Source organism: Lampetra fluviatilis, chromosome 47 (assembly GCF_964198595.1).
Source record: "Lampetra fluviatilis chromosome 47, kcLamFluv1.1, whole genome shotgun sequence".
Classification (NCBI taxonomy): Eukaryota; Metazoa; Chordata; class Hyperoartia; order Petromyzontiformes; family Petromyzontidae; genus Lampetra; species Lampetra fluviatilis.
The window spans coordinates 2,698,221-2,768,201 of NC_136321.1; the positions used below are offsets into that span (position 1 = coordinate 2,698,221).

The window sequence follows — 69,981 nt, forward strand, 5'->3', positions numbered from 1 at the left end:
GTCTCCTCTGTCTCAGGGAGGGAGGGGAGGGAGGGGCGGGGGAGACGGGGATCATTTTTCTCTTTAATTAGTCGGCTCGTTATGTGGGTTATGAGTGATGGGAGAGGGGGTGTAGGTGGGGGTTCGAGGGGGGGCGGGGGGCGGTGGGGTAGACGGTGGGGGGTGCGCGGGCTTCAATGGCTTCAGCGATCCACTGCTGGATGAGTCCAAATTAAGGGCGCGTGTCTGCGGAGGGCGGGTGGGGAGGGCGGGGGGGCAGGGTCCGTAGTGGGGGGAGGGGGGGGGGTGGTGGGGGGGACGATCACGCTGGAAGTTTGTAGAGGGTTCTGCTGAGTGGGGGTGGGGCAGCTTTGGTGGGGGCGCGGGTCATTCACGTAGCAGTGGATAGACCATGGCTGATGTCTAGATTTGAAGCTTTCGTGACTGTTTTACCTACGTGACTTTACCGAAAAAACCTAAGAACATGGCTGATGTACCGCGGGGCAAGGCGAAGTCCGGTGCTTGCTCGCGCTGGGCGAGTTCTGTGGCCAACTTCTTCCTTTTGAAAGAGCGATGAGTTTGCCACGTTTCTACCCCACCGATACCAACACCCGCGCCATTCGCCACGAAGTGACGGCGACGTCACCACGGCACCTGTGCCAGGCGAGGTGCACTTTGAGGCCACGCGAAGTGTCCAAGGCTCGCTGGTCACCGGGCAGAGCCAGGTGCCAGGGGTTGACTGACTGAGATGACAGGCAGACGCACCGCCTGTGCCCCTACCAACGCCTCCGCCACACGCGAACAGCCGATCGCCTGCCCGCGATGGTACCCGATCAGTAAGGTCAGCTACGTACGGTGCGAAAGAAGTTCAACATAGGTGGACAGAGGCGAGGGCTGGGCGCGGTGGGGGTGAAGGGCTCATCGCGAGTTTTTGCATCTTTCAAAGCTTGTGCCGTCATTTCAACTGCCGCGCCAAGAGTTGGAAATCGAACCGGCAAAAATCTTCGAATCGCGACTCCAGCAGCGAGCTGATGACCACTGCCAACACGCAGGGGACACGGCGGGCAGACGCGGAGGAATCCGATGAGCTATGAAGCTCTTTTATTCACAGCTCATCCACGCACGCAGCCCGCGCCTATATCCTTGAGACGCGTCACTCTCTCCCATCTCTCCTCCATCTCTCTCGGGGAATAGCGATGCACAGAGGCCGGTGGGGGGGGGGTGCTTTCTTTCATACAGAGATTAGACTAAATAAATAAATAACGCGAGCAAGCGACAGCGGCGGTGACAAGGCCGGCGAATGGAATTCAATTCCTCGCCTCCCGTCGCTCGGGACCACCGGGCTGAGCATCCCAAACGCGATTTGCAGAGATTCCCGATCGTGGCGCCCGCTTTGTACCGGGTCAGGACCACTCACAGAGCGGGGGGGGGGGGGGGGGGGGGGTGAGCTTAGGGGGGTGGGGGGGGCTTCGAGAACCTTGGGGAGGTGGGGGGGTCTTAGGGTGATGTGGGGAGGGAGGTTTGCTGGCACTTTGGTGAGCGCAATCATCTTGATCACCACCATCATCACGATCACCTTCCTCATCACAATCATCATCATCATCGCTGTGATCATCTTCAACAGCGCTACTCACCTGGCAACCCGAGTTAGATTCCCGCTCATGGACAACACCAGTGACGATTATCTGAACCGGTTCTGGGCCTCCCCTAGGTCGACTCAGCATTAAATGAGTACCTGGCGTGGTGTGTAAACATCGTTACTAGGGAGACAAAGGCGGTTGGGCGTGGTGCTGGCCGCCCACCCCCTTGTGCACCATTCCGGCCTTTGTAGGGTGTGTACTATCAGCACTTAACCCAAACGTCTGTTGAGGCTATGATGGAGGATCTCTGTGTTGGTCTTGGCAAGGCTGGTGACGAGGTCCAAGCCTGCGGGGGACATCTCGACATCGTCACAGTGTCCTTGCGTCGTTGCGTTCACTCGAGATGGCCGAGTTAAAGACAAAATGTGTGTACGTTGAACTTCTTTCGCACAGTACGTAGTCAACCGTGCTAACAGGAGGTGTAGGGGAAGGTCAGCAACTTAAATGGGCCTCTTACGCTCGTTTGACCCTGAAGCAAAGCCTCAAGATTCATTTTCAGGAGGCTCCTGCCACGTTTTTTGCGCGGTACGGGGGCGACGCTGCTACTGTGTGATCCCAATTGAGTAATTTGTAGGTAGTTCAGCATTGGTTTGTTTTGGCCAATTGTAGTTTCACTGTGTGTGGGGGCTTAGCTCCGCGAAAAGAAACCCGGAGGAAATCCATGCAGAATAGGGAACGGTGTGGGGGGGGGGGAGCTAACAGAAAAACTCCACGCAGACAGAAAGCAGAGCCCCGGGTGAGTGAGCCGAACTCAGGCGCTTCTTATTGTGAGGCACAAGCGTTACCAATCTAGGTTTGAAGCTTTGGTGACTGCAGGGATCCATACTCGTTGGTTCTTTCGGTAAAGTCACGTGGGTAGAAATAAAATTAATTAAATCACGACGTTTCGGGCGCAACACAAGCGTCCGTCATCAGGTGGGACACAAGCATTACCACTTCGCTGCTACCACTACCGCCACAGCCACCGCCACCACCACCACCGCCACCACCGCCACCACCGCCACCACCGCCGCCACCGCCACCACCGCCACTGCCGCCACCGCCACCACCACCACCACCGCCACCACCGTCGCCACCGCCACCACTGCCACCACCACCACCACCGCCACCCCCACCGCCACCACCGCCACCGCCGCCGCCACCGCCGCCGCCACCACCACCGTCACCACCGTCACCACCACCACCGCCACCACCACCTCCACCACCACCGTCACCACCGCCACCGCCAGAGCCACCACCACCACCACCACCGCCACCGCCGCCACCGCCGCCACCGCCACCACCAACACCGCCACCACCACCACCACCACCACCACCGCCACCACCACCACCGCCACCACCACCACCGCCACCGCCACAATCACCGCCACCACCACCACCACCGCCACCACCACCACCACTGCCACCACCACCGTCCTGCCTGCCCAAGTTCGTGAACTCGGCGGTGGCCCCAGGCAGGGCGCGTCGCGGCCGGAGGGGATTCGGTTTGCCGGCGGATCGAGATTAAGGGCGGAGTGGCAGCCCAAGGAGGGAAACGCGTCTGGGGGAACGTCCACCACGGAGATGGAGCGATTAACATGATGTATCTGGGTGGATCGCTACATCGCAGGATCTTAAGAGCTAGAGGCGGCAGCTTGGCCAGGCATTCATCCAGCAGTAGATTGGCCACGGCTGATGATGATTCCATTTATATTTATAGAGAGTGCCTTCACTCAAGGCGCTTGGTGGCGTAGCTTACAAAACGGGCACAACAATGAAAGGGTGGAGTTTACAGGCGCGTGCGATAAGGTATTGAGGAATCAGTGGCAGAGATTGAGGGGTACTTAGGGGTCACGAAAAGGTAGGGGAGGCACGGGAATGGGTGGAGGGGCGAGATGATACAGTAGGAATGGAATTGGCAATGAAGAAGAGTTGGTGAGGCTTTCATAGAGGAACAGAAGGAGGTTAAAGAGTCTAATGGCAGCGTTGAGTCTGTGAGCAGTAATGAGTCTATGGGCAGTGTTGAGTATATGGGTAGTGTTGAGTCTATGGGCAGTGTTGAGTCTATGGGCAGTGCTGAGTCTATGGGCAGTGTTGAGTATATGGGCAGTGTTGAGTCTATGGGCAGTGTTGAGTCTATGGGCAGTGTTGAGTCTATGGGCAGTGTTGAGTCTATGGGCAGTGTTGAGTCTATGGGCAGTGTTGAGTCTATGGGCAGTGCTGAGTCTATGGGCAGTGTTGAGTCTATGGGCCGTGTTGAGTCTATGGGCAGTGTTGAGTCTATGGGCAGTGTTGAGTCTATGGGTAGTGTTGAGTATATGGGCAGTGTTGAGTCTATGGGCAATGTTGAGTCTATGGGCCGTGTTGAGTATATGGGGAGTGTTGAGTCTATGGGCAGTGTTGAGTCTATGGGCAGTGTTGAGTCTATGGGCAGTGATGTGTCTATGGACAGTGTGAGTCGATGGGGAGTGTTGAGTCTATGGGCAGTGTTGAGTCTATGGTGCAGTGTTGAGTCTATGGGCAGTGTTGAGTCTATGGGCAGTGTTGAGTCTATGGGCAGTGTTGAGTCTATGGGCAGTGTTGAGTCTGGGCAGTGAAAAGTATATGGACAGTGTGAGTCTATGGGCAGTGCTGAGCCTATGGGGCAGTGTTGAGTCTATGGGTAGTGTTGAGTCTGGGCAGTGACGAGTCTATGGGCAGTGTTGAGTCTATGGGCAGTGACGAGTCTATGGACAGTGTTGAGTACTATGGACAGTGTTGAGTCTGGGCAGTGTTGAGTCTATGGGCAGTGCTGAGTCTATGGGCAGTGTTGAGTCTATGGGCAGTGTTGAGTCTGGGCAGTGAAAAGTATATGGACAGTGTGAGTCTATGGGCAGTGCTGAGCCTATGGGGCAGTGTTGAGTCTATGGGTAGTGTTGAGTCTGGGCAGTGACGAGTCTATGGGCAGTGTTGAGTCTATGGGCAGTGACGAGTCTATGGACAGTGTTGAGTACTATGGACAGTGTTGAGTCTGGGCAGTGTTGAGTCTATGGGCAGTGCTGAGTCTATGGGCAGTGTTGAGTCTATGGACAGTGATGAGTCTATGGGCAGTGTTAAGTCTATGGGCAGTGTTGAGTCTGGGCAGTGACGAGTCTATGGACAGTGTGAGTCTATGGGGATTGTTGAGTCTATGGGCAGTGTTGAGTCTGGGCAGTGATGTGTCTATGGACGGTGTGAGTCTATGGGGAGTGTTGAGTCTATGGGCAGTGTTGAGTCTATGGTGCAGTGTTGAGTCTATGGGCAGTGTTGAGTCTATGGGCAGTGTTGAGTCTATGGGCAGTGTTGAGTCTGGGCAGTGAAAAGTCTATGGATAGTGTGAGTCTATGGGGAGTGTTGAGTCTATGGGCAGTGTTGAGTCTATGGGCAGTGTTGAGTCTATGGGCAGTGTTGAGTCTATGGGCAGTGTTGAGTCTGGGCAGTGAAAAGTCGATGGACAGTGTGAGTCTATGGGCAGTGCTGAGTCTATGGGGCAGTGTTGAGTCTATGGGTAGTGTTGAGTCTGGGCAGTGACGAGTCTATGGGCAGTGTTGAGTCTATGGGCAGTGACGAGTCTATGGACAGTGTTGAGTCTATGGACAGTGTTGAGTCTGGGCAGTGTTGAGTCTATGGGCAGTGTTGAGTCTATGGGCAGTGTTGAGTATATGGGCAGTGTTGAGTCTATGGGCAGTGTTGAGTATATGGGTAGTTTTGAGTCTGGGCAGTGACGAGTCTATGGACAGTGTGAGTCTATGGGCAGTGTGAGTCTATGGGCAGTGTGAGTCTATGGGCAGTGTTGAGTCTATGGGCAGTGTGAGTCTATGGGCAGTGTTGAGTCTATGGGCAGTGTTGAGTCTGGGCAGTGAAAAGTCTATGGACAGTGTGAGTCTATGGGCAGTGTTGAGTCTATGGGCAGTGTTGAGTATATGGGTAGTTTTGAGTCTGGGCAGTGACGAGTCTATGGACAGTGTGAGTCTATGGGCAGTGTTGAGTCTATGGGCAGTGTGAGTCTATGGGCAGTGTGAGTCTATGGGCAGTGTGAGTCTATGGGCAGTGTGAGTCTATGGGCAGTGTTGAGTCTATGGGCAGTGTTGAGTCTGGGCAGTGATGTGTCTATGGACAATGTGAGTCTATGGGGAGTGTTGAGTCTATGGGCAGTGTTGAGTCTATGGTGCAGTGTTGAGTCTATGGTGCAGTGTTGAGTCTATGGTGCAGTGTTGAGTCTATGGGCAGTGTTGAGTCTATGGGCAGTGTTGAGTCTATGGGCAGTGTTGAGTCTATGGGCAGTGTTGAGTCTGGGCAGTGAAAAGTCTATGGACAGTGTGAGTCTATGGGCAGTGCTGAGTCTATGGGGCAGTGTTGAGTCTATGGGTAGTGTTGAGTCTGGGCAGTGACGAGTCTATGGGCAGTGTTGAGTCTATGGGGCAGTGTTGAGTCTGGGCAGTGACGAGTCTATGGACAGTGTTGAGTCTATGGACAGTGTTGAGTCTGGGCAGTGTTGAGTCTATGGGCAGTGTTGAGTCTATGGGCAGTGATGAGTCTATGGGCAGTGTTGAGTCTGGGCAGTGTTGAGTCTATGGGCAGTGTTGAGTCTATGGACAGTGATGAGTCTATGGGCAGTGTTGAGTCTGGGCAGTGTTGAGTCTCTGGGCAGTGTTGCTTAACGTGCAGAGGTAATAACCCAACAAATATATAGGTACGGCATATTATCAGATTAACATTATCCATTGTAACGTATCTGACTACGTTAACCTCCTTCTGGTCTTCGCAGGTGAGAGGCTCAAAGTGACGACATCACCTTTACTCCCCTGTGTAAGACCGAAGCAGGAAGACTTCTTGACACTTCTGGCTGTCGCCTGATGAAGGTGGTTGTTGTTATCAGCAGCAGCGAAACGTCACAGTGCTCGAATTGTAAATGTTGTGGGTTTACTCTCCAACACACCCGTGTGCTGAAGTAGTAACTAATTTCCACGTTTGGTTTTACATGACATACCTGTCGGGTGGTGGTGGGTTTAACGACAAAAGTACATTTACGCGATTTAACAAAACACATTCCTGCGGAGGGAGCTGGTAGGAACGTTGGGTTGCTCGGTCAATGGCCAGGGTCAACGGCGGCGTGGTGTTTTCCGTAAATATGCCCGACTGTGAGGGCGGGCACAAGCCGGCGTGAGTAGGTTAAACGTTGAGTTTTATAAGGGCACCACGGGGTGACCAGCCCCTCCCCACCCAGCCCCACTCAGCCCCACCCTCCCCACCCAGCCCCTCCCCACCCTCCCCTCCCCTCCTCACCCAGCCCCTCCCCACCCTCCCCACCCAGCTCCTCCCCACCCTCCCCTCTCCACCCAGCCCCACCCCTCCCATTTTTGGATCCACGACGGAAGGACGGACACAATAATCCCCTGTGGGCTGGTGGAACCAGGAGGTTCCTACCAGTAAGAAAACCCTTTATTATAAATACAGGGGGAGTTGATTCCATTGAGACACATAGACTCACACATAGACACAGACTCACAGAGATACAAAGACTCACAGAGATACAAAAGCTCACACAGAGACACATAGAACCACACAGAGACACATAGACTCACACAGAGACACGTAGACTCACACAGAGACACATAGACTCACACAGAGACACATAGACTCACACAGAGACACATAGACTCACACAGATACCCATAGACTCACACAGAGACAAATAGACTCAAACAGAGACACGTAGACTCACACAGAGACTCATAGACTCACACAGAGACGTGTAGACTCACACAGAGATACATAGACTCACACAGAGACCCATAGACTCACACAGCGACACATAGACTCACACAGATACACATAGACTCACACAGAGACACGTAGACTCACACAGATACATAGACTCACACAGAGACCCATAGACTCACACAGAGACACATAGACTCACACAGAGACCCAGTTCTGATTACATCTGATTCTCTGGTGTAGTGAATTAATGGTCTCAACGCGGCCACCAATGACTGCACAACAAGCCCATAACATTACATTTGGTTCTGATCTTGATTCGGCTAAATTATAGCTCTATGTCTTTGAAATACGGAATGTTCGTCACGTGACAAACATTATTCTCACGCGGCAGGACGGGTAGGCGAGTGCTGCCCTCTACCGTGTGTGGAGCAAAGGTCACTTGACGCAAGACGGGATCTCAGATGCAGCTCTGTCATATCCGCTTCCGCGGGTCGTTCTCTAACACAAATTGAATCACCGCTCTGCGGTATTTCCTTGCGCGTGTGACACGGGTTCGATTTCTGCGCACGGCCAAGGCAAGCGACGATTATCCGAACCGATCTAGGGCCTCGCCTAGGTCGACTCAGCCTGAACATTACTAGCTGGTGCGCCACTGGGGAGACAAAGGCGGCCGGGCATGGTGCTGGCCGCTTTTGTGTACCCTGCTGGTCTTCATAGTTGCTCGCTAGCAGCACTTGCCCGAACAGTCTGTTCAAGGCGATACGGAGGGATATTTGTATTTGTGTGTGCATGAGTGTATTTGTGAATGTACGAGTGTGTGGTGATTGTGTGCACCGGCATATTCCCTTGCAACTTAGTGATTGAGTGATTGCACGTGTCAACGTACCTATGCCGGGGCCTCGTATGGCAGAAAGGCCGCGTGAAAGCACCATTGATCCAGTCCCATCTCCCCCCCACCCACCCCGTAATAATAGCAACAGGCCAAGTGACAGCCGTGAGTAATGAGCGAGATCACTCTGCGCCTCGCTCTGGACAATCTGACGCAATTAATATTTAACTCGGGCCCCTTAGCGGACTCCGTGTGAGAGAGAGAGGGGGGGGGGGTGAAGAAGTGGGGGTGGGGGGGGGGCAAGTGGGTGGTCAGCGCGTGCGCCGCTCTCGCTGAGTGGTGAAGATCAGTCTGGGAATCCAGAGCAAGGGTCGGGGTCAAAGGTCGGCGTTGAGGACCTGTGATAACGGAGTCGTGCTGAAGGTCACGGTCAGTCAGTGAGGTCAGCTGCGGATGGATGCAGTGGGGTCCGTGCCACTGCGATTTTAAGGGGATCAAGTGAGTGTTTGTGTGTGTGTGGGAGCGTGTGTGTGGCTGTGTATGCGTGTGTGTGTGTGAACGTGTGTGTGGCTGTGTGTGCGTGTGTGTGTGTGTGAACGTGTGTGTGGCTGTGTGTGCGTGTGTGTGTGTGTAAACGTGTGTGTGGCTGTGTGTGCGTGTGTGTGGCTGTGTGTGAACGCGTGTGTGTGGCTGTGTGTGCGTGTGTGTGTGAACGCGTGTGTGTGGCTGTGTGTGCGTGTGTGTGTGAACGCGTGTAAGCGTGTGCGTGTGAGCGTCGATTGTCTGGAAGTCGGGATTTATGAATGAATTCCGGCCTCGCTTCTTCTCAGTCCTCCTTCTCCCCGTGCCGTCCCCTGCTCCTCCTCATCCACCTCCCAACCATTGTCCTTCTCCTCCTTATGATCGCCATCATCGTAATCCATCCTCCTTCTTCTCCACTCATCCCCTCTCCCTCTCCCTCGCGCTCTGACCAGGGGAAGGTGTGAACCGGAGGGATGACGGTAGGGGGAAAGGGGCTCTGGGATTTGGATGGGGGGGTGTGGAGGGGGTAGAAATGTTTGTAATGGAGCTCTGTGCGCCCCGGGAGGGTGGAGGGGGGGTAGTGTATGTGGGGGGGGGGGATTGTTGCCTCAATGTCTGCGCGGCGCGTGTGTGTATCCTGTGCGTGCGTGTGTGTTCTGTGTGCGGTTGGGTGTGTGCGTGTGTGTGTGTGTGTCTATGTGTGTGGTTGGGTGTGTGCGTGTGTGTGTGTCCTTGTGTGTGGTTGGGTGTGTGCGTGTGAATGTGGAGCGGTGGTGTAGCGGGTAGCGCGCTGATGCTACGAACCCGGCGAGCCGAGTTTGATTCCTGCTCACGGTCAACACCCAGTGGCTATTGTCTGAACCGGTCTTGGGCTTCCCCTAGGTCGATTCAGCCACAAATGAGTACCTGGTTCGGTGCGTACAAACATGACCACGAGGGAGATAAATGCGTTCCGGGCGTGGTGCTGGCCACCCACCCCCTCGTGTGACGTTCTGGCCTTCATAGGTGCTCGCGAACAGCACTTGCCCCAACCGTCTGTAAAGGCTATACGGGGGATCTTTGTCTTTGTCGACTTTTTTCAATCGGGGCGGCCTGCGTGCGTGGTAAGTCGTTGTGGCTTTGGTGGTTGTGGTTGCAGGGAGGGGCTTTGTGGACTTGGCCCAGAGTTACTTTTGGGTAAAGGTGGGGGGAGGGGCTGGGTGGGGGGGGGGCTGGGTGGGGGGGCTCGCTGGCATCACATCACACGATCCGCTCTCCTTCCGTGTTGCAATGAAGTTCGCTTCCTTCCACTCACTACACCCACACATCCGCTACCTCCACCCTCGTCCCCGTCTCACACACGGAGACACACACACACAGACGCACACGGGGAGACACGCACTCAGAGACACACACACACAGACACACACGCAGATGCACTCACAGAGACGCACACACAGGCACACAAAGACAAACACACACACATAAAGACAAAGCCACACACTCACAGAGACACAACAACAACCGCCATTCGCCACGAAGTTGGGGTGACGACATCACGACGCTTGTGCCAGGCTACGTGCACGTTGAGGCCACGTGAAGTGTCGAACGCCCGCTGGCAGGAGGTCACGGGGCAGACCCAGGTGCCACGGGTCGACTGAATGAGATGACTGGCTGATGCACCACCTGTGCCCCCTACTGTGCGAACTTGCTGTGCTTTAGCCACCCAGCGCTCCGCTCGTTGTTGTGAGTATCGCTCCTCCGCCCTCCGTTGTTGTTGGAGGGCGACTGCCTCCAACTGCCCAGTAGCGTCCTTCACGAGCCATAGAGGCCAATGTTTACACCGCTGGTACCAGTCATCGGCAAGTCCACTCAGCTCCACGTCCTCCTGTACAACATCACTCAATCTCTTCTCTAGCCCGTGCCGCGCCCGATTAGCCCCCTCGATCCGGCCGAACAAAAGCTGTTTAGGCATGCGGTGGCTGGGCATGCGGGCTACATGACCCAGCCAACGCAGCCTCGCCTGCCAGAGCAGTACACCGATGGGACTTTATCCAGGGACTACTGATGGTATCATTGGCCTTGACCAGGTCAATGAAGCAAAGATATAGGTCCCTACACCTCTGCTGTAAAATACGGACAGAAAATATGGCATCTGTGCAGGACCCCCTTTCCTGAAACCGCATTGGGGCTCCGCAAGCCTCTCCTCAGCATGCCTGACAAGGCGATGTTGAATAATCCTGGCCAGGACCCGGCACAATGAGGAGTGAGATGCCCCTGTAGTTGTTACAGTCTGTGCGGTCCCACTTCTTAAAAAGGGGACCACCAGGGCATCCTTCCAACCCTGCGGAACCCGTCCAGTGGTTCAGACTGTTGTTATGATGTCATATAGGGCAGTCTGTGTACAAACGCCACCCTCCCTCAGCATTTAACTTTGGAGATCATCTCTGCCCGGTGCCTTTCATGGTCTCAGACTCTGGATCGCCTTCAGTACTTCCTCAACAGATGGCACCTCAGCCAGCCACTTAGAGGGGGTGACTTCTTATTCCAAGATTCGAGGTACCGCAGCCTCAACACGGTCATTCCCACTTTGTCCCACGATGTTTTCCAGGCTGAGGGATTTCCCCTGCCCGAGGACCTCACAGAAATGCTCAGTAAATCTGAAAACCTGTTCCTGGGGTTCGGAGATTGGATCACCGTTCTTGGTAATAGGTGTGACGCTGCAGGTTACTTTTTATGGAGTTGAAGAGTGATTTGTGACTGTGGGCCATTGAGGCAGACTCTATCTTCTCAGCAACCCGCGACCACCACCCATCCTTGCAGCGCCTCACGGCTCTCCAAACCTCCGAGCGAAGGCTGCGGTAGACCTCCTCATTCTCTGACATGGGATGCTGTAGACGATGAGAGTGGTCCTGTAGCTTTTTCTTAGCCAGCCTGAACACCTCTGTCAGCCAGGGTCTCTGGGGAGGTCAGGACCGTGTAATTAAAACAGCCATTGCAGTTGCATGAACCACAGTCCTAAACCTCGCCAATTCCCCTCGACATCAGGAGGAGTGGAGGACGATGCCAACCCCAGCCGCAAGCGATGGTGAAATTCTCGCTTGTAACTTTCACTGGAGTGGAAGAATGGCAGGCGCATCTTACAGATGACAAGTCGATGGTCAGTGGGCAGATCAGCTCCACGGTAGGTCCTGGTGTCAAGGACATGGGCTCGCATCCGCTGTTCCGTCACTATGTAGTCCAGCAGATGTTCTTGATTGGAACTGGCATTCCACCATGATGTTGTGTGGATGTGCCGATGCCGGAACAGCTTGTTGGTAATTACAAGCCCATGGGCTGCACAAAAATCTAGCAGCCTCCTGCCGTTGTTATCGAACTGGTCTGGTCCATGCCTTCCAATCACTCCAGACCAGGTGCCAGCATCATGACCAACTCGGGCATTGAAGTCACCCAACAAGATGACTCTATCCCGAGGGGCCACTATAGCTTGCACCTGTGATAGGAGGTCATATAAGGAATCTGACTCATCGGCCTTGCCTACATCCCTCCACAGATGTTCGTCTTCCATTCCTCGCCTCTGGTTGATGGGACGGCGAGCCCAAAGTAACCTGCTTGCCCTTCGCCACATATATAACGTCTTGTTGTAACAGCTCTCTCGCTGTGTTTCTTCCTCGTTCAGCAGTTCCACTGATTGTTATTTTTTCCACCTGAGGGCAACCGCTTGTGTTGCAATCGAAACGTCGTGATATATATTTTCTCTACCTACGTCACTTTACCGAAAGAACCAAAGAGTATGGATTCCTGCAGTCACAAAAGCTTCAAATCAAGATTAGCCTGGGGCTTACAGCTTCCCAAACCTCTCCGCCACGCTCCCTTCATTCTCTTTTGTTCAGAAGAAGAGCCACTCCCTGTTGTTTGGCAGTCTCCTGCCCCGAGTAGAGGACTGTCCACCCCTCATGGTGGCAGGAGCCCGAATCGGTCCACATGATCTCCTGAATACCACAGAGATCCAGGCGGTACTGGTCCAGCTTCCGACAGAGGAGTGGCAGCCTCTCCTCCACAGTGAGTGTTCAAACATTCCACGTGGCCACCCGTAGTGTTTTGTTGTTGTTTCTGGAGGAGTCCCGAGGGTAAGGATTCAGTATCCTGGCTCCTCCAAATGGGGTTTGGCCAGGAGACGTCATAGACGCCTATCCCCTCGGGGCCTCCGGCAAAAGCTTAATTACATTTTTAAATCGTGGTTTGGTGGTAATTAATTGAAGGTGGAGGGGTTACCAGCCTCTCGCACCTATCCAGAGCCCCAATTTGGCCGTTGTGGTGGTCACAAACGCCATGAGGGGAATGGCCAATCTGAATTGGCCCTCCCCCCGCACGGCACTGAGCACCACAGCGTTGCCGTCCGGCGCCAACGAGGAGTTAGGAGGTTTTTGTCGGAGTGTCTCACGGAGAAACACACACACTCAGACAGACAGACACGCTCACAGACACACACACCCAGAGACACAAAGACACACACACTCACAGACACACTCACAGAGACACAAAGACAAAGGTCCCCCTTTTAGCCTTTTAACAGACTTTTGGGGCAAGTGCTTTTTGCGAGCACTTTTTTGAAGGCCGAAACGGTACACGAGGGGGTGTGTGGCCAGAACCCCGCCCGAGAACACACCTACACACACACAGGCTCACTCACCCACTAACCGCCTTTGTCTCCCCAGTGTGTACACGCCACACCAGGTACTGATTCGAGGCTGAGTCGACCTGGGGGAGGCCCAGGACTGGTTCAGAGGAGAGTGCGTGGAGGGGAGTAGAATGAGATGGGTGAGGAGAGGTAGGAGATTGCGTGAAGGGGAGTAGAGTGAGATGAAAAGGGAGAGGCAGGACAGTGCGTAGACGGGAGTAGAGTGAGATGAGAGGGGAGAGGTAGCAGAGTACGAGCGGGAATTTAACTCGGGTGGCGGTGTTCGTAGCGCAATGCGCTAACTACTACAACCACCGTAATTCAGAGACACAAAATAGATCACACGTACACTCACACAGAGACCCATGGACTCACACAGAGTTGCACACACTCACACAGATACCCATAGACTGACATATTAATACAATAACTTACACACACTGATATAAAGCGACTGCATGTGACTGCGTCTTTAGACGCTGAACGGGCGCAGTGTCTGTAGTGATTCTGAAGAGAGGGAGAGAGGGAGGGAGGGAGGCGGTCACACACAGAGGAGGGAAGGCGTCGCTTGAGCCTGGACTCGATCATGGGCAGGGAGTCGACAGCACGGGCGACTGAGGGAGGAGAGTTCCAGACCTTGTGGGCAGCAGAGGAGAAAGAGCGACCGCTCTCTGAGTGAATGTCCACAACCACGTGACTTTTCTTTTGTATTGTGCGCGGTGCGTTCAGCGCCACAGCGCGTCGATTTGTAGCGTTTATTTTCTTTTGTTTGCTGGTGACTTTGTGTATTTCATATTGAAATCGCCTCCAGTGCTTTTGCTGCTGGCGGCAATAAAAGTTGTTTAGAAGTCAAGTCTGAGTGAATGTTGCCTCGGGGCTTCGACAGCCAACCTTGGTTATTGGAGCGGAGAGAGGAGGAGAGGGAGATGAGAGGGGAGAGGTAGGAGAGTGCGTGGAGGGGAGTAGAGGGAGATGAGAGGGGAGAGGTAGGAGAGTGCGTGGAGGGGAGTAGAGTGAGATGAGATGGAGAGGTAGGAGAGTGCGTGGAGGGGAGTAGAGTGAGATGAGAGGGGAGAGGTAGGAGAGTGCGTGGAGGGGAGTAGAGTGAGATGAGAGGGAGAGGTAGGAGAGTGCGTGGAGGGGAGTAGAGGGAGATGAGAGGGGAGAGGTAGGAGAGTGCGTGGAGGGGAGTAGAGGGAGATGAGAGGGGAGATGTAGGAGAGTGCGTGGAGGGGAGTAGAGTGAGATGAGATGGAGAGGTAGGAGAGTGCGTGGAGGGGAGTAGAGTGAGATGAGAGGGGAGAGGTAGGAGAGTGCGTGGAGGGGAGTAGAGTGAGATGAGAGGGAGAGGTAGGAGAGTGCGTGGAGGGGAGTAGAGAGAGATGAGAGGGGAGAGGTAGGAGAGTGCGTGGAGGGGAGCAGAGTGAGATGAGAGGGGAGAGGTAGGAGAGTGCGTGGAGGGGAGTAGAGTGAGATGAGAGGGGAGAGGTAGGAGAGTGAGATGAAAGGGGAGAGGTAGGAGAGTGCGTGAAGGAGGGTAGAGAGAGATGAGAAGGGAGAGGTAGGAGAGTACGTGGAGGGGAGTAGAGTGAGATGAGAGGGGGGAGGTAGGAGAGTGCGTGGAGGGGAGTAGAGGGAGATGAGAAGGAGAGGTAGGAGAGTGCGTGGAGGGGAGTAGAGTGAGATGAGAGGGGAGAGGTAGGAGAGTGCGTGGAGGGGAGTAGAGTGAGATGAGAGGGGAGAGGTAGGAGAGTGCGTGGAGGGGAGTGGAGTGAGATGAGAGGGGAGAGGTAGGAGAGTGCGTGGAGGGGAGTGGAGTGAGATGAGAGGTGAAAGGTAGGAGAGTGCGTGGAGGGGAGTAGAGTGAGATGAGAGGGGAGAGGTAGGAGAGTGCGTGGAGGGGAGTGGAGTGAGATGAGAGGGGAGAGGTAGGAGAGTGCGTGGAGGGGAGTGGAGTGAGATGAGAGGGGAGAGGTAGGAGAGTGCGTGGAGGGGAGTAGAGTGAGATGAGAGGGGAGAGGTAGGAGAGTGCGTGGAGGGGAGTGGAGTGAGATGAGAGGGGAAAGGTAGGAGAGTGTGTGGAGGGGAGTAGAGTGAGATGAGAGGGGAGAGGTAGGAGAGTGCGTGGAGGGGAGTAGAGTGAGATGAGAGGGAAGAGGTAGGAGAGTGCGTGGAGGGGAGTAGAGTGAGATGAGAGGGGAGAGGTAGGAGAGTGCGTGGAGGGGAGTGGAGTGAGATGAGAGGGGAAAGGTAGGAGAGTGTGTGGAGGGGAGTAGAGTGAGATGAGAGGGGAGAGGCAAGAGAGTGCGTGGAGGGGAGTGGAGTGGGATGAGAGGGAGAGGTAGGAGAGTGCGTGGAGGGGAGTAGAGTGAGATGAGAGGGGAAAGGTAGGAGAGTGCGTGGAGGGGAGTAGAGTGAGATGAGAGGGGAGAGGTAGGAGAGTGCGTGGAGAGGAGTAGAGTGAGATGAGAGGGGAGAGGCAGGAGAGTGCGTGGAGGGGAGTAGAGTGAGATGAGAGGGGAGAGGTAGGAGAGTGCGTGGAGGGGAGTAGAGTGAGATGAGAGGGGAGAGGCAGGAGAGTGCGTGGAGGGGAGTAGAGTGAGATGAGAGGAGAGATGTAGGAGAGTGCGAGGAGGGGAGTAGAGTGAGATGAGAGGGGAGAGGTTGGGAGAGTGTGTGGAGGGGAGTAGAGTGAGATGAGAAGGAGAGGTAGGAGAGTGAGATGAGAGGGGAGAGGTAGGAGAGTGCGTGGAGGGGAGTGGAGTGAGATGAAAGGTGAGATGTAGGGGAGTGCGTGGAGGGGAGTAAAGTGAGATGAGAGGGAGAGGTAGGAGAGTGCGTGGAGGGGAGTGGAGTGAGATGAAAGGGGAGATGTAGGGGAGTGCGTGGAGGGGAGTGGAGTGAGATGAAAGGGGAGATGTAGGGGAGTGCGTGGAGGGGAGTGGAGTGAGATGAAAGGGGAGAGGTAGGAGAGTGCGTGGAGGGGAGTAGAGTGAGATGAGAGGGGAGAGTTAGGAGAGTACGATCTTGAAATTGCTTTATTTCGGCGTTGCGTTTGGTAGCATTGCAGCTCCTGCTGCTGATGCTGAAGACGCTGTTGCTGTTGGGTCAGGGATTCCCCCGGGGCCCCCGCTAAGAGGCCCCCCTACTTTGTTTCGCCCTAACTCGTCCCATGCTCCGCCCCCCACACCGCACCCCCCCCCACCCCCCTGCGACCACTCCAACCCCTGCGCTCAAATTAGGTTCCAAAACTTTTCAGAGAAAGCTCCGTTTCCCCTTCCGCGCGTTCCTCTCATCGTCATCCCACGCGGCGATGTCTCCCCGAGATAAACACACACGGGGGGGGGGGGGGCAGCAGACCCCTCCGCGAGACGAGGTGGAGGGTAGGAGGAGGAGGAGACGGGGGGGGGCGAGGATATTTGGAAGCCCTGACTTCCCCGGGTGCGCCACGGTCAATTCGTGCGCTCCCTCCTCTCTCATCTCCTCCCCTGCATCATCACCGCCCCCCCCCCCGCGTCTCTCCTTCGTTTCCGATGGTGGCACGTTCCGCAGACCCCCCCACCACTCCCACCACCCCCCCTCCACCACCGCCCCCTCCAGTAATTAATTTCTTCCGTCCCTCAATTAAACGAGGAAGGAAAAGGCGGCCACCATAACATGGCTCGCTTCCTGCGCGCGCGTGTGCGTGAGCGTGCGTGGGTGGGGGTGTGTGCGTGTGTGTCGGTGTGTGGGTGTGTGTGCGTGTGTGTGGGTGGGTGGGGGTGTGTGCGTGTGTGTGGGTGTGTGCGTGTGTGTGCGTGTCTGTTGATGGGTGGGGATGTGTGTGTGGGGATGTGTGCTTGTGTGTCGATGTGTGGGGTGTGTGCGTGTGTGTCGGTGTGTGCGGGTGTATGCGTGTGTGTGCGTGGGTGGGGGGTGTGTGCGTGTGTGTCGGTGTGTGCGTGTGTGTGGGGATGTGTGTGTATGTGGGTGGGGGTGTGTGCGTTTGTGTTGATGGGTGGGGATGTGTGTGTGAGGGTGTGTGCGTGTGTGTGGATGGGTGGGGATATGTGTCTGTGGGGGTGGGTGGGGGTGTGTGCGTGTATGTGGGTGAGTGGGTGTGTATGCGTGTGTGTTGGTGGGAGTGTGTGCGTGTGTGTCGGTGTCTGGGGGTGTGTGCGTGTGTGTCGGTGTGTGGGGGTGTGTGCGTGTGTGTGGGTGGGTGGGGTGTGTGCGTGTGTGTGGGTCGGTGTGGATGTGTGTGTGGGGGTGTGTGCGTGTGTGTCGGTGTATGGGGGTGTGTGCATGTGTGTGGGTAGGTGGGGATATGTGTGTGTGGGGGTGGGTGGGGGCGTGTTCGTGTGTGTTTGTGGGGATGTGTGTGGGTGGGTGGCGGTGTGTGTGTGTGAGTAGTATGGGTGTGTGCGTGTGTGTTGGTGGGGGTGTGTGTGTTGGTTGGGATGCGTGCAAGTGTGTGGGTGGGTGGGGGTGTGTGCGTTTGCGTTGGTGGGTGTGTGTGCGTGTGTTTTGGTTCGGATGTGTGTGTGTCGGTGTGTGGGGGTGTGTGCGTGTGTGTCGGTGTGTGGGGGTGTGTGCGTGTGTGTCGGTGTGTGGGGGTGTGTGCGTGTGTGTGGGTGGATGGGGGTGTGTGTGTGTTGGTGGGGGTATGTGTGTGGGTGTTGGTGGGGTGTGTGCGTGTGTGTGGGTAGGGGTGTCTGCGTGTGTGTGGGTGGGTGGGGATATGTGTGTGTGTGCGTGTGTGTGGGTTAGTAGGTGAGTGGGTGTGTGTGCGTGTGTGTTGGGAGTGTGTGCGTGTGTGTGGGTGGGTGAGGGTGTGTGCGTGTGTGTTTTTGGGGATGTGTGTGTGGGTGTGTGCGTGTGTGAGTAGGGGTGTGTGCGTGTGTGTTGGTGGGGGTGTGCGTGTGTGTTGGTTGGGATGTGTGCGTGTGTGGGTGAGGGTGTGTGCGTGTGTGTTGGTGGGTGTGTGTGCGTGTGTTGGTTGGGATGTGTGCATGTGTGTGGGTGGGTAGGGGTGTGTGCGTGTGTGTGGGTGGGTGTAGTTTGGCGAGCGGTGGTGTAGCAGTTAGCGCGCTGCGCTACAAATCTTGCGACCCGAGTTCGATTCCAGCTGACGGCCATCACCAGTGACGATTATTTGGATCGCTTCTGGGCCTCCCCTAGGTCGACTCAGCCTCGAATGAGTACCTGGCGCGGTGTGTAAATATTGCCACTGGGGAGACAAAGGCGGCCGGGCGTAGTCCTGGCCACTCACTCTCTCGTTTTCCTTGCCGGCCTTCATCGGTGCTACTCGCTAACAGCACTTGCCCCTAATGTGTGTTAGGACTATACGGGGGATCTCTGTCTGTGTGTCGTGTGTGGATGTGTGCGCCGTGGCTGGCTCGTGGTTAGCGCGCTGCGCTCCGAACCCCGTTACCCGAGTTCGATTCTCGCTCACAGCCGGTCCTGGGCCTCCTCTAGGTCGACTCAGCCTCAAACGAGCGCAGTACTTGGTGCGATGTGCAAACATCACCAGGCGAAAGACAAAGGCGGCCGGGCGTGAGCGCTGGCCAGCCAGCCCCCTCGTGCGCCGTGTCCTTCCACACGTGCGACTCGCCCCACAGCATTTGCCCCAGTAATCCGCTAAAAAGGCTACACGGGGAGGGGGGGGGGGCGGACCTTTGTCTTCGTACATGCAAGGCGCAACGCATCCTCCACCACGTTAGAAGCTTCGCTCTTAAGGGGGGGGGGGGGTGAAGGAGGGCGAGTGTGCGATCCTGCGATCCCGTGACCCCCGTCTCTCCCCCCCACCCACCCCCACCCCCCCACCCCCCACACCTCGCCCCTTCCACAACCGCGTCCCCACGAGACGGCGGCCCTAATTCGGGTCCGCCGACGTCACGCGCTGAATAATGAATGTGCAATCGGCGATGTTCGGGGCGCGCGCATTGATCGATGCGGAAAGAGGCTCACACCCTGAGCCGCTCCCGTGACACCCGATACACGTGGGGGGGGGGCACGGGGGGGGGGGGGGCACGGGGGGGGGGCACGGGGGGGGGCACGGGGGGGGTGGCACGGGGGGGGTGCAGAGGATTGTAGGAGGAAGAGGTTTTAGGGAGGAGAAATCAGAATTTGTTATTTATACTGGAGGAGGAATCCGATGAGCTATGAAGCTTTTTTTCTACAGATGTCCCAGTTAAGGGGCGGGTCAGCAAGTTTGCAGACAAAGGAAGAGATGGGAGGAAGAGCAGGAGGGGATGTACGGGTGGGGAGGAGATGGTGATGTGAAGAGGCGTGGGGAAGGAGGAGGAGACGCACAGAGGAGGAGATTTGTTTTTGTTTAAAAGCCCGAAAACATGGAGCGGGCAGCAACAAGCAGCACTATTACAGCTGTTGTAATCGATGAGTGTAAAGCGTGTGTTGTCTGGAGCGAGGTTATTGCTGTAAGAGTTTGGGATGACGATGATGGAAGGAGGGGTTAGTGAAGAAGCAGAGAAAGTGAGGTGACCTGCAGTGTGGTTGGTGGGTGGGTGAGTCAGTAGGTTAGTAGGTGAGCGAGTGTGTGTGTAGGTGAGAGAGTTCGTGAGAGCGTGAACGGGTGAGTGAATGTGTGAGAGAGTGGGTGAGTGAGTGTCTGAGACAGGGGGTGAATAAGTGGGTGGATTAGTGAATGGGTGGGTGAGTGAATGAGTAGGTGAGCATTTTGTTTGGACCTGCAGTCTAATGGTTGCGTGGGTGAGTAAGTTGGGGAGTGAGTGAGGGAATGAGGGGGTGAGTGAGTGGGAGGGTGAGTGAGTGGGAGGGTGAGTGGGGTGGGTGGGTGAGTGAGTGGGAGAGTGAGTGGGAGGGTGAGTGGGTGGGTGAATGAGTGGGTGGGTGAGTGAGTGAGTGGGTAAGTGAGTGAGTGGGTGAGTGAGCGGGAGAGTGAGTGGGTGGGTGAGTGGGTGAGTGAGTGAGTGAGAGAGTGAGTGGGTGGGGTGGGTGGGTGAGTGGGTGGGGTGAGTGAGTGGGTGAGTGAGTAAGTGGGTGAGTGAGTGGGTGGGTGAGTGGGCGAGTGAGTGAGTAGGTGAGTGGGTGAGTGAGTGAGTGGGTGAGTAAGTGGGGTGAGTGAGTGAGTGGGTGAGTGGGTGAGTGGGCGAGTGAGTGAGTGGGTGAGTGGGTGAGTGAGTGAGTGAGTGGGTGAGTGGGGGCGCCGTAGTGGCGAGAAGTTTCCATCTCCCTCGTCTACTACGCAGCAGTGCTTGGGTTCTACCCCGGACACTGACGATGCCTGTTGTTGTATATTTGGAGGTCCGCGTGTTTTCTCTCTCCCGTGGTGGTCCCAAAGTGGATTATTCTCCGGGTTCCTTCGGCTGTATCCTCCTCCTCCCCCTCCTCCCCACCTCCTCCACATTCAGACTCAGCGCTTAGATAATTTGGCTGCTGCTGCTGCTGATGTGATACATTCCCACATGTGATGATATCAGCCCATGCGATTATAGGCTATCATCATGTGTGGCCAGGTTTTTTCTGATGAAGAGCTGACAGCTCAGTGGCCCTTCACTGGCAAATAGAATAGTAAAAGAGTGAAAGTGAATGAATATGTGAGTTGTGTGAGTTGTATGAGTTGTGTGAGTTTGTGAGTGTGTTGTTGGGGGATTTTTGCGTTGTTGTGATCTGCAGTGTGGTGGTTAAGTGAGATTGGTGGGTGAGTGAATGAGTTTGTGAGTGTGTTAGTGGGTCGGTGAGTGTGTTGTTGTGATCTACTGTGTGGCGACTGAGTGAGTGGGTGAGTGTATGAGTGGGTGATTGGATGAGTGGGTGAGTTGATGTGTGAGTGGGTGAGTGAGTGAGTGGGTGGGTGAGGGGTGGGGTTGGTGGATGGGTGAGGGGTGTGTGGGTGGGTGAGTGAGTGGGTGGGTCAGTGAGTGAGTGGATGGGTGAGTATGTGAGTGGATATATGAGTGGGTGAGTGAATGGGTGATTTAGTAAGTAAACGTGTGAGTGGGTGCATGAGCGAGCGTGTGGGTGAGTGTGTTGTTGTGAATCGGAGTGTGGTGGTGGTGGTTGAACGCAGTGGGCAGGATGAGACGACACGTTCAGTATCTGCTGGACTTGAGTTCAGTTCTTGTATGATGACGTAATCACGATGTGAGGAGCGGGGGGGGGGGCTCGGGGTTGACCACGAGAAAGGCGGGGAGTTCACGTCTTCTTGACGTACAAGCCTTTGTCGATCCACTGCTGGATGAACGCCCCGCTTGACCTTACTTCATCACGACGCTCGCGTTATCCGTGGCAATGAATCGAACTCTGTTCGCCAGCGTTCAAGGGCAAGGGGCAGTGCGCGAACCACAGCTCTCCTTAGGAGGGTAGGTGGAGGCGGGGCGGGGGTGCAAGAAGGAGGGCAGGGTGAGGGGGCTGCGTGAAGGAGTGAGTCGTATGTATATGTGTGTATGTTGAATTTCTTTCGCACCGTACGTAAGCCGAACGCAGTCGCAACATCGGGAGATTTTGGTCTGCGTCAGGATCCCCCTTATCCCAGCCCCGCCCCTCAACCCCACGACTCCCCGCTAAACCCTTCCCCCGCCCCACACTCCTCTCACCACTCCTGCTGAGCCCCTGCCCACACCTGGGGCCAGGCACACCTGGGGCCACGCGCGCGGTCAACTTGAACGCGCGCGTGGTGCCACCTGGCGGCCGCGAGATGTATCAGCTCCCATCCCTACCCCCCGGACTCTTCCTCCCCCCATCCCTCCCCCCCTCCCCCCACCCCTTCCCCCCCCTACCCCCCCCCCTTTCCCCCCCAAGGTGCACGGCAGCGGCGCCAGCGCAGAGGTTCGTGCGGGGAAACTTTGCGGCTTTTGTGGGGAGAGAGGAGCCGTGATTAGAGAGAGGAGACGGCGCGACTCCGGGGAAGAGGGGGTGGAGGGAGGGGAGGGGGGGAGGGAGGGGAGGGGTGCAGGGAGGGGAGGGGGGGTGGAGGGAGGGGAGGGGGGGGTGGAGGGAGGGGAGGGGGGTGGAGGGAGGGGAGGGGGGGTGGAGGGAGGGGAGCGGGGGGGTGCAGGGTGCGGGGGTGTACAGAGGGAGAAAGGGCGAAGATTGTCGGAGGAAGAGGTTTGAGAGGGGAGGAGGAGGAGGAATCAGCATCAGAATCTTTATTTAGGCTGGAGAAAGAATCCGATGTGCTCCGAGTAACTTTTTTTCACAGATGTCCCAGTGGGGGCACGGGGTCAACGAATGACAGCAACGGAGGAGATGAGTGGAGGAGGTTGAGAAGATGTCGAGAAGACGAGGAGTAAATGATGGGAGGAGGTTTGGCGAGGGAGGAAACGCATCGAGGAGGAGGAGTGAGTGCGTGAGAGACGCGGAGACGAGACGGAGGAGACGGGAGGAGGATGCGAGGGGAAGGGCGAGGCTGCGAATCATTCATCCAGGCCATGGGGGGCATTGTAGGATGATTTGGGGGGTAGTCGTGGCATCAGCGAATGTCTGGGTCAACCGGTGGTGGGAGGAGGGGGGGAGCGGTGGGGGGGTCGGAGGAGGGGGGGGGGCGGGGGGGGGGGGGCCGGGGGGGGGCGGATCTCTTGGCCCGAAATCTACTCGGAGATTCGAGCCAGTCGCGGCGGCACGCGCTGAAGAAAAGAAGAAAAGAGAGCGTGGAGGGGGGAGGGGCGGGGCGGGTGGATGAGGGGCGGGGGGTGGGGGGGTAGAGGAAACGAGAGAGACCTCCGCTCCCCCCCCCCGTGAGAGAGAGAGCGCCGCTCGGGGCGCGCGTCTTTGATCAGAGGGCGCGCCGCCGCCGCCGCCGCGTCCCGCACACGTGCTCGTGTTTACGCGGCGCTGGCAGTCGCCGCTACGCGACCTCGACTCTCGTCGGCTCGTCCCTCCTCCGTCGCGATGATGCCAGGATCTGGGGGGCTCGCGGGGGGGGGGGGCGAGGGGTATGTTGGGGGAAGGGGGCAAGGTTGGTGAGTTGGAGGTGGGCGGGTAAAGTCTGTCCGTACCCCAGGTTATTGGGGTGGTTGGTGCGGTGTGTGAACATCGCCACGAGGGAGACAAAGGTGACCGGGCGTGGTATTAGGCACCCACCCCCTCGTGTGGCGTGTCGCACTTCATAGGTATCACTCGCTAACAGCACTTGCCCCAACAGTCTGTTAATGCTACAGGGAGATCGCTGACTTGTGGTGTTATTGGGGTGAAACCTCCACAAATCCTGACGGCTCTGGGGAAGACTCAATACTCTCTGAGCAGATGGTGGGAGACTGTCAGATGATGTCAAATAACTCCAGATTCTGCCAGGTACTGTCAGATACTTCCAAATACTGGAGGCTGTGCATTCTCCCCCTGTCTTGCGAGGATTTTCTCCGGGTTCCCCTGAAGTTGAAACCCCACGCAATTTAACTGCCATTGGCCAAAGCGCTTTCCAATGCTGGCAAATCACCTCTAAGTTACTGAATTGGGATTAGGGGCAAAGATCCCCCGTTTAGTTTAACACGTAAAGGTTTTTGGGTTAGATCGCGTTATTTATGTGTCGTAACCCTCCACCACCTGACACGGCCAAACAGTAAAAAAAATCACGTTTTCAAATGACAAAAAATTCACTACCTTTGCCCACCGGCGTGTTGAAGAGTGAATCAACATTATTTCACCTCCACAGACGCTTGGTGCAAGCGCTGTTAGCGAGCACCTATGAAGGCCGGCGAGGTACACGAGGGGGTGGGTGGCCAGCACCGCGCCCGGCCGCCTTTGTCTCCCCGGTGTCTCACTAAGTGACGATGTTTACTACACATTGTGCCAGGTACTCATTTGAGGCTGAGTCGACCGAAGGGAGGCCCAGGACTGGTTCAGATAATCGTCACTGGTGTTCAGTTTGCATCACGCACAACAACAACAACAGCAGCAGCAGCAGTTACATCGCCCCCTATTGGGAACACTTGGCAGGACCCTCCTGAAAACGAGGCCGACGTTTCAGGCAATTGCCCTTCTTCGTATCACATCAGCCGGGCAGTGGTGGCTATGCGTGTGCGGCCTGTGGCCCAGCGCTGTGGGGGCAGAAGCGAGGAGTTTGGATCACCGCATGAATGTTCTGAAACTCCCTTCATGCCCGTGGGAGCCGTACGCCTGGCTCACCAGGAGATGGCACTACAGCAAAGTGTGGACGAGTCACCGTCTCTTTCCATCAGTACGGGGATAGCGTGTTGCCCCCTCGCGCAAGGCGTGGGTTGTCTCCGGGAGCCTCTGGTTTCCTCCTCCCACGTGTAGAAGAAGAATAATAATAAACACAACTCAACATCAGCGAAGATTGTACTCTACTAGATATGAAATGCAGGGGCAGGACCCTCCTGAAAACGAGTGCGTGGACTCACAGCGCTCGCGCAAAATTCCCGGCCACGGTTCGTGATGGCAACTGCGAGATGTGACCGTGTCCGTGCAGTGCTAGCCGAGTCGCGTTGGCTTCCGACTGCCAAACGAATACATTGTTGTAAGGTGGCGCTCATTACACTCAGAGTGCTTGCCACAAATCAACCGCAATGCCTCACTGATCTCGTCAAGGATCGCAGACCATCACGCGCAAACTGCGGTCATCCTCACCGCGTCACGCGCTTTCAGATGCGCTTCCATGGCCGTCTGGAACGCTCTTCCTTCCGATATTAGGACGCCATTGGAGCTATGCACTTCTAAATCGTCTAGATTGAAAACTCATATATTTAGAACAGCTTTTTTGTATTTGGTTTCTTGTCCTTCGCCCGCACCTCTAATTATCACGGTTGGCTACGTGCGGTGTGAAAGAAGTTCAACATACACAAATGCAAATCGTCGTGTGGACACTGAAGCTTGCACGCACGTCGCACGCGTCTGTTGGTAGCGACGTGAGAGGGGACTTCCTCGTCACGCGGCTCTCGTGTTCGTGATGTCGAGAGCAACAGCTGTTCATGTCCACGGAGGTGGCTGACGAGACAGATCTACGTCGCGGATGCGTTCCCGAAAGGGGCGACGATGAACATCGAAGTGACGTCAATCGAAGCGATTTTTTTACGATGTAGGGGGTGGAGGCTGAAGGCTGTGGGGCGACGGATAACGACAAAGGACAGGACTAAGACGCCGTCAGCGACGCAAATGTGGGGCTGACGAGACGCAAATCAGGTTGCGGTGTTCACAGTAAAGTGACGACGTATTTGCGAAACGACGTTCAAAAGGGGGTAGACGTAAATCGGGGAATGACTGCGTCTGCTTGCGGCAGGAGTGGCGCAGTGGTGAATCGCGACTGTGATGATGCCTCCTTCTGCAGGTAGCGAGGGCTGCTCCTCAGCGCCCACGCACGTGGGATGGGCATTGCACAACATCCACGCAGTGATCCAGCAACCCTCGCTGCTGCTGCTGCTGCTGCTGCATCCACAACAGTAGCCACGGTCACCAGCAACAACAACAACCGCCATTCGCCACTCAGTGGCGGTGACTTTACCACGGCGCTTGTGCCAGGCTAGGTGCACGTTGAGGCCCACTGACAGTAGGTCACGGGACAGACCTGGGTTTCTATGGGTTGACTGAGATGAGTGGTCGATGCACCACCTGTGCCCCCTACTCTGCCAACTTGTTGTGCTTTAGATAGCCGGCGATTTTCCCGTTGTTGTGAGCGTCGCTCCTCTGCCCTCCGTTGGGGCTGGAGGGCGACTGCCTCCAACTGCGACGTAGCGTCCTTCACGAACTTCCTCCGCAGAGGCCGATCTTGACACCGCTGGTACCAGTCCACTCAGCTCCATATCCTTTCGTACCACGTAATGTCATCTCCTTTCTAGCCCGTGCCCCGTCTGTTTAGCCCCCTCTATCCGGTCGAACAAAATTTGATTTGCGGTGGCAGGGCATGTGGGCTACATGACCCAGCCAACGCAGAATGTGGGAGCTCTTCCCACAATCCAGCCTGTTTAAACCCAGGATGGATGGTAGGCAGGCCAGCCTGAATGTGTCTAACCGGCTAAGATGTTCCGTTTGGGGCGTGCACGTTTCACAAGCGTAGAGAAGGGAGGGCATGATCGTGGCCGAGAAGACCTGAAGTTTTGTTCGAGGGCGACAGACCAGGTAGCTTCCACACAGCGTTACACAGCCGAATAAAATATAATGCCGCTCGACTGATTTGGAGTGAGACCTCTGCTGTTTAACCGGAGCTGGTCATAAGCACACTGCCCAGGTATGAAAAATGCTCCAATCCCATCACCAATGGAAAATTGAGGGCGTGGAGTGTCTGACGACACAATATACCCAGGCAGGTGCTCAATTTTGGTGGGCCTGACGGTCAAGTTTAACCCATGAGCGGCACGCTCCAGGTTCAGCAGCAGTGCCTCCCAACTCCTCTGAGTGAGCAGCAACCACCAGATCATCAGCACTCGCGTGAGACGACAGATGGCGCTATAGGATCACAGTGGCAGGGATCGGTTTCCGGCGTGCGTCGTTCAAACGCGAGAATAACATCGAGACGTATGAGTGACGTTAACGACTTACATCACATCTCATCAACACATTTCTAAAAGGGGCACGCCCAGTGGCAGATGTCCCTGTGCAGCACAAACCGACTCATGCTCACCAACAGGCATGGTATTTTGCCAGTAGGGAGGGGTTCGATGATGATTGATGTTGCTGCTGCTGCTGTGTGTGATCCCAATTAAGTGATGATTTTTGCCGTGTGACTTTCCTCATTTGGCGAATTTGCACCGTGACGCCGTCACACCAATCGCCTCCTACTCGCACCTCCGATCATCACGGTTGGCTACGGACAACAGTCAGCCTTGACGAGAGCCAATGCTTGCGAACTGACAGATGTTGTAATTGGCAAGGGCCCATCTTTGGTAGATATGGGTCCCGGTTCAAGGCAAAACTTAGCAGAGAATAATCACAACGTTAGACTCTGTGGCGCTTTCGGTTCTCGCCTGCTTGAAGGCTCACCTTTGTTGCGGCCACTATTATGTTTTTTTATTCAGCCAAGGCACTGAGGCGATTTCAGAGGGTTGGTTCGTCTTAAAAAAGCTCCCCTGCCTGCTTTCATACCATCGCGTTATATCCGCAACGCACTCTACCCCAGGAAGACCCCTTTGTCCACACGCTCACACCTGAGGCTACGCGGTCCCGAACACGCCCGCACTCTGAAGCCGCGTTGAGCCTCAGCTGCGCGGTCACCACCGACGTTTGGGCGGCATTCACAAGGAAACCAACTTCGCCCGCCGTGGGCCAACCCCGGCCGGCCACCGCGGTCCGAGGAGGAAGAGAGCGGGGCACTGCTGGCTCCTCTCCCCAACAGGGGCAGCGTCAGGGGCTGCCCTTCCTGTGCCCCCCCTGTGCCCCCCCTGTGCCCCCCCTGTGCCCCCCCCTGTGCCCCCCCCTGTGCCCCCCCCTGTGCCCCCCCCTGTGCCCCCCCCTGTGCCCCCCCCCTGTGCCCCCCCTGTGCCCCCCCCCTGTGCCCCCCCTGTGCCCCCCCCCCTGTGCCCCCCCTGTGCCCCCCTGTGCCCCCCTGTGCCCCCCCCTGTGCCCCCCCCTGTGCCCCCCCTGTGCCCCCCCCTGTGCCCCCCCTGTGCCCCCCCCTGTGCCCCCCCCTGTGCCCCCCCCTGTGCCCCCCCTGTGCCCCCCCCTGTGCCCCCCCCCTGTGCCCCCCCTGTGCCCCCCCCCCTGTGCCCCCCCTGTGCCCCCCCCTGTGCCCCCCCTGTGCCCCCCCTGTGCCCCCCTGTGCCCCCCCCTGTGCCCCCCCCTGTGCCCCCCCTGTGCCCCCCCCTGTGCCCCCCCTGTGCCCCCCCTGTGCCCCCCCCTGTGCCCCCCCTGTGCCCCCCCTGTGCCCCCCCTGTGCCCCCCCCTGTGCCCCCCCCTGTGCCCCCCCCTGTGCCCCCCCTGTGCCCCCCCCTGTGCCCCCCCTGTGCCCCCCCTGTGCCCCCCCCTGTGCCCCCCCCTGTGCCCCCCCCTGTGCCCCCCCTGTGCCCCCCCTGTGCCCCCCTGTGCCCCCCCTGTGCCCCCCCCGTGCCCCCCCCGTGCCCCCCCATGCCCCCCCCTGTGCCCCCCCCCCCTGTGCCCCCTGTGCCCCCCCCCTGTGCCCCCCTGCCCGTTCGCTGCTCCCCCAGCAGGCGTGGAAGCTGCCCGCTTGGAAGATGTCGCGGGTACGGCTCCTGTCCCCTGCTGGCTGGAGCTCGCGAGCCGATATGCCCGGGGTCTTCCTCCTCCATCCACCCTCCGCTGTGTTCTCTCCTTACACTAGTAATTATTATTCACCTCCTTCCCATTGAGTGATCGTGACTGATCGATAATGGTGATCGTGATCATGGTGATAATGCTCGTGATCAAAGTTCATTTATTAGGCATAGCCCTGTGAGCCATTCGGCTCTTGAATTGGGTGCAACCGCAACAAACAAAAAACAAAAACATGAACAAGAAAACATCATTGTGATGATAATGATTATGGGCACACGACGCGTTTACTCTGTGAGTTAAACGCGTTTAGAGGCGTATCAACCGGACTGGAAAACACAGCAACATCACACGCGACAAGAAGTCACACTGGGAAACTGTCAAATCGATATCTCGATAAGCGTCATACCGTGCCATTTTTGTATCGTGCTGAAATCGTGAATCGTTCCATTGTTGCGCAAAATCCTCGGGCGCTGGAGTAACCCAGAGGGCCAGAGACAGGGGAGGCATTCATCGTTGTCGGATGCGGTGGACCGGTGCCTGTGACTGTTGAATGACTCGAGAACTTACTCCGGTCACCCACATGGCAGGTGCAGCGGGTAACAGAAGTGAAAGATTCACGGTACCAACTTCCCACCCCAGCCCCTCGCCCCCCCCCCCCCCCCGCGGTCATGGGTCTCATGACTGCCCCCCCCCAGCCCCCCCCCCCAAAACACCATAGTTCACTAACAACACTCAGATCTGTGTGCGGCATAGCGGGCACAAACAAAACAACTCCCGGCATTGGCTAGACCACCGGCTCAACAGAACTAAAACGGGTGGTGGCATCACACCGTTGTGTTTTACTTTCATGAAAAAAAAGTTTCCCTTAGTTGACAGCGGTGGCTCTGGTGAGGTGTGTCATCTCGTGATCGAGCGAGGCTTGGTGGGTCACAGGAGGTGTCGCGAAACTCAATCACCGTGCACGTCGACCAGAAGGCATACCCCGTTGCTCTCCGAGAGACGGCAGTACAGCAAGTGGATTCATCTCAAACGGTGTTTTGTTCATTCTGTTTTTGAGGCTTCTTTCGGCGCTCCGCTTTCCTGCCACGTGGAGTACACGCACTTATCGATTGGCCTAAAACACCCTAATGTTTATAGAGAACCGCAGAACTTGGGCAATAGTTGGTAAGCGCGACTACGTCATTGTTCACGATGTGATTACGGCGCAGAATGCATGACGATGGTTGCAGTTGTGTTGTTGCTGCTGCTGTGCTCACGGAAGAACCCCACGGATGTCCCGTGTAGAAACAACCGGCTCAACGCGATCGCACACCATCCTTGGAACAAATCAAAGTAAGCTGAAATTACCACAAATGAATGTTCTGTTGGGACCGAGTCCCAGAGCGAGAGGAACAGTACAGTGGAGGAGGAGGAGGGGGGGTTGCGACAGGGACCAATCGGCCACGAAACGTGGCACATCTGCGGCCGGCATTACTTCCCCTGGGCCCTTCCCCTCTTACAGACCCCCCCTTCCACCCTCTGCCCCCTCACCCCTCCCCCCTCTACCCTCCCCCCTTCGTCCCCACTCCCTCCCTCTCTCCTGTCCTTCGTGATGACGCTAATCATCGTCCAGTGCACAACGAGTCTCACCTGCGGGTCTGTTTTAATAAATGAATAAATATATAATATTGGTTCTTTCGGTAAAGTCACGTAGAAGGGAAAAAATAAAATTTAAAATAAAAAATAACATTTTCTTGCCGTGGATTTCACGCCTGATGACGATTGCTTGTGTTGCAATCGAAACATCGTGAGAATGTTATTGTTTTATATTTTTATTATTTTATTGTCTCCCTTCCATGTGACTTTACCGAAAGAACCAAGAATATGAATCGCTGCAGTCACGAAAGCTTTAAATTAACAATAAATAGATATTCCCTATTACAGCAATCGGCTGATAATGTATTGAACAAAACTAACACTACCCAAATTAATAAATTTGCTCGACTGACTATCAAACATCTCTCAATTAAAAATGAAACATTAAAAAATAATTAAACAGTTATCAACATGACTAATGTTGAATAATCCAGCGATGTGGTATCAGTCTTGTCTAACGGGCTTAACTTTGTTTTTACCCCACGTACAATTCCTGTCGATGAGATAATTGCTGAAGTGTAATCATCAGTTAGACATCTCCCACATAATCAAGCTGAGATGACTAGGCATGAGGACGCCAACATTATTGAGGACACAAAATTTCCAAAAACAAATATTAGTGTCAGCGAGGCAAAAGCCTTAAGAGAACTGCGAGCAATTTAAGATATCCAAATTCATGCCGCTGATCAGGGCCAATCAACTGCTGTGATGCCCCGTGAGGGTTACGGTAGTAAAATAATAGTTTACTCGATGAAGGTACGTAGCTAAAAATTTAACGAGACCCAACCAACACCTTGGAACTTAAGACAACGGCAATCATTGCCAAGTCATCAATTCCCAAGGAAGAGCAATACCTGGTCAAACTCAGTGCGTCAAAACCACCAAGACTGTATGGGCTACCATATATTCACAAACCTAATGTCCCATTAAGACCCATAGTTAGTACAATAGGCTCTGCCACATACAAATTAGCACAATACGTAACGAAAAAAATACAGCCGTACATCGGTAGGATCTCTTCGTTCATTAAAAACTCAGAACATCTCGTAAATATAATTAAAGATATTAATCTTAACCCTAATGATATTCTCGTAAGTTTTGATGTGACTTATCTGTTTACGAGGGTCAACGAGTCAATTAAATTACTCGATACCCTGGTAACAAACAGTTTTAGCCAAAGATATCCCAGGACTAGCTGAACACTATCTAAAGAACACCTCCTTCTTGTGGCAAGGTGACTTCTGTAAACAAAAAGTAGCAGCAATGGGCTCGCCTTTGTCTCCTGTGATTGCGAATTTGTACGTGGAAGATTTTGAAGCAACAGCCTCAAGCTCACTAAAACCCTCTGCTTGGTTTCGATATGTGGATGTCACACGGCAAAGACACACTTAACGAATTCCTAAATCATCTTAACTCGCAAAAACTCATCCAACCAGTTCACCATAGAAGTGTAAGTTAACAGAACTCGCCCATTTTTGGGGATGCTACTCGAGTGTGGCATAAATGGTAAAATAACACACAGCGTTTACTGAATGGAGTCACACCATCACCCCGCACAGAAACACATTCCTGCGGAGGGAGCTGGTAGGAACGTTGGGTTGCTCGGTCAATGGCCAGGGTCAACAGCGGCATGGTGTATTCCGCAAATATGCCCGACTGTAAGGGCGGGCACGAGCTGGCGTGAGTAGGTTAAACGTTGAGTTTTATAAGGGCACCACGGGGTGACCAGCCCCTCCCCACCCAGCCCCAGCCCCACCCCTCCCACCCCCCACCCAGCCCCATCCTCCCCAACCAACCCCTCCCCACCCTTCCCACCTTCCCCACCCCACCTCATGCTGCGCCACCCTCACACACAGTGTCCCACGCACACTGCCCCACCCTCACAGTGTCCCACGCACACTGCCCCACCCTCACAGTGTCCCACGCACACTGCCCCACCCTCACAGTGTCCCACGCACACTGCCCCACCCTCATGGTGTCCCACCCTCACCGTGTCCCACGCACACTGCCCCACCCTCACAGTGTCCCACCCTCACAGTGTCCCACCCTCAGTGTCCCACCCTCACCGTGTCCCACGCACACAGTGTGCCACCCTCACAGTGTCCCACCCTCACCGTGTCCCACGCACACTGCCCCACCCTCACAGTGTCCCACCCTCACAGTGCCCCACGCACACTGCCCCACCCTCATGGTGTCCCACCCTCACCGTGTCCCACGCACACTGCCCCACCCTCACGGTGTCCCACCCTCACGGTGTCCCACCCTCGCACACAGTGTCCCACGCACACTGCCCCACCCTCACAGTGTCCCACACGCACACAGCCCCACCCTCACACTGCCCCACCCTCACAGTGTCCCACGCACACTGCCCCACCCTCACACTGCCCCACACGTACAGTGTCCCACCCTCACACACAGTGTCCCACGCACACTGCCCCACCCTCACACTGCCCCACCCTCACAGTGTCCCACACGCACACTGCCCCACCCTCACAGAGACGCGTGGGAGGGGGGGGAAGTTAATGGGCGCGCATGGTTCGAGCGATCGCGGGGGAATGTGGAAGGAGACATGGGCTCGCCACATCCACTTGCTCTGTCGCAATTCCTCACGCCCCCCCCCCCCGTCGTCGTCGGCCGCGTTCGTTGTTGCGACACAAAAGCACGGGTGGTCAGACTGAAAGGTCGTGTTTGTAGCTTGTTTTTATTGATCGCCTTCAACAATCGGGTTGTTAACAAGAGTTACACGGGACCGCAGCGGATTGAGTCGCCTGTTGCTTGGCATTGAAACACGGAAGAGATCTCACCCCCCCCCCCAAACAAAGACAAAGATCCCCCATGCAGCCTTAACATACTGTTGGGGCAATTGAGTAACACCGATGAAGGCCAGCACGGTACACACGTCTCCCGAGTGGCAACGTTTACAACAAACCGCACCAGATACTCAATTGAGGCTGAGTGGACCTAGGCAAGGTCTAGGACCGGTTCAGATAGTCGCCACCGATGTTGGTGGCCCTGAGCGGGTATCGAACCCGGGGTGGCCAGGTTCGTAGCGCAGCACGCGAACCGCTACCCCCCCTCTCACGTCTGACCGCCACGAGAGAAGCTTGCAGCGAAAGTGGAACCCACGCACTCCACACGCCGCTCTCCCACCACTCAACCCTCTGTTACGTGACCAGGCAAGGCCCAATGAGCTAGACTGTAGCTCTCTCTGGTTTTCAGAAGCAACCTGGCCACAGACGATAGCTCAACGAAGTGGCTTAACGTCACGTGGACATTTATAGCGGCGAAACACTCTCAGCGCGTGTTTCTAAATGTGGAGGGAAAACCCACGGGGAGAGAGACACGCAAACTCCGAATGTACAGTCGGTGTCAGGGTCGGGTTCGAACCCACGACCTCCTGTATACCAGGCGAGGTAGTTAACATCTCCTAGCCACCGTGATGATGATGAGAGAGAAAGACACGCAAACTCCAAATAAACAGCAGCAGGCGTCAGGGTCGGATTGAACCCACGACCTCCTGTATATCAGGCGAGAGAGTTAACATCTCCTAGCCACCGTGATGATGATGAGAGACACGCAAACTCCAAATATACAGCAGCAGGTGTCAGGGTCGGATTGACGACATCATGCCCCACTCGGGGGCGGGCGGGGGGGACTTGCGGGTGCGGGGAACACAAACACGGAGACACGGCCAATATGAACCCGGCCGGATTCTCGAGGCCAGACCGGGACACGTGTGTTCTCGTCACGGTTAGTCACAACGTTGGTTCGTCGTCTACCGATAGAACACGCCCGAAGGGTCGAGGATTCATTGCTTGGCGGAAACCCAACCACCTCGGAGCGATAACCTCGGCGATTGAACAACGCGATTCGTGTAATTGGCACCTCTGTGCACGCGGAGCGTTTATGAATTCGAGTGAGCTGATTGGTGACTTTGCAAGCACACAGCAAGCGTGTCTTCTTACAGCAGGACTTAGCAGAACGCTCCTGAAAAGGGCGTCTTGAGACACTATTGAACAACCATGCCGCACTGTGTATTAGATTAGACAAACAAGTTTTACTCGCTGGCTGGCTGACTGGCTGCCTGGGAGCAGGCAGGGAGGGGACGGAGCGAGTTTCTACTGGACTAATGAGCATTGAGGAATCGGTGCTCGTTTCCTGTTCCCAGCGCTGAACCAGTGGGGGAAATTACACATTCCTATGGCAGGGGCAAGTCCATCGACGAGGAGGTGCGGGGGTTGACGCCTTCGACTTAGAGAATGAGGACGGAGCGGGAGCCGAGTGGTGGGAACGCGTCCGAGAGGGACGCTCGCCCCGAAGAAGGAGAACCAGCTGCCGTGCAGCTGATGGTGCTGGGTCGATAAGTTGCTACATCGCAGGAGAACGGGATGCAGGAGGCCTTCATCTAAAAACTAAACCGTTTTTTTATTGTATTTTACCAAGTAAGACCCGCTGCGCGATTAGCTCCTTTTCATAAGCGAGCTGGCCACAAATTATAGCTCAACGAAGTGGCTTATCATGTATGGCAGTCACATAATCTGAGTGCAAGTTGATTATTAATGTGGAGGGTAAAACCGGAGGTCACGCAAACTCCCAATATACAGTATGCGTCAGGGTCTGGGTCGAGCCCACAACTTCCTGTATACTCGGCGAGGGAGTTCACATCTCGCCACCGTGGCGCCCAGCAGTGGATAGTCCACGCTTGCTGATTTGCATCGACCAACAGGGAACGAACTACCGATTCCTCCAAGGACCAAGGAAGTGACATGTTTGTCACAGAGTGATTGACAGGAGGCCGGATTGAGAACCGATCTTATGAATGAAGATTCGAAATGTATAGCCGGGACAACAGCTGAGATTATAGCCCTGATAACTGCTGCGATTATGGTCATGATATCAGCTGTGATTTTATCCTTGATAACAGTTGAGAGTCATTGCCGACCAGACTTAGACCATCAAATCTCTGAACTCGAGATCCCGGTTTAATCGCGACTTGGTTAACGCGAGTCTGTGGGTTTCTATGTACGCCTATGGGGTCTCTATGTGAGTCAATGGGATTCCATCTGAGTCTATGGATTACTGTGTGTGTCATTGGTGACTGGGCTACACTTTGAGATCCTGGTGTAATCGCTGGTGGCCCTGCAGCTTGGAACCCAGAATTGAAACCCAGATTCTCAGCGCTTCCCACTCAGCGTCCTCATCACCTCTGGGGCCACCCCAGTCAGCTCCGATAGAATGTGACCCAGGCCGCCTGTGGTTTACACGGTGGTGAGGGCCTGACCACTGGGCGGGTTGGGCAGCGGCGTGGTGCCTCGGGCCGCGGAAGCCTTCTGGCCGGTCGGCATGAGGCTCGTGTAGTAATCGTCGGGATCCTCTTTAGCTGCTTGAGCTGCTTTCGCTGCTGCGCCTTTGCCTCGGTGGCGGCCGGCGTCTGGCTGAGATGCCTCTTTCGCTCCTCTTCCTCCTCCATCACCGCCACCGCTGCTGTTGTTATTGTAGGGAGACACGAGCGACATTAATTCTAGATTTGAAGCTTTCGTGACTGCAAGGATTCATACTCTTAGGTTTTTTTCGGTAAAGTCACGTAGGTAAAAAAAAAATAGAAGTCAAATAATAAATCACGACGTTTCGGAGGCAAACACAAGTCTCCGTCATCAGGCGAGACCGTCACAGCTGAATTTACTGTATCAAGATATTATTTTAATTTTTTACCTGCGTGACTTTACCGAAAACACCCTAAGCGTACGAGTGACATTGACTGAGAATCGTGGGCCCTTGCTCACTGCCACAATGCCCCCCTCCTCCCCACTACCCCCTGCCCCTCCCCCCCAACCTGCCACCCCTTACTCACCACTCCCCCAACAACTCTCAGCTCGAGAAACAGAGTAGCCGAGGCAGGTGTTCACTTTTGAGCAAAATATCTTAACCGATAAGATAAATGATCGATAATGCATCTTCTTTGTTTCATTCGGTGAAGTCACGTAGAAGGGAGATAATAAAATAATTAAAATAAAACATAATAAAATACAATTCTCACGACGTTTCGGCCACAACACAAGCAGTCGTCCTCAGGTGAAGAACAGGTCTGTCGGAAAGATGACGAACAGGTCTGTCTTTCCGACAGACCTGTTCTTCACCTGAGGACGGCTGCTTGCGTTGCGGGTGAGGCTCTGCCTCCCCTGCCTCCCCTGACTGCACGCGACTGCTACGCTCGTTGTTGTGAGCGTCGCTCCGTTGTTGCTAGAGGGCGACTGCCTCCAACTGCCGAGTAGCAGCGTCTTTCACGAGTTTCCTCCAAAGAGGCTGATCTTGACACCGCTGGTACCAGTCGTCGGAAAGTCCACTCAACTCGATCTCCTCCTGTACCACATCAGTCTATCTTTTTTCCAGCCCGTGTCATGCCCTTTTAGCCCCCTCTATATGGCCAAACAGAAGCTGCTTGGGCATTGGGGGGGGGGGGGGGGCTGGGCATGCAGGCTACGTGGCTCAGCCAGCACAGGCTTGCCTACCAGAGGAGCTCACCGATGGGACCGACTCCGGATCGTTCAAGGATTTGTAACCCTACTCATTGGCTCTTTCGGTAAAGTCACGTAGGTAAAAAATAAAATAAATAAAGCAAAATTAGATATTCGCGACGTTTCGATCACAACGCAAGTGGTCGTCCTCAGGCGGAACAACAAATAAATCGAGCAGTGGAACTGCTGAACCAGCGATAGATCAGTTACAACAATAAGAAGTGATTTACGTGGCGATGGGCAAGCAGGCGGGGTCTGAGCTGGAAAGGAATTCCATCCCCGGACGCAAGCACGTCAGTTGTGTTAATGGGGGAGATTAGGGAGAGAGAGATTAGCATGAAATGAGCTTCCGTCGCCGCATAAGAGATCAGCACTATGTTGATGGGAGAGATTAAGCAGGGAGATTAGGGGGATTAGCAAGTTAATGTCATGTCTATGTGTAACACATGAATGCATTGTCTTTGAAACTGATTGGTCCACACCAGAGACAGCTTTCTTTCGAGCCTAGTCTCAAAACGGTGTTAGACCAGAGGACGCCAAAAGGCGTACACAGCTCAAAGACAATGCACTATCAGAGTAATGAGAGCTCAGGGTGAGCAGCTACATGGTAAAATCTTACAATAATGATACTGATAAAGTGTATTGTCCACAACGCCGATGATTATTCCGCGTTGTATATCCATAGTTTTGCATCGAACTAGGGCCCATACCTAAGAGGGTACTGCCTATTAAAAAAAAATGTCAGTTCACCAGCATTGGTTCAAGTCATGCCTGACCGTTACTGACTGATGAGATACTGAATGTCGCAACCGTGCCATGGTTGTGATTTGCGTTGACCAATGCTGCTGAGATGATGCGCACTCCCATGGCGAAGGTCATGCGTGTGTGTTTGCCAAGCCACCAGGAAGCCAGCCAGCAAGTAAAACAAAAAAAACGTACAAATATCTTGGGAAAACTCGTCCGTTGTAAAAACAAAACACAAGGAGAAAGATGCGGGACTCACTATGCATTCTGCACAATCTTCGTGAAGCCCACCACTGCAAAGAGAGAAACGGTCACTTTAAAACACATTCCTGCGGAGGGAGCTGGTAGGAACGTTGGGTTGCTCGGTCAATGGCCTGCAGGGTCAATGGCGGCGTGGTGTATTCCGCAAATATGGCCGACTGTGAGGGCGGGCACAAGCCGGCGTGAGTAGGTTAAACGTGAGTTTTATAAGGGCACCACGGGGTGACCAGCCCCTCCCCACCCAGCCCCACCCCTCCCACCCCCCACCCAGCCGCACCCTCGCCACCCAGCCCCCCCCACCCTCCCCTCTCCACCCAGCCCCACCCCTCCCATTTTTTGGATGCACGACGGACGGACGGACGGACACAATAATCCCCTGTGGGCTGGTGGAACCAGGTGGTTCCTACCAGTATCATTGCATTTGCTCTTTAATTCTGCCTCGGGTTTAAACCCGGACGGCACCAGCATCGTGACGTCATCGCGACGGGACGGAAAATCAATTCGGAAATCTCGCAACACAATCGTGGCCACGGAAGTGGACATCACAGAACTACCTCCGAAGATCCCTTCGTCCTCTTTTTCATCAAGCGACACACCGACTCACAGATCGGGGGGGGGGGGGGGGGGGGGGGGCAGGCGCTCGCTGTCTTCCACACAAGCACAGCCACTGAAAGTAGCGCTCGCTGCATCCCGTTCAAACCGGCCCTTTACATTCTCAGAGCTGGTAATTTTTTCACCAAAATCTAATGCGATGGGGGTTTGTTCCCTCTTTGTGAGGGTGCAGTCCTTTATTTGGTGACCACGCATGCCAGGGCCGTCCCTAGCGGGGGGTGGGGGTGGGGGGGGGGACGCGCTGCAGGGCCCCGGGGCGAATCACAACCGACGTCTTCAAACTAAGTCCGAAGCATTGTATCTGACACCGTGACCTCGAAACGCGAGCACCCCCCCCCCCAAGCGCGGGGGGCCCGGGGCAATCGCCCCAATTTGCCGTGCCCCTCGGAAACATGCTCTCGGTGCTGCATTGGCTCGCTGCACGCGGGAGACCACGATTCATTCACGCGAGCGGTGGAAGAAACTCGGATTGGAACCCGGCCATCTCAGCGGTGCCGGCTCTGAGCCCCTGACCCCCTGATCCATCACCTTTCCACCCATGTGACCTCACCGAGGTGAAAGTGGAACGAGGAACAGAGATCCCTCGTTAGTCTTCAAGTCGTGTGATGATGATGATGGTGATGATTTTGGACTAAGAGTGAGCGGCACTCAATAGCAAAGTCCTGCCCCCTCTGGACTCAAGGCAACTCAGCACCTGGGGGGCAATAATTGCTGCGGTGTAGTCTCGCCCAGGGGCACCCCCAGTGGCAGCTGTCCCTGTGCATGAGTCTCCCAGTAGGCGGGAGAGCGGTGGGGGGGGGCGATGATCGCTGCTGTGTAGAGTCGAGCCTAAGGGGCACTCCCCGTGACATCTGTCCCTGTGCTTGAATCTGTCTGGAGGGGAGGTGGCAGCCATGATTGCTGCTACTGTCCTACTGGACATCTGTGGCAAAAAAGCTTCGTAGCTCATCGGATTTCTCCAGGATGAATGAAGATTATGATTCTATTGTGTGTGTGTGTGTGTGAAATCCCAATCTAGTAATTTGCGGTGTCATTTAGAGTTTGGCGAACTTAGGATTCGTAAGGGCGGCACAACAATGGCGCCCTCTTGCAAGTGACGTCAGGGAGTGTTTAGCGTTCACTCGAATTACTGCGTCTGGCAACGGTGGTGAAATGTTATCTCCCTCGCCTGGTATACAAGAGGTCGTAGGTTCGATCCTGACCCTGGCACCCGCTGCTGTATATTTTGAGTCTGCATGTGTCTCTCTCTCTCTCCCGTTGGTCACGCAGATTTTTCTCCAGGTCTTCCAGGTTTTTCTCCCTCCACATTTAGAATCAACGTCACACATTTAGAGTTTCCACGTGTTAAGCCACCTCGTCGTGCTATCATTTCCGCCGGCCAGGTCGCTTCTGATAAATAGCTACACAGCTCAGGGGGCCTTACCTTGTCAAATAAAAAATAAATATTAAACACGGTCAATACAACGGCCGCAGTATTAACCAGGGCGGACGCTGGAATTCGAACCGCGAACGCTCTGTGCAACAACAAAGGGGCTGCCGTTGCCTCCCCACCCTGCCCCCCTCATCCGGCGAGGCGAGCCCTGGGCGACGGGGGTAACCCCCCGTACCAGAGGAGGAGGAGGGGTCGCTGCGAATCCTCATCACGAGCACGGCCAGAGCCGCGACGAAGGCGGCGATGAGGAGATAGGCGGGCAGCACGGCGCCAGCCAGCTTCCCCGACTGGCCTGGACACATCATCATCACCACCATCACCACCATCATCACCATCACCATCATTACCACTATCATCATCATCACCACCATCATCATCATCACTATTATCATCAGCATCACCATCATCACCATCACCACCATCACCACTATCATCATCACCATCATCACCATCATCACCACCATCATCACCACCATCACCACCATCACCATCATCACCACCATCATCATCACCACCACCATCACCACCATCATCACCATCATCATCATCACCATCACCACCATCATCACCACCACCATCATCACCACCATCATCATCACCACCACCACCACCACCATCACCACCATCATCACTATCATCACCATCATCACCATCATCATCACCACCATCATCATCATCACCATCATCACCATCATCACCATCATCACCATCATCGCCATCATCATCATCATCAACACCACCATCACCATCATCACCACCATCACCATCATCACCATCATCACCATCATCACCACCATCACCACCATCATCACCACCATCACCATCATCATCATCACCACCATCACCACCACCATCATCACCATCATCACCATCATCACCATCATCACCACCATCATCACCATCACCATCATTACCATCATCACCACCATCACCACCATCATCACCACCATCATCACTACCATCACCATCACCACCATCACCACCATTATCACCATCATCACCACCACCATCACCACCACCATCACCACTATCATCACCACCATCATCACCATCATCACCACCATCAGCACTATCATCGCCATCGGCATCACTATCATCACCAACAACACCACCATTATCACCATCATCACCATCATCACCTATCATTACCATCAGCATCAGCATCACCATCATCACCACCATCACCACTATCATCATCACCACCATCACCATCATCATCGACATCACCACTATCATCACCATCATCATCACCATCATCACATCGCATTCATCATCATTATCACCCAACCCTCATCTTAGGAGGTTACTATTGTGCTAACATGTAAACAGACGAGGATATACGAATTGAAATGAGTAATATAAGTCTGTGGGTAATATAAGTGTATGGGTAATGTAAGTACAGTATATGGATAGTGTTAGTTTAAGGACAATGCTAGTCTATGGGCAATGTTAGTCTATGTGCAATGGAATTATATGTGCAATGTAAGTCTACGTGCAATGTAAGTCTATGGGCAATGAAGGTCTATGGGCAATGTAGGTCTATGGTGACTATCGTACCAACATGTAAACAAATACACAATGATGCACGATGTGACATGCAACTGCAGGCGAAGGTTATCACAGAGAGAATCGACAGCCCGCAAGCGACCTGCGTCTCGCGACGGGAGAAAGCAGACGAGCCCAGTGCGTGTGCACGCTCGCTTGGGCTGTGTGCGTTGGTGAGGCGTGGTGAGGCGTGGTGAGGCTTAGAGGTGACTCCACGGCCCAACTCACCCGGCATGCGCAGCAGCCGCACTTCGACCGCGTCGCTCGTCGCGTCTTTGCGAACTCCTTTCACCCAGTTGCTCGCCCGGCACCGGTAGAAGCCGCTCTGCCCGCTCCACGTGAGCGCCAGAGTCTCCGAGTCCTCACCCGGCAGCGCCTCGTCGTCCCCGGGAGCCGCTCGTAGCCACGAGAACTCCACGGGGCGGGAGCCGTCCAGCTCGTGGCACCGCAGTTCGACCCCGGACCCTTCCACGGCCACGGCGAAGTCGGGGTCGGCGGTCACCGTGGGAGTGCCCACGGGCCCTGCACGCGGCGCGTTCGCACGCAGGGACTCGGGACTGGCTCGTCGCCCGGGAGGATCTTCCTCAACGATCAGTTGCAGGCCCATTGGCCTAGGGGCTATCCGGCGCGTCGTTGTTTGGGGGCGGGGGGGGGCTCGTGTTGCTGTTGCTCTGGAGAGCGGGAGATCGATGGTCCATGTTCGGTAGCTGCGTTCATGGCCATTCGTCGTGATTCCTCACTTAACAGAGTGGGCCGCGTGAAGGCTGCCATCTTCCACTCCTGCTCTGCAGTGCGAGTGGGTGTCAATGTGAGTGAGTGGGTGTCAATGTGAGTATCAATGTGAGTGTCAATGTTAGTGTCAATGTGAGTGTCAGTGTGAGTGTCAATGTGAGTGAGTGTCAATGTGAGTGAGTATCAATGTGAGTGTCAATGTGAGTGAGTGTCAATGTGAGTGAGTGTCAATGCGAGTGAGTGTCAATGTGAGTGTCAATGTGAGTGAGTGTCAATGTGAGTGAGTGTCAATGTGAGTGTCAATGTGAGTGAGTGTCAATGTGAGTGAGTGTCAATGTGAGCGAGTGTCAATGTGAGTGAGTATCAATGTGAGTGTCAATGTGAGTGAGTGTCAATGTGAGTGAGTGTCAATGTGAGTGAGTGAGTGTCAATGTGAGTGTCAATGTGAGTGAGTGTCAATGTGAGTGAGTGTCAATGCGAGTGAGTGTCAATGTGAGTGTCAATGTGAGTGAGTGTCAACGTGAGTGAGTGTCGAGAGAGAGAGAGAGTCGAAGGTGTCAGTGAGGCCTCTACTCACACTCCACAACGTCGAGGAAGGCCACGCCACTGTAGCTGCCGTTGTGCAGATCGACGCGGCACCGGTAGACTCCTCCATCGTCCATCGTGACGCCGCTCAACTGGAGCTCTGAGCTGGTGCCTGAGAACTTCATCTGGGCCCTGGCTAAACACACACCATCGTGGTCCACAGCGTGAACTTCAGCGGAACCCGACGCAGGCAAAAATTGCAAACGAGACGCTAAAACTAAATAACAATTTTTTTTGTATTTACCAGGTAAGGGCCACTGAGTAAATAGTTTATGTTTCAGACGTTACCTGGCCACAAATGATAGGCCGATGAAATGGCTCACCACCGTGTGGAGATGTATAGCGGCAGCAGCAGAATATTCTAAACGTGTGACGTTGATTATATTATCAACGTGGAGGGGAACTCCGTTGTGAGTGTCACGACCCACCCACGACCTCCTGCACACCAGGAGCGGGTGATGTACTGTGTGTGGGTTGAACTTCTTTCGCACCGTACGTAGCCAACCGTTCTAATTGGAGATTATATCTCGCCATCCGCGGCGCCCCATGTACTACGGCACACCCCCCCCCCCCAACCAACGCTCAACATCCGCACGGATATCCAAAGAGAAGCATCAGCCGAGTCTCCCGTGAGACCTCCAGTCGCCGGTAGCGTCTCTCCTTCCTCTCTGCTCCGACCTCTCTCCTCTCCAATCTCGCTCGTCCACAAATCAAATTAATCCTTCTCAAGAGTTTACTTAATACTGGCAGGAACCTCTTGGTTACACCAGCCCACAGGGGATTATTCTGTCCGTCCGTCCGTCGTGCATCCAAAAATGGGAGGGGTGGGGCTGGGTGGAGAGGGGAGGGTAGGGAGGGGCTGGGTGGGGAGAATGGGGAGGGTGGGGATGGGCTGGGTGGGGAGGGGCTGGGTGAGGTGGGTGGGGCTGGGTGGGGGGTGGAAGGGTGGGGCTGGGTGGGGAGGGGCTGGTCACCCCGTGGTGCCCTTATGAAACTCAACGTTTAACCTACTCACGCCGGCTTGTGCCCGCCCTCACAGTCGGGCATATTTGCGGAATACACCACGCCGCCGTTGACCCTGCAGGCCATTGACCGAGCAACCCAACGTTCCTACCAGCTCCCTCCGCAGGAATGTGTTTGTGAAAAATCTACAAAGCATCATCTTGACCCCCACGCCCTGCCGCCCCCTGTTAGCAGACTAATGCTGAATCTAGATTTGACTAATGCTGCTTTTTGTGTTCAGTTTGTTGTCCTTCCCCCACACCTCCGATGAACGTGGTAGGCTACGCACGGTGCGATAGAAGTCCAACGTACACACGTCATGCGTACTTGCAGGCCGGCGCTGCATACACCTTGCGCCGCACGCAGATAGCTGATGCCGGGGGTGCCCTGAGGCTACGCAGCAGCAGCAGCAGTAGGGCATCTCGGGGTGAATTAACGCCGACAATTTGTATTGAAATATGTCAATGGGTTGATATCGGGTGGAATACTGTGGTATTGTTATTATAGCGGACATGCGTGTCTTATACTCGTGTGATGGTGCCTGACACCGGCAATCATTGATTTAGTGCACTAATGTTAAAGGTGCATCGAAAATGTTTGATACTCCGACTGATGCTCCTGCTGTTGTGGAGTGACTCATGCAGCCAGCGATGGCTGCAGCGTTTGGTGGTACATGTTGTTTATGTCGTTTATTGTGAAATTTCGGTCACAGTTCCTCTGATCACTGTTACATTGCTTTCATGGCTTTATTTTGGTGATTTAGAAAAGTTTTTTGGTTTGGCCATGTTTGTTTGTTGTAGTACGGAGATGACTGATGGCCTTAATCTAAGTTGTCTTGTGGTTGTTGTTGTTTGACTTGCACCCCACTGGAATTTTTGCACACAACGTTGGGGTGTACGGTGCTTTTTCTGCAATATTTTGCCGTTTTTTCTTGGATTTTCTGTTTGCACAAAGTCACATAGTCACTTTAAGATGTTTTCTTCTTCATGTTTTAGTTTTTTGTTTGTTGCAGTTGCACCCAATTCAAGAGCCGAATGGCTCACAGGGCTCTATACCTAATAAATGAAACTGAAAAACTGAAACTGAAAGCTCCTTCAAGCCAAACCAATGTAGCAGCGCTCCGGAAAATGTCGAGAGTGAAGAATGACAGATGAAGACGTGGACTTTTTCGACGGGTTCCTCCGGTTTTCCCCTCCACATTGAGAAACATGCGTTGAGAATATTTGGCTGCTATAAATGGCCACATTATAAGCCACTTCGTTAAGCCACCGTTCGTGGCCTGGTCGCTTCTGAAAAATAGCTACATAGCTCAGTGGGTCTTACCTGGCAAATTAAACTAGTTTATAGACAACGAGTGGCGATGATGGTCACGATGGTGACCACGTGATCATGATCAAAACTCTCACCTGTAGGGTCAAGGTTGTCTTTGACCATCTCTACTCATGGGCATCATCATCACCGTCATCATCATCATCATCATCAGAAACAGCAGCAGCACCCACCATCTATCCACCGCTGGATGAATGATGATGATGACCTCGTGCTGACGATCTCGTGAAGACGATGATGGTGGTGATGACCTCGTGTTGATGATCATGACCTCGTGGTGATCGTGATGAACTCGCGCTGATGATCATGATGATGATCGCGTGCTGATGCCGATGACGATGGCCTCGTGTGTGCGCACGCATCCACCACCCGCCCACCCGCCCACCTGCCCGCGGCCCTGCACCGCGCCGTGTGCTTTCCTCGTCCATGGTCATCAGCAGCTCCGTCTCCCAGAACCACGTGATACTGGAGACGAGGCACGACTCAGGCAGACTCGCTCGGCACTGCAGGGAGGCCGAGTCGCCCTTCGACACGCTGCTGTCATTGACTTTGACGTCAGCTTGGCACGAGGTGTCCAAGGCTGGGCCTAGTGGGGGGGGGGGGGGGGTGATGCAGGGGGTGTGTGGTGAATGAGAGGGGATGGGTGGGGGTGATGGGGGGGGTGGATGAGAGGGGATGGGTGGGGGTGATGGGGGGGGTGGATGAGAGGGGATGTGTGGGGGTGATGGGGGGGGTGAATGAGAGGGGATGGGTGGGGGTGATGGGGGGTGGTGGATGAGAGGGGATGGGTGGGGGTGATGGGGGGGGTGAATGAGAGGGGATGGGTGGGGGCGATGGGGGATGGTAAATGAGAGGGGATGGGTGGGGGCGATGGGGGGGGGTGAATGAGAGGGGATGGGTGGGGGTGATGGGGGGTGGTGGATGAGAGGGGATGGGTGGGGGTGATGGGGGGGGGTGAATGAGAGGGGATGGGTGGGGGTGATGGGGGGGGGTGAATGAGAGGGGATGGGTGGGGGTGATGGGGGGGAGTGAATGAGAGGGGATGGGTGGGGGTGATGGGGGGGGTGAATGAGAGGGGATGGGTGGGGGTGATGGGGGGGGGTGAATGAGAGGGGATGGGTGGGGGTGATGGGGGGGGGTGAATGAGAGGGGATGGGTGGGGGTGATGGGGGGGGGTGAATGAGAGGGGATGGGTGGGGGTGATGGGGGGGGGTGAATGAGAGGGGATGGGTGGGGGTGATGGGGGGGGTGGATGAGAGGGGATGGGTGGGGGTGATGGGGGGGGGGGGTGAATGAGAGGGGATGGGTGGGGGTGATGGGGGGGGGGTGAATGAGAGGGGATGGGTGGGGGTGATGGGGGGGGGGTGAATGAGAGGGGATGGGTGGGGGTGATGGGGGGTGGTGGATGAGAGGGGATGGGGGTGGGGGTGATGGGGGGGTGGTTGATGAGAGGGGATGGGGGTGGGGGTGGGGGTGATGGGGGGGGTGGATGGGAGGGGATGGGGGTGGGGGTGATGGGGGGTGGTGGATGAGAGGGGATGGGGGGGGTGATGGGTGGGGTGAATGAGAGGGGATGGGTGGGGGTGATGGGGGGGGGTGAATGAGAGGGGATGGGTGGGGGTGATGGGTGGGGGTGATGGGGGGGGGTGAGAGGGGATGGGGGTGGGGGTGGGGGTGATGGGGGGGGAGAGTGAAATAGCAGAAGGGAGGAGGATGAACATGCAACCGGTATACGCCTGTTCATGGGATTATAATTACATGGTTAATATATAGGGTACAATTCAATAGCATTCATTTAGGATACAATACTATAGGATTACTATAATGGATAGAGTTGTAGAGGGTGCAACCTACACACACTGCACACATCGTAATGAATGGCATTTTGGTGGTAATGGTGGTAATACGGTACGATGATGATGCTACAACAATGATCACGATGCTGATGATGGTGATGATGGTGACGATGACGATGCAGATGATGATGACGATGATGATGACGATGGTGATGACGATGATGACGATGATGACGATGGTGACAATGATGATGATGACGATGGTGACGATGATGATGACGATGGTGATGACGATGAAGACGACGATAGTGATGATGACGATTATGATGACGATGGTGATGATGACGATGACGATGATGATGACGATGATGATGATGATGATGACGATGGTGATGACGATGATGATGACGATGATGATGACGATGATGACGACGATGATGACGACGGTGATGACGATGGTGATGACGATGGTGATGACGATGGTGATGACGATGATGATGACGATGGTGATGATGATGACGATGATGATGACGATGATGACGACGATGATGACGATGGTGATGATGATGATGATGATGACGATGATGACGATGATGATGTTAAACGATGATCATCGCACCTGGAGACAGCGTAGCGACCATGGAACGGGAGTCCAGACCGGCGCGCGTGTGCACCTGGCACCAATAGAAGAAACCCGCGTCGATCACCTTCTTGTTGTGAACCATTATGGTCGAGAATCGGCTCGACAGAGGCCAGGCTTCGAAGCCACCCACGACTACTTTTTCAGTAGAAGCCGTAAGGTTGAAGAGGAGTTTGTCCCGCTGGTACCAGCTGACATTAAACAACGGGCACGCGGCTGGCGGAAGTCGACAACGCAGCAGCAGCAGCACCGAGGGCTGCGTGACCTCCACAATGGCCATGTCGTTGGAGCCAGAGAAGCATTCGTCTGTGCGACAAAGAGGGAGTTTGGAGGAGATGGGGACAGAGGGGGGGAGAGTGTGAGGAAGAGGAATAGAAACTAACAATTTTATTAATTTTACAATGTAAGGCCCACAGAGCTATACGGCCCTTTTTTCTCTGAAGCCACGAATGATAACTCGACGAAGAGGCTGAAATCACCGTGCGGACATTTATTGTAGCATATTCTTGGGTTCTTTCGGTAAAGCCCCTCTGCCCCCCTCAACCAGTATACATACGGGGTCGGATCTCTTGGAATTTCTCATTTACTTGATACAGCAAGCGTGCTGTGATGGTTCCACCTGAAGACGGAAGCTTGTGTTGCCTCCGAAACGTCGTGATTTTTATTTTATTTTTATTTTAACTTTTATTAATTTTAATTTTAATTTTTTACCCACGTGACCCAAGAATATGAATCCTTGCAGTCACGAAAGTTTCAAATCTAGAATGTATTGTAGCAGGCAAATGCCTCTAAACGCGTGATGTCAATTCTGAATGTGGAGGGAAAACCCTGGAGGACCCGGAGAGAAAATCCACGTGACCACGGGGAGAACACGCCACGCTCCCTGGCCTCAACGTGCACCTAGCCTGGCACAAGGCGCACCTATGCACACGCCGCTCTCACCGTCCGCCACGTGCAGGTAGAGGTGGCGCTTTGCTGTGATGTTGTTCTCGAAGGTCACCACGCAGACGTAGAAGTCCGAGTCGCCCTTCTCCGCGGGGTTCAGAGTGATGGCCTGCACCGAGTCGTTCGCTGCGCTGCTCATGCGCAGCCTGCCACTCGTCACAGCCTCCGCCGAAGAGGAGGAGCCCTTGCTCCTCGTGACCAGCGAACTCTCCCGCTTCATCCACCGCACCTGCGGGTTACGCGTATCGTACGTGTGTACGTGTGTACGTGTGTACGTGCGTTGAACTTCTTTCACACCGCATGTAGGCGACCGTGTTCATCGGAGGTGCGGGACGTCGTCGTCGTCGTCACCGTCATCATCATCAACATCATCATTGTCACCGTCACTATCGTCATCATCACCACCGCCATGATCGTCATAATCACCGTCATCATCGTCATCATTGTAGTCGTCATCACCATCGTCGTCGTCATCATCACCGCCATCGTCATCAACATCGTCATAATCACCGTCATCATCGTCACTATCGTCATCATCATCGTCACCACCACCATAATCGTCATAATCACCGTCATCATCGTCATCATTGTAGTCGTCATCACCATCGTCGTCATCATCATCATCACCGCCATCATCATCAACATCGTCATAATCACCGTCATCATCGTCATCATTGTAGTCGTCATCACCATCGTCGTCATCATCATCTCCCTTGCACGCGTGCTCAGATTTTTCCTCCGACTCGTAAAAGCCTCCGCTCACGAATGGGCCCGTGCAGCAGCAGCGACTACACAGCAGTGATGCTGAGTGGTTGATGTCCAAGGATCTCGATGCCAATGTCGAGTTTACGCTGCTGATGATGCTGCTCGCCACCACGAGAGGGCTTCAGCAGAAAGAGAGACCAATATTATCCATGATAAAGGTTGTTTTTAGGTTTGATCGCGAGAAGACACATTCTGGCTATCGCCTGATGAAGCTGGTTGCAATCACCAGCGAAACGTCGTACTCAAATTGTTGATGTGTCTAGGGTTTACTCTCCAACACACAAGCGGTGTGCTGAAGTCGTAACTGATTGGCACGTTCTGTTTAGTGACAAACCTTACTAATTGGCTGTGTCGGGTGGTGGCGGGTTCACAACACATGTATGTTTACACGCTGTAACCGTCCCTTTCCTTCCTTCCAAGGGGCCCACCAGACCACAGTGGGTTCACTGTACAATCCATAGTCTGTGTATCTCTATGTGTCTCTGTGCATCTATGTGGGTCTCTATGGATCCCTGTGTATCTCTGTGGGTCTCTATCGGTCCCTGTGTATCTCTATGGGTCTCTATCGGTGTACTGTACGGTACATAGTCTGGGTTGCATGGCCATGATGGCACCAACCGTGGCTTGTGTCTTTAATCTCCCATTCAAGAAGGGGATGTGCACATCGGCCGGAAACACCGCACGGCTGCTGCTGCTGCCTCCCTGCTCGTCTGTGGCTCCTCCTCCTTGTGCCTCTGAGTCGTCGTCCCCTCCCCCTCTCTCTTTCTGAGTCGCCATCTCTCTCGAGTCGTCCTCTCTCTCTCTGAGTCGTCCTCTCTCTCTGAGTCATCCTTTCTCTTTTTCTGAGTCATGCTCTCTGAGTCGTCCTCTCTCTCTGAGTCGTCCTCTCTCTCTGAGTCGTCCTCTCTGAGTAATCCTCTCTCTCTGAGTCATCCTCTCTCTCTCTCTGAGTCGTCCACTCTCTCTGAGTCGTCCTCTCTCTCTGAGTCGCCCTCTCTCTCTCTGTGTCGTCCCCCCTCTCTCTCTCTGAGTCGTCTGATAGCACGAGCGTCTGTGTTGTTCTACAGGCGAGTGACGAAGGGGGAGATCGAGGGAACGGGAAGGAGAGCGCGCCACCTACCTCCTTGAAGACGCATTGTGACGTCGCGGCGACGTCACAAGGCAACGTCACAGAGCCCCCGACTTTGACATTCACTACCAGCGGCGCGAATAGCGCATCCGTGCACGGGGTCGCTGTCGTGTCGTGGGGGGGGGTGGGGGGTGGGAGTGGAGAGGGGCGAGGGGGAAACGAAGTCAGACACGCTGAGCCAGCATCGCTGAGGGCCTGGGTTCGAGTCCAGGCACCAGGGCGGGTTCGCCGGTCGCCTGCGGATATCCCCGCATGCCGTGAGCGAGCGCTCAAAGACAACGGCTACGCGGCCTACGCCGCCAACAACCGGAAAATAACAAAAAAGTGTGTGTTGATGTTTGGAAAAATGAATGGAACAGTAAGGAGAGGAAGACCGAACAGAGAATGGCTTGACGACGACGTGAGAGATTGGTGCCCAGGAAGATGTTGCACACGACTTGAGCGTATTGGCACAAGGCCAGAAGAAAGTGAAAACAAATGGCGAAATATTCTCGGTTCTTTCGGTAAAGTCACGTAGAAGGGAAATAATAAAATAATAAAATTATTAAACAATAAAATTCTCACGACGTTTCGATTGCAACACAAGCAATCATCATCAGGTGTGAAAACCACAGCAAGAAATTTTTTTAAAAATTATCCCGTAAAAACAAAGTTTTTCACTCTAAATCCTATATATGCGTGGCGGCTAGAGTCCTCTCGTCCTCTGGCTTGAGATGGCTGCCACCTATGGGTCAGATGATTGTCTGCCAGCATTAAGCAATTGGTAATTAAATATTTTTTTTTCCCTAAACAGTGTAAAATTTAGGAAAAAAATTTTCACGAAAATTAATTGTCACGCACAACGAGTCTGTGTGGAAAATGTCAGCTCGATTGAATCACGGGAAGTGGGTTAAAAAACGACCGAAAGATTTGCACGGTCGTAAGCAAGCAAGCAATCACGCAAGCACGCAAGCAAGCAAGCGAACTTAATATAAAGGATTTTAAAAGTGGCGGTATTTTCTTAAGGTCAGCACCACGGACAGCAACTGGCGGTTGAGAAAAAACCGCCACTTTTTTCAAATGTTCTTGCTGTGGTTTTCACACCTGATGATGATTGCTTGTGCTGCAATCGAAATGTCGTGAAAAGTGTATTGTTTTATATTTTTATCATTGTTAAAATTATAGACTGATCATTTCTTTGTCAGTGGGCAAACGTACTGTATATTAATTTATGTTCAGCCTATGAATGAGTGCCTCGATGTGAGAGGAAACCGATATGGGTGGAGTCCACATTGTTGCTGTACTGCCGTCTCCTGGCGATCCACCAGGAGTACAGCTCCTTCTCGACGTCCACAGGAAGGGGAGTGACACAACAACATCTGTGTGTGGTCCACCGAACCCGCGCTGTTGCCTCCACACAGAGTGCTGGATCGCAGGCAAGCCACGTGCATAGCCACCCGCTGCCCGGCTGATGAAACGCAATGATGATGGTGATGATGAATCCATAGTTATATTCAATGTTTAATGATGGTGGAAGAAATACACTGATGATAATACGATGATGATGATGACAATGATACACTGAAGATGTATTGATGGTAATAGGTAGCACGGTTGGCTAGGTATGGTGCGAAAGACGTTCAACATACGTACATGATGATAATAATGACGAACTTATGTTATATAATACGGAGCACCGTAACCTCGGGGCGCTTTACGCAGTTTAAAAGTATTACAAATAAATCGAGCGATTTAGGTGACAGGCGAAGTGCAAGAGGCGCGGAACGAATGACCGTAACAGAGGGCACAGAGGGGTCACGGAAGGGCAGGGGAGGGACGGAACGGAATGGAGGGGCGAGGGGAGGGAAGAGGAATGGAATGTGCGGTGGTGAAGAAGTGGTAAGGCGTTAATAGAGGAACAGAATGAGGTTAATGAGGTAGACTGCTTCATATATAGGGCCTGTGTTGAGTCTATGGGCAGTGTTGAGTCTATGGGCAGTGCTGAGTCTATGGGCAGTGCTGAGTCTATGGGCAGTGTTGAGTCTATGGGCAGTGCTGAGTCTATGGGCAGTGCTGAGTCTATGGGCAGTGTTGAGTCTATGCGCAGTGTAGAGTCTATGGGCAGTGTAGAGTCTGTGGGCAGTGCTGAGTCTATGGGCAGTGTTGAGTCTATGGGGAAGTGTTGAGTCTATGGGAAGTATAGAGTTTATGGGCAGTGCTGAGTCTATGGGCAGTGTTGAGTCTATGGGCAGTGCTGAGTCTATGGGCTGTGTTGAGTCTATGGGCAGTGTAGAGTTTATGGGCAGTGCTAAGTCTATGGGCAGTGTGAGTCTGTGGGCAGTGCTGAGTCTATGGGCAGTGTTGAGTCTATGGGCAGTGCTGAGACTATGGGCAGTGCTGAGTCTACGGGCAGTGTTGAATCTACGGGCAGTCTTGAGTCTATGGGCAGTGTAGAGTTTATGGGCAGTGCTGAGTCTATGGGCAGTGCTGAGTCTATGGGTAGTATTGAGTCTAGAGGCAGTGCTGAGTCTATGGGAAGTGTTGAGTCTATTGGCAATATTGAGTTTTTTAGGCAGTGCTGAGTCTATGGGCAGTGCTGCTTAAATTTACAGGCGTTGATTCAAGTGGAGCGTGCAAGGAGGGAGAAAGATCTAAAACGGAATTGGGCACAAGGAGAGCAGATTGGGAACGAAGAAGACGAGAGGTGACGTGAAAAGAGATGAGAGAGGCGAGATGAGGTGGGGAAAGGCCATGGAAAAATGTAAAGACGCGTGTAAGGTATTTGAAAAAGACAGCGATGGTGGTCCCCGATGGTGCTAATGTTATCTCGCTGCCATCTGACCTGCATCCACGGTGAGCACCACCGTCAAATTGTTCAGCGCTTGGTCATTCATCGTGACCAAGCAGTGGTAGCTGCCCCCGTCCGTCGTGTCCACCGGCGAGATGAGCATGGATAATCCACTGCTGGATAAGATGATGTGTTGGCTGCTCAGGCGCGGATTGACCTGCGTCACGACCCCAGACTTGAGCATCGCCACGATCGTTGGGCCCTTGAACCATCGCACCTGGCGGGGGGGGGGGGGGGCAGGAGACAGCCCTCGCCCTCTCAGTGGGCCGCCTTCTCAAAGTCTTCGAGAAGTGACTGGCCTGAAGGGGATTGTGAATGCAGCATGTCCCTGACTTTAGTCTTCGCGAGGCCCCCCACCCCACCAAAGCCAAATATCCCCCCGCGTAGCCTTGACAGACTGTTGGGGCAAGTGCTGTTGGCGAGCACCTATGAAGGCCGGCACGGCACACGAGGGGGTGGGTGGCCAGCACCAGGCACGGCTGCCCTTATCTCCCCAGTGGCGATGTTTACTGCACCAGGTACTGATTTGAGGCTGAGTCGACCTAGGCGAGACTGCTTCAGATAATCGTCACCGGTGTTGGCCTTGAGCGGGAATCGAACTCGGGTCGCCGGGTCCGTAGCGCAGCGCGCTAACCGCTCCCCCACCGCTCCCCCAGCCCTCAAATCCCCCACTCCACCCACGCCCTCCCCTACAGCCATATCCTAATAAACGACACAAGCAAAATACCTGGGAGAGCGAATCATCCGGGATACACAGCAGGGTTCGTGTACTGAGGGCGGGATCAGCACGGTGATAGAAAGAAGTGGAGTCATCTGGCCCATGAGTGCAACAAAGCCACGTGCGTTAAGAAGATGTCGATCAGTGCGGTACCGCTATTGTGACGACGTCATCCGTTACCGGCATGACGTAGGTCATTCGGTCATCCCCGAAAACCGCACTCCCTGACAAATAAAGCAGAACTTCCCCGAACAAAAGACAATGGATATAGTGTCTTCATCAGCCTGCTGGATCAAGGCCTCCCCACCTAAACCTCGCAGAATTAACTCGATCGGGGTCATACTCGGCAGCAGCAATAATTATACACTGGTCAACACACTTTTTCTGGCAAAAGGTATTCCAACGGTTTTAAGGTCATTTTGGGGTGCTCATTCCAAATCTGGCATAATTTTTTGTCTATCACATCAGTTTTTTGAAATATCAAATATTGCATTTTCAATAAAAACTGCAGAAGAAAAAATATTAAATAAATGTGGATATCTACATAAAATGATATTATAAATACACTATCCTAAAAATGCAGCATTATATTTTAACACGAAAGCAGTCACTGACTCGCAACAACTTGCAATCATAACTGACAGAGTTACATTCAGGTAAAATCAATGAAAATGGGGTATGCCGATAGCATAAAAATGAGATGTGATAGAGCAAATCTGAGATCAGATTTGGAATCAGCACCCTGAAATTAGTTTAAAACAGCTGCAAAAGTCCAGGCCAGAAAAAAATGTTTTTTTTGTTGACAAGTGTAATATCATCGCCCCCCTACTTTGGGAAACGTAGCGAGACCGTCTTGACGAAGACCCACGAGGCTCGATTGAGGATTTACTCCGTAGGAGGAGCGCAATACAGGGGATTGAAACTGTGATACGACGTTTCGGGCAACGTAGGTGGAGCGCAATACAGCAGATTGGAACTGTGATACGACGTTTCGGGCAACGTAGGAGGAGCGCAATACAGCGGATTGGAACTGTGATACGACGTTTCGGGCAACGGCCATCATTTCATATCGACAGAAGCAATTCCCACCTGCGAGAGTTGTTCCTTACGTACCGTGCGTATGTTGAACTTATTTTGAACCGTAAGTAGCCAACCGTGGCTAATCGAAGGTTTTGGGGAGTAGGGGGGTCATGATCGTCAACCGTGTTCGATCCACTGATAGACGAAGCTCTCTGTTTGCAGAAGAAGTCGCGCTCCTCGGCCGCCTCTCTCTCGTGCCCCCCAATTCACCCGTTCCGCCCCCCCCCACACCGCCCCCCACCCACCTGGGTCACGGAGCAGCCGGGACGAATCTTCAGGGGCGCGATGAGTAGCGCCGTGCTATTAGACACCGCCGTGCTATTAGACACCGCCGTCACCAACTGATCAGCGGGGTACTCAGAGCAATCGGAGACAACTGTGGTGGGGGGGGGGCACAGAGAAGAGGGGGGGCAGGCAGAGACACGGAGATTACCAACCCACTCGCTCCCCCGCCCCCCCCCCCCGTATTGATGGCAAAGTTCACCAACGTCTCGTGGCGGAGAAGCCCAGAGTTGTCGACTCCGCGAGCCCGTTTTGTCGACGCTGATCGACCATACTTCACCATGCTGGTTGGTGAGGTTGGTTGGGGCAAAGGTGGCAGTAGAGGGAGGGGGGGTTGGAGCCGCCGAACCGGTTCCAGATCTCACTCGCCACCGATATTCTTAGGTTTTTTTCGGTAAAGTCACGTAGGTAAAAAAATTAAATTAATACAAGTAAAATTAAATTTAAAAAAAAAAAAATTTTATTTTATTTTACTTTTATTAATTTAAAATTTTTACCTACGTGACTTTACCGAAAAAACCTAAGAATATGAATATTTGCAGTCACGAAAGCTTCGCCACCGATATTGGTTTATCGTGGCCTCGGCTGGCAATGAGCTCGAGTCGTTTGAGGGGTTCGTGGCGCGATGCGCGTCAACTCATGGCCACGCCACTCCGCCTCGGGCCGTGTGGAGCCACTCACCTGGGGGAGCGGAGGAGCTCAGGAGAATCGCGACGATGGCAAGCGAGAAGGTGTCCATCGTGGGCCAGGCACGGGGTGAGAGTGGGGGAGGGAGGCTGAGGTTGAGAGCTCTGAGCTGCGTGGCTCCTCCTCACTGCTACTCCCTCCTCCTCCACCTGCCTCCCTCGCCCCCTCCTCTTCCCTCCCTCCCTCCCTCGTCATCCTTCCTTCCTTCCCTCGTCTTTTTAATTATTATTATTTTTACGATCAGTGGAAACAAGAAGATGCTCGGTGTATTCAGCACTTTGCTTCGTTCATCATTTCGTATTTTTTTGTTTAACTTAGCTTTATGTAAAACCCCCACCTCTCGCTCACCCTCTCGGTCACCCTCTCGGTCACTCTCTCGGTCACTCTCTCGCTCTCTCTCTCGTCTTCCTCCTCCTTGACACGCATCCTACGACTCATTGGCCCCGCCCACTGTTTGGGGTAGCCCCGCCCACTACCAAGGTAGCTCAGTCCCTTTTAGGGCATCATTGAGTCGAGCATGAAAAACTAAATCGAGACTTTTTTTCATGATCTTTATCCTTTTGGGGGAGGGAGGGGGGGGGGCAATTGTTATCGTGCTGGGCGAGCGGTGGCGCAGCGGTTAGCACATTGCGCTACGAACCCGGCCACCCGAGTTGGAAACCCTCTCACGGCTGCCAAGAGACGTGGCGATGATCTGAACCGGTCCATTCAATCTCAAGCGATTATCTGGGACTATTTGTCGATATCGCTGCTAAAGAGACAAAGACGGCCGGGCGTGATGCAGGCCACCACCCATACCCTGGTAGATGCATAATTGCTCAGGAGAGCCTCGCCAAGTCTCAAGACTCATTGTTGGGAGGGTGCTGTTACGTTGGGAGGTTTGGCCGCGAGTTTCGTTCTCTTGATGGGATTTTGGCGTCGTGGTAGGAGCCCGGAGAGCCACGGAGAAGGACCCAACACAGCGCCGCTCTACACTCACAGGGGCGACACTGAACTCCACACAGATGGATTCAATCAAACAGGCATGCTGCCATCTCCTGGCCGAAACGCGCTGCCTAGTGGGTTGTGCATTTACTCGGTACAATGTTTGATTCTCCCAACAGCACGGGTCGGAAACTTGTGCGAAATCAGCAGCAACAGAAAGTTCTTGTCTATCCACTGCTCGATGAAACATGCGTCCAGATTGTTTAGAATATTTTGCTGCTGTACATTTCGACGCGATGAGCCACTTCGTTCAGCTATCATTTGTGGCCAGGTCGCTCCTGAAAAAGGAGATAATAGCTGTGGAATTTCCTTGGTAAGATAAAAAAATAAAAAAAATGTATTTCTAAAAAGTTTTTAAGTGATTCCATCCCCCCAAAATAATGCTATAAAATTGATTTCTGTTTATATGATTGTGGTTGTACTTTATTAATCCCTAATCTCTGCCATTACATACAATGAAATAAGAAAATATTTAAGAAAGTAAAAACAGAGCAATGTAATACAATACACTGTTAGACATTATTGTAATAAATACATAAAAAGTCTATCCCATGTGTTAGTGATTTATTTTAATATTTTAGGCAGGAAATTATTTTCAAATTAAATTTTTTTTTCTGGGGGGGGACCCCCAGACCCCCTGAAAGATTTGCCCCCCCCCCCAATGTTGACTCCATGGCTACGGCCTTGGATTCCATCACCGTTCCTATCCTTGGCACTCCGATCATGTTTTTTTGTTTTGTTTGTCGCTGTAACACTTTGACCTGCCCATACTGAACATCTGTGAAAAATATCTTTCGAGCTCATCGGATTCCTCGAGGACGAATAAATATTCTAAGGGACTGTCCATAAATGACGTCACGCACCTAGGGAGGGGGGGGGTCAGACATTTGTGACGATGTGTGACGAGGGGGGTGGTTGAGAAATGTGACGTCACATCAAAATGCGCAACTTTAAATAAATATAGACAGCACGTTCTACTTAATAAAATAGACTTTTTAATAAATGTTTTCTCCTACAACATCAGAGTGCAGCGCCACATTAAATACGCACTACAATGACAATAGTTTAAAGCGATTTGAAGCATGTTTTCTTTTTTTATGGGGGGGAGGGGGCAGAGCTTTGTGAAGTCATATTTGAGGGGGGGGGGTCTGACTTTTGTGACGCCGTGTGACGAGGGGTGGGGGGGGGTCAAAAATCGTCCGAAATCGCGTGACGTCATTTATGGACGGCCCCTTTGTTTGATCACGGCTGTGGGAACGCGGCGACTGATTGAGCGCCGTGTCGCGTCGCGGCCACTAGAGGCCGCTGCTGCCCCGCGCTGCCCGCCAACAGGCAAGGGCGCTCTGCCCGTCACCTCGCCACCTCGCACCACAGAATGGGCGATGTCCTCCGCTGTGAGGGAGGGAGGGAGTGGGGTCGCCATTCAGGCTGAACGTTACGGACAGGGCGACGCGTGTGAGGACACTGGGGAGCGGTGGCGCAGTGGTTATCCCACCAACGTGCATGAGGAATTTCTGAACCGGTCCTGGGCCTCCCCAAGTTCGACTCGGCCTGAAATGAGTACCTTGTGTGCGGTGTGTAAACGTCGCCACAAAGGAGACAAAGGCGGCCTGGCGTGGTGCTGGCCACCCACCCCCTCGTGTGCCGTGCCGGCCTTCATCGGTGCTGCTCGCTAACAGCACTTGTCCCAACAGTCTGTTGAGGCTATACCGGGGATCTTTGTCTTTGCGTGTGTGAAAGTCCTCCGGCCGGCAAGGCTGCGTTGGCGGGGTCATGCAGCCCGCATGATCCAGCCACCCCGTGCCCAAGCAGCTTCTGTTTGGCCGGATAGAGGGGGCTAAACGGAGGCGGCACGGGCTAGAGAAGAGATGGAGCTGATGATGGTTTAGTGCGTGAGTGAGTGGGTGGATGGGTGAGTGAGTGACACGGGTTGGAAAATATATGGGGCTGATGTGATACAGGAGGATGTGGAGCTGAGTGGACTTGCCGATGACTGGTACCAGCGGTGTCAAGATCGGCCTCTGTGGAGGAGGCTCGTGAAGGACGCTGCTGCTGGGCAGTTGGAGGCAATCGCCCTCCAATAACAGCGGAAGACAGAGGAGCGACGCTCACAACAACGAGCGGACAACTGGTCGGCTAAAATACTATAAATTGGCACAGCAGGGGTTCGAGGCGGTGCATCTACCAGCCGTCTCAGGAAGACAACCAAACGAACCTGGCTCTTTCCCGTGACCTCCTGCCAGCGAGCCTTCGACATTTCACGTGGCCTTAAAGTGCACGTAGCCTGGCACAAGCGCCGTGGTGACGTCATCACTTCGTGGCGAATGGCGGTTGTTGTTGTTGTGTGTGTGGGAATGACACTCAGATGTCTTTCCCCGCTCCCCCGCCCTCCCCGCTCCCCCGTTCGGCGCGGTGAGAACCGCTCTAATTATCCACTGACCTTTCCCTGCATCTCGATCCTATACCCCCCTCCCCCCACACTCATTAAGAATCCCATTAGCGCGTTACGTCACCGCGGGCCGGTTGAGTCGATAGTGTATCTGAGAGCCGCGAATCTATGAAGGAATCGGCCAGCCCGTGTGGCATCGTAATCAGAATTTTTATTTAAGCTTTTTTTCACAGACGTCCCTCTATAAGCGGGTCAGCATAGGGTCTCGATCCCCGTAGAATTCTGACCCCGAGTGGGGGGAGGGTGGAGGGGGGGGTACATTTTTGCCACGTGGTTTGTACCCCAGGATTTAACTCATGCAGAGTACTCGATTGTCATCAGATGAGTGCGGTGTGTAAACATCGCCACTGGGAGACAAAGGCGGTCGGACGTGGTGCTGCTGGCCACTGACCTCCTCGTGTACCGTGTCAGCCATCATAGGCGCCTTTTGACGTCCTCTGGTTTAACGCCGTTTGAGACGAGGCTCAAAAGAAAGCTGTCTCTGGTGTGGACCAGTCAGTTTCAAGGACATGCAAATATTATTAGAGTATTTTTTTCAATTTGCATTCTGACAACAAGCATTGTGGTTAATGCAGACATGATTCCTTGTGAAAGGTTTCAGTTTGGTGTTTTAACATCTTAACACCTGTTTTTTGGCCATGAAAAAGGGGAAAACCCCTATTATCATCATAAGTGCTACTCGCTAATAGCACTTGCCCCCAAAAGTCTGTGAAGGCTACGATGGGGATCTTTGTCGACGAAGCGGGGGAGAGTTCGATTCTCGCTCACGGTCAACACGAGACTCATTTTTCAGTAGGGTCCTACTATGATTGGTTTTTTACCCTTCTATCTGGCAACAAGACTGACACCTTTTTACAAGGAGTCATGTTTGCATAGACCGCAATACCTGCAGTCATAATACAAACAAAAGAACATAACTCTGATAATGTGCACTGTCCTTGAAGTTGATTGGTCCACACCCGAGACAGCTTTCCTTAGAGCCTAGTCTCACATGGGTTGGACCAGATGATGCCAAAAGGCGCAACTTCAAGGACAGTGCACATTATCAGAGTTATGTTCTTTTGTTTGTATTATGACTGCAGGTATTGCGGTCTATGCAAACATGACTCCTTGTAAAAAGGTGTCAGTTTTGTTGCCAGATAGAAGGGTAAAAAACCAATTATCATATTTTTACTGTCAAATGAGGTTCCCATAGGGTCCTACTACATTGAGATGTTTGGCTGAGTGAGGCTATGGGGAACCGGAGACCCTGGAGGGGACCCATGCCGAACAGGGGGAGAGGGTACAGACTCCACACAGACCCACGCGAGTCGAGGCGCTGCGCTTCTTGCTGTCACGAAGGAGTGTGTCACCACTGCTCATCCCTGCCGTCCTAATAAGGGGGAGGATAAGTGGGGGATGGGGGTGGCACCAGGGCCGGATTCGGATTGTTGTAGGCCCCGAGGCTACAGGTACTGTGAGCCCCCCCCTCCCAGTAATATTTTCAAAAGGAAAACAAAGTTAACGAAAAATACAATTAATTTTTACAAACGCCTTGGCTCTTTCTGTAAGGTCATTTAGGTATAAAATAAAATAATATAAATTAAATTAAATCACCGCAGCGAGAAATAACTGCTGAAGTAGGCAGTTATTTATTGCTGTGGTTGTTCCCACCTGAAGACGGACGCTTGTGTCTTTGTGATTTAATTAAATTTATATTATATTATTTTATACCCACGTGACTTTACCGAAAGAACGAAAGAGTATGGATCCCTGCAGTCACGAAAACGTCAGATCATTTTTACACGGCTAACAACAACGAATACTATTCAGAATTCACGAATGAAAGAACTTTTCACTTAATCTCTGGAGGCCCTCCAGCTGTCGGAGGCCCCTGGGCTTCAGCCCCTAAAGCCCCCACGCCTTAATCCGGCCCTGGGTGGCACACCACAGCGAACCGAGTGCAGGATGCGCGGATGCGATTCGGACTCCCAACGTCACGGACGACGCGCGAGAACGCCATTCCACATCGTCAACCGTGGCCAAATCCACTGCTGGATGGAGGCCTCACTCCACAGTCGCCGCCACCTCTCCGTGATCCCGCAAAAGTAACAATCTCAGCTAAACCAGCACGCGAGATGATTTTCACAGCTCCATCTTCTTTGTCACTTTTTACACGCTTTTAGTTAACTCACTCTTGTCTGTTGTCGTGTCCTCAAATCTTGTAACTCAATTTTAACCCACTTCCCAATGTCGTATCGACTGCAAACAGCCCGGATCGGCTCTAGGGACCTCCCTTTTACGCCTCTGAGCGTGGCCTGGCTCCGCCCTCTGCCACGCCCCCTTCTGGATCCTTCCAGAAGGTTCTGGGCCACATGTCACGTGTCCCTCTCGCCAACCCTTGGCCCTCCTCGCTGCCCTCACCTGGTCATGTGCCCTCTCGGGTTCACCCAGACTGTCACGTGCTCACTTGCCCTCTCTCTGACCCTCACCAGAACCATGCCCCCCTAGGGACCCCTTCCATGTCCTACATACTCTGGTGCCAGAGAGAGACTCAACAACGCACAGTTCCACACTTTTTTTTCAGTAGGTGGCGCTAAACGCCGTAGTGGTTCAATATACGCCACTACACATTCACGATCTTGCTGCGTCATATTTTTACTTCTTCTCAACATTCTCCCTTTAGAACGCCAGGACGGGCTGTCTGCCCATGGATCGTGATGATGATCTCTTTGATGGACGGGGACTCCGTACAGTGATTAGGCTGGACCGTAGTTCGTCATTACCTCTCCAACCCAAGCCCCACTCACTCGCTTTCCTTTACGGTTTTTCGGCATCACGGTGGCTACGAGATGTTAACTACCTCGCCTGGTATGCAGGAGGTCTTGGGTTCGAACCCGACCATGATGCCTGCTGTATATTTGGAGTTTGCGTGTCTCTCTCCCGTGGTATTTGTTTCTCCGGGACCTGCGGGTTTTTTCACCTCCACATTTAGAATCAACATCACGTGTTCAGAGTAGTTGGCTGCTATAAATGTCCACGTGATGAGCCACTTCGTCGAGCTATCGTTTGTGGTCAGGTCGCTTCTGAAAAAGCGCTACGTAGCTCAGTGGGCCGTAAAATAAAAACAATGTGTTCGTTAGTTAGTAGTTACAGTGGTACCTCGGTATACATCGTTAATTCGTCCCAGAAGGTAGGACTAATACCGAAAATGACGCATACCAAACGAATTTTTCCCAAAAGAAATAAAGGGAAAGGAAATAATCCGTTCCAGAGTATAAGAAATGATATTTTATATGGCATATTATGCATTAATGGGGTTGTATAAAATAATTTAGACACTACTTATTACTAAAATGCATACAAAAATTAAAATAAATGCATAAATAAATTGAAATGATTTGAAATAAAAAATAAAATGTAACGTCACTTTACCTTGCTGAGAGGAGTTGATAGCCTATGAGGATGGTGGTGAGGAAGGGGAGGAGGAGTGAACGGGGTCTACGCGGGTACGCGGTGACTCATCCCGACCCATAACAAGTTCTAGCAAGCGCGTTGTATCCCAAGCAAGACGTCGTATCCCAAGACATTTTTTTATTTCGTCAAAACACGACGTGTACCAAATTCGACGTATTCCAAAGCGGTCGTATACCGAGGTATGACTGCAATTGAATCTCGGGGTCGTTAACGCTGCGTGTGCTCTCTGGTCCCGTGCGTTCCCCTCGCTCTAATCTCACGCGTGCGTCTCTTTCTCTGCTCGCGCGTTGCACACATCTGTCCATGCTGGCTCCTTTATCTTCGTTAAATGTCCGTGCTTCTGATTAAGGTGACCGTTGTGGATGTGGCAGCGTGTGGATGGATTTCTAAGTCGGTTGGTCGGAATAACGTTGGGGATAGCTGGCGTTTAGTGAGGAACGGTGGTGCAGCGGTTAGCGCAATGCTCTACGAATCCAACGAGCCGGGCCTCCCCTAGGTCGTCTCAGGGTAACTGAGCACCTGGTGAGGTGTTTAAACATCGCCACTGGAGAGACAAAGGTAGCCGGGCGTGGTGTTTAGCCAATCGCCTTCTCGCGTTCCGTTACGGCCATCATTGGTGCTACTCGCTAACAGCACTTGCCCCAACAGTCTGCTCTGACTATACGGGGGTCTTTGTCTATATGCGTAGGGTTCGAGGTTATGGTTAGTGGTTATTAAGTGGCGTTCGGATTGGATATTTATTTTCTGTGTTTGTTTAATCGCCACGTTTCTGAGCCGTGTGTCGGAGCAGGTCGTCCGCGCTGATTGGAGCTCACGAGCACACACATTGTGGCCGGATTCGGAATTAATTAGAACATCACCTTTGAATCCCTCGAGATGAGTCGTCTCCTTCGCAGGCTTGTCCAGGCTGTCAGCTGACACGTGCAGAGCAAAGACAAGACGACACGTGCACACTCACACCCACCCGCATACATTCACGCACAAGACAAAGGTCCCCCGTCTCGCCGTGACAGACTGTTGGGGCAAGTGCCGTTAGCGAGCAGCACTTATGAAGGGCGGCACGGCTCACGAGGGGGTGGGTGGGCCAGACCCACACCCGACCGCCTTTGTCTCCCCAGTGACGACGTTGCCACGTCGCAGCAGGTACTCACTTGAGGCTGAGTCGACCTAGGTGAGTCGTCAGGATCGCAGGTGCAGGGCCCTAACCGATGCCTCGACAGCGTTCCCCATGCGGACTGAACATCGCACCCTGCCACACACGGAAGTCGTTAATATTCATCGTGGAGGACACACCACGGCTGCAGCAGATGCAGGGCGAGTTTCATTCTGGATATGAATGAGAGCTTGGACTGGCGGTGGTGGCTAGGAGATGTTAACTACCTCGCCCGGTATGCAGGAGGTCGTGGGTTCGATCCCAACCATGACGCCTGCTGTATATTTGGAGTTGTGTGTCTCTCTCATCATCATCACGGTGGCTATGAGATGTTAACTACCTCGCCTGGTATGCAGGAGGTCGTGGGTTCGATCCCGACCCTGACGCCTGCTGCTGTATATTTGGAGTTTGCGTGTCTCTCTCTCATCATCATCATGGTGGCTAGGAGATGTTAACTACCTCCCCTGGTATACAGGGGGTCGTGGGTTCGATCCCGACCCTGACGCCTGCTGTATATTTGGAGTCTGCATGTCTCTCTCTCTCTCATCATCATCACGGTGGCTAGGAGATGTTAACTACCTCGCCCGGTATGCAGGAGGCCGTGGGTTCGAACCCGACCCTGACGCCTGCTGTATATTTGGAGTTTGCGTGTCTCTCTCTCAGTGGTCGCGTGGATTTTTCACCGGGTCCTCCGGTTTTCCCTCCACATTTACAAGCAACGTGCGTTTAGAGTATGTGACTGCTATACATTTCCATGCGATAAGCCACTTCGTTGAGCTATCATTTGTGGCCAGGTCGCTTCTGAAAACGAGCTACGTAGCGCAATGGGCCTAACCTGGTAAAATAGAAAAAAAGGTTTAGTTTAGTCTAGAATTGTCGTGAGTCTGGGAGAGCGCTCCGATCTGCAGCTGCAGTAGCTGCAGACCTGCTTCCGTCCACGTTCTACTCCAGGCACAGTCGCGTCGCCAAGATCGGACCACCCACGAGTCATTGGTGGAGTGCAGTGATCATTGTCGAGCTGAGAGGGAAGTGCCTGCCAATGCCTTCCACCCCCATCACCGATCACTCCACACCCCCACCATCCTCCATCAGCTCCCACCCCCCTACATCTCCCATACCCCGACACCGCTCGTGTCTCTCCACTCCCCCACCCCCATCACTCAACACAGCCTCGTCCTTCGGAGCCTGGCTGCTCTACCCCCCCCCCTTCAGTCCGATCCCTCCCAGCCCCCTCCACCCCCCAACGGAGTCGAGTGAAATTGGGTTCCTCTTAGAGTTGCAGGAGCTCATCCCGGATTAGCGCGGAGCCAACAGCGGCTGATTTAAATTCCGTGATTTCGTGAGCGCGATTCAATTGTGATGTCATTCTCCTCTGTCTGTCTGTCTGACCATCACCGTCGTCATCATCGCCGGCGGCCATGGCGATTCCACCGCTAGATGTGTGAGCCAGACGGGTGTCTGTGAAGGTTGTATGGGTCCCGACAAATCCTCCAGGGTGTCTGGGGGTCCCAACCCAGAAAAATATCTAAATTTGAAAACTCATTTTCTGCCATTTCCTGCCTAAAATATGAAAAAATTCACTAACACACGGGATGGAATTTTTTTATTTGTTTTACAATGTCGAATAGTGTGTTGTAGTACATTGCTCTGTTTTAACTTTTTACCATTTCTTGTTTCATTGTATGTAATGGCAGAGATTAGGGATTAATAAAGTACAACCATAATCATATAAACAGACATCTATACATTGATTTATATGAAGACAAGCCCAGATAATGTGGCCAGTGTTTCACAAATTGTTGTTTTTATTTCCATAACATTGCAATTTATTATTTTTATAGCAATATATTTGGGGGGCATTTTGAGCATATTTGGATATGGGGGGGGATGTGTCCCCCCCAATATATATTATAATTACGGCCTTGCTACGCACACACCGTACCCACACCGTTCCCACATTCTACCCCACCGCGAAACGTGACGCAGGCCTGGCAGGGAACGACCGCGCCGGGAACGCGACTCGAATCTCGGCGACCGCTGTCTGGATTATGAGCTCAGTGCGATCAAAGACAAACAAAGAAACAGATCCCCCGTATAGCCTTAACATACCGTTGGGGCAAGTGTTGTTAGCGAGTGCTATTAGGGAGTAGAAGTCCGGCTCGGCACACGAGGAGGTGGGTGGCCAGCACCACGCTCGACCGCCTTTGTCTCCCTAGTGGCGATATTAACAAACCGCAACAGGTCCTCATTTGATGCCGAGTCGACCACTACACATACGCCAGCACAACAACAACAACCGCCATTCACCACTAAGTGGCGGTGACGTCACCACGACGCTTGTGCCAGGCTATGTGCACCTGAGGCCACGTGAAGTGTCGAACGCCCGCTGGCAGGAGGTCACGGGGCAGTCCCAGATGCCACAGGTCGACTGACTGAGATGAGTGGTTGATGCACCACCTGTGCCCCCTACTGTGCCAACTTGCTGTGCTTTAGCCACCCGGCGCTCCGCTCGTTGTTGTGAGCGTCGTTCCTCCGCCCTCCGTTGTTGTTGGAGGGCGACTGCCTCCAACTGCCCAGTAGCGTCCTTCACGAGCCTCCTCCACTGAGGCCGATCTTGACACCGCTGGCACCAGTCATCGGCAAGCCCACTCAGCTCCACGTCCTCCTGTACCACATCACTCAATCTCTTCTCTAGCCCGTGCCGCGCCCGTTTAGCCCCCTAGATCCGGCCGAACAAAAGCTGCTAGCACACACCCCCACCCACGCACGGGCACAAGAGTCGATCTAGCAGAGGCTAAGGACCAGTTCAGATAATCGTCACAGGTGTTGGCCGCCGTGCTAACCGCTGCGCTACTGTTCGCCAAGTGCGATCATCATTGGGGGGCATCCATTCAGTACGTACGCATGGAGGGGGGAGGGGGGGTTAACCTAAATGCGTGCGCTTGCGTATGGGGGGTCTACTGACAATGTACGCAGAGGAAACGGGGGGGGGGGGTAGGGGGGTGAAGCCCCGATAATAATTTGTCTACATTGGCCTTCAGATGAGTTCGATAGTCCGGCAGTGGACAATCTGTTTGCTTAAACACGTACAATATTTTTCATCCTTGATCGTTTCTGCGTGGATTAAATATCGGCCGTTTTATAGGATTCTGGGGGGAGGGGGGGGTGCATCGAAGGGGGGGGGGTGTAAAAAGTCCGCGTGCGTACAGGGAGGGTGGGAGGAGGGGTCAAGTTTTGACAGATGTTTGCGTACCGACTCAATGGATGGCCCCTTGCCTCACAGACAACAGCTCCCACCACTCCTCTGCCCCCCCCCCCCCCACGTGTGGCTGGGCTGTGACGCAGAAGGCGAAGTTGCCCACGTGCTGTGCGAGTCGGGGATCTTCGCCTCGATGGTTTTTACTGAAATCGCGAATTTTCCCCGGCGCCGGGAAATTCCGCGCGTCCGTTCCCTTCTTTTGTGTGCGCGTGTGTGCTTTTTTTGTCAATTCGTTTAAATGTCATTAATTAATTATATTAATACTTTTGGGTCCGATCGCCGTGTAAGTGAAACGAGTGCCGTGCACCCTCCTCCACCCGACGCTGCCAACGTATGAGGTTGCCACGTGAAGCACACACCCTGCCATTGTATCACTGCTTCATCAACGCCGCATTCTAAGGTCGCTCTCAATATACACACCGAGCGCTTGCCACAAATGAACCACGATACCTCGCCAAGGAGCATAAACCATCATCACGCCAACTCCGCTCATCCTCGCAGCAGGAGCGGCTTTTGAACTCAGCCATCGAACAACAACGGCCACTGTATCGTGCACTTTCAATTGCGCTCCTGCCGCCGTCTGTAACGCCATCAACACACACAACACCATCAACACACACACAACACCATCAACACACACACACAACACCATCAACACACACACACAACACCATCAACACACACACACAACTCCATCAACACACACACAACACCATCAAGACACACACACCATCAACGCACACACCATCAACACACACACACAGCACCATCAACGCACACACTATCAATACACACACAAACCATCAACGGACACAACACCATCAACACACACACACACAACACCATCAACAACAACAACCGCCATTCGCCACTAAGTGGCGCTTGTGCCAGGCTATGTGCACGTTGAGGCCACGTGAAGTGTCGAACGCCCGCACGCCCGCTGGCAGGAGGTCACGGGGCAGACCCAGGTGCCACGGGTCGACTGACTGAGATGAGTGGCCGATGCACCACTTGTGCCCGCAACTGTGCCAACTTGCTGTGCTTTAGCCACCCGGCGCTCCGCTCGTTGTTGTGAGTGTCCCTCCTCTGCTCTCCGTTGTTGCTGGAGGGCGACTACCTCCAACTGCCCAGCAGCAGAAACCTTCACGAGCCTCCTCCTTCATAGAGGCCGATCTTGACACTTGCCCCAACAGACATAACCATCAAAAACAAAGATTCACCATAGAACCTGCACAGGCTGTTGGGCCATCTGGGACGGCGTGGTGTGCAATGCGAGAGGTGTGAACAGGACCACGCCCGGCCACCTTTGTCTCCCCAATGCTCATGTGTGCACACTCATTCAAGGCCGTGGGGACACACACACACGTGGACACACACGTGGACACACACACCTGTACACAAAAAAGGACACAGACAAATATCCCCCATATAGCCTTAACAGAGTGTATGGGCAAGTGCTGTTAGTGAGAACCTATGAAGGCTGGAACGGCACACGAGGGGGTGGGTGGCCAGTACCACGCCCGACCGCCTTTGTCTTCCTGGTGACGATGATTACACATCGCACCAGGTACACATTTGAGGCCGAGTCGACCCACACACACGTGGGGACACACACACGTGTACACACACACGTGGACACACACACATGTCCACACACACGTGGGAACACACACACAGGTGTACATACACACAAGTGTACACACACACGTGTACACACACACGTGGACACCCCCACACACACACAAGTGTACACATACACACACAAATGTACACACACACGGGGACACACACACAACTGTACACATAGGTGTACACACAAGTGTACACACACACACGTGCACACACACGTGTACACACACACGTGTACACACACACACGTGTACACACACAAGTGTACACACACACACGTGGACACACACAAACCTGTACACATACACGTGTGGACACACACAAGTGTACACACACACACACGTGTACACACGCATACGTGGACACGCACACACGTGAACACGCACACACGTAGACACACACACACGTGTACACACACACACGTGTACACACACACACACACGTGGACACACACACACGTGGACACACACACGTGTACACACGCAACACACGTGTATACACACACACACGTGTACACACACACACACGTGCACACACACACGTGTACACACACACACGTGGACACACATACGTGTACACACACACACGTGCACACACACACACGTGGACACACACACACGTGTACACACGCACACACGTGTATACACACACACACGTGTACACACACACGTGCACACACACACGTGTACACACACACGTGTACACACACACACGTGGACACACATACGTGTACACACACACACGTGCACACACACACACGTGGACACACACACACGTGTACACACGCACACACGTGTATACACACACACACGTGTACACACACACGTGCACACACACACGTGTACACACACAAGTGTACACACACACACGTGGACACACACAAACCTGTACACATACACGTGTGGACACACACAAGTGTACACACACACACACGTGTACACACGCATACGTGGACACGCACACACGTGAACACGCACACACGTAGACACACACACACGTGTACACACACACACGTGTACACACACACACACGTGGACACACACACACGTGGACACACACACGTGTACACACGCAACACACGTGTATACACACACACACGTGTACACACACACACACGTGCACACACACACGTGTACACACACACACGTGGACACACATACGTGTACACACACACACGTGCACACACACACACGTGGACACACACACACGTGTACACACGCACACACGTGTATACACACACACACGTGTACACACACACGTGCACACACACACGTGTACACACACACACGTGGACACACATACGTGTACACACACACACG

The 69,981-nt window shown here is 53.8% G+C and overlaps 1 protein-coding gene across 2 annotated transcripts; it reads right to left on the reverse strand.

Moving 5' to 3' along the window:
• Window positions 1-33,389: 33,389 nt before the first annotated feature.
• On the reverse strand, window positions 33,390-55,786 carry LOC144947823 (titin-like). 2 transcript variants are annotated; one of them, XM_078877175.1, is made up of 12 exons: window positions 55,727-55,786; window positions 55,009-55,139; window positions 52,960-53,182; window positions 50,130-50,242; window positions 48,242-48,473; window positions 47,279-47,605; window positions 45,249-45,449; window positions 42,525-42,668; window positions 41,444-41,737; window positions 39,846-39,962; window positions 37,625-37,658; window positions 33,390-35,587 (listed from the first exon to the last, which is right to left on the reverse strand). In XM_078877175.1, the coding sequence occupies exons 1-12, from the start codon at window positions 55,782-55,784 to the stop codon at window positions 35,365-35,367; spliced, it is 2,097 nt and encodes a 698-aa protein (XP_078733301.1). In that variant the 5' UTR covers window positions 55,785-55,786; the 3' UTR covers window positions 33,390-35,364. The 2 variants fall into 2 exon arrangements, with proteins under 2 accessions (XP_078733301.1, XP_078733300.1); XM_078877174.1 differs by having other exon boundaries at window positions 33,390-35,590.
• Between the last annotated feature and the right edge of the window lie 14,195 nt (window positions 55,787-69,981).

What these genes read in the sequence shown, in the direction of transcription:
- LOC144947823 (XM_078877174.1), bottom strand. Translation starts at nt 55,784, where the DNA reads ATGGACACCTTCTCGCTTGCCATCGTCGCGATTCTCCTGAGCTCCTCC. An exon ending in GAGCTCCTCCGCTCCCCCAG is followed by an intron (nt 55,140 to 55,726) that starts GTGAGTGGCTCC and finishes CCCCCACCACAG; the next exon opens with TTGTCTCCGATTGCTCTGAG. An exon ending in GGTGCTCACCGTGGATGCAG is followed by an intron (nt 50,243 to 52,959) that starts GTCAGATGGCAG and finishes ACGACACGACAG; the next exon opens with CGACCCCGTGCACGGATGCG.